The sequence below is a fragment of the Callospermophilus lateralis genome, unplaced genomic scaffold (assembly GCF_048772815.1).
Source record: "Callospermophilus lateralis isolate mCalLat2 unplaced genomic scaffold, mCalLat2.hap1 Scaffold_190, whole genome shotgun sequence".
Taxonomy (NCBI): domain Eukaryota; kingdom Metazoa; phylum Chordata; class Mammalia; order Rodentia; family Sciuridae; genus Callospermophilus; species Callospermophilus lateralis.
In genome coordinates this window covers 1780000-1852088 of record NW_027512918.1, presented here as the reverse complement: position 1 = coordinate 1852088, position 72089 = coordinate 1780000, and the positions used below count along the sequence as shown (strand labels likewise).

The window sequence follows — 72089 nt, the reverse complement described above, 5'->3', positions numbered from 1 at the left end:
GTTGTAACTGAAACCTATTACAAGCAAACAATTCTCATTCATCAGATTCAGTCTCATAAGCCCACCAATTTGTAGACTGTCTTGGATGTTTCTGTCTACACTCATTAGTTTTAGAAAGAAATAAAAAGAAGTACCAAGAGATTAGTTGGATTATATCCCTAAAGGGAATAGCATTCTCACAAATGAAGTAAGGTGATGGTCCAAGACCTAAGTAAACTATCACAATAAAAGCTTACGGCATACACCTAATATATAAGGTTACCAGAAAATGCAATAGCTTGCAAGGTTCCTTCAAAGTTCTCCCTTCTCATCTTCACAATAAAGTTCCTTCCAGAACAGAGACCTCTAATAAGAGAGTAAGTGGTCTCCAAACTTACTGAGTAGTACAGAAGTGATGATTTCAGCTACTTTTTTTAAAGGTATAATTCTGGACATATCATTGTTATATTTTGACTACTTTTTCAGAAATCTCACTTCTGGCTGCTCTAATGTCACCTCAATATTTTTAAACGTGTTCTCCCCTGAACTTTCCAGAGTTTAAATAAAAAGCAGGCACAAGTCATCATACTGCCATTTATGTGTATGAGTACAGCTAATGATAATAACATATTTTGAAAAAAAATTTCTGGAATTATTTTCAACAAAATTAAGTGTTAAACTTCCAGGATGGGGGCTGAGGCTGTAGCTCAGTGGTAAAGTGCTTGCCTCTCATGTGTGAGGCACTGGGTTCAATCCTTAGCACCACATAAAAATAAATAAAGATAATGTGTGTTCATTTACAACTAAATAAATATTTGAAAAAAAATTCTGGGATGCTTTATAAGTTTTTTTTTAACATAGTGTATCTAAGATTAGCTCTTCCATTTCCCAACCACTAGAAAAAAGACAAACAATATTATGTAGGTATTTTACCATTTAGTCTACATGGTAAATAGGAAACTAATTTTTAATTTAATTTTTTTTTTTTTTTTGCTACTGGGGATTGTGCCCAAGGACACTAAACCACTGAGCCACATCCCCAGCCCTCTTTATTTTTTTATTATTTTTTTTTTAATTTTGAGACAGAGTTTCACTTAGGTTGCTTATAGCACCTCTAAGTTGCTGAGGGTGACTTCAAACTTGCGATCCTCCTTCCTCCACTTCTCACACCAGGATTATAAGTGTGCACCATCATGCCAGATCTATTTTTTAAAAATTATTATTTGTCAAAAGAATATATATAGGTTGACCATCCCTAATCCAAAAATATGAAATTCAAAGTGCTCAAAAATCTGAAAACTTTTGCACTCCATGTTACATTTTGGACTTTGGATTTTCCTATTAGAACAGTTGAACCAGTAAAGTCTATGAAAATATTCCATCATCAAAAATTTTGAAATTTGAAATATTTTTGGTCCCAAGTATTCAGATAAGGGATACTCAACTTGTAAAAGGAATAGAAATCTTCCATACATAAGCAGGCTTATCTGCATGCATTGTATGTAATAAACTAAAATATTTTAAATGTACTTGACACAATTTTTAACTACCTTGTAATCTAAAATTAAAAAGCATTTGAATTAAATTATACCAAAACCCAAAGGACTTAAAATCAGCATACTACAGTGACACAGCCACATCAATGTTTATAGCAGCTCAACTCACAATAGACAACCTTTGGAACCAACATCAGTGCCATTAACTGATGAATGGATAAAGAAAATGTGGTTTATATACATAATGGAATATTACTCAGCATTAAAGGAGAATGAAATTATGGCATTTGTGGATTAATGGATGAGGTTGGAAAATATCTTGCTAAGCAAAATAAGCCAATCCCTAAAAACCAAAGGCCAAATGTTTTCTGTTATGCAGATGATGATTTATAATGAAGTTAGGATAGGGAAGAATGGAGGAACTTTGGATTGGGTAGAGGGGAGGTAGGGAAGGGGAGGGAGTATGGGAGTGGGAAGAATGGTAGAAGGAGAGGGACATTATTACCCTATGTACATGTATGATTACACGAACAGTGTGACTCTACATCGTGTACAGTCAGAGAAAAGAGAAGCTGTACTCCATTTGTGTACAATGAGTTAAAAAGCATTCTGCTGTCATATTTAACTAATTAGAGCAAATAAAAATGTTTTTTAAAAGTATTTCAATTCAAAATCAATGACATCATTGAAAAAAAGCATACTCAAAAAGAAAACACACAAAGTGCCAGTTGTGTTGAATACTTTTCAGTTGTTTCTCAGTCATCTGCTATGGGAGACAAAGAACATTTGCCCCTATAAAAATCCAAAATAATGTACAGAAAACTTAACTAAAGTTCTCATCTTTTAATTTGGACACAAAATCACACATAAAAAGAGAAATACTTGAAAAATCCATAATCTGGTTTACTTAATCTAAAAAATAGCATACAATGAAGTTTCAGGAATTTGCTTTACATCTTTCTTAAAATATATTTTTAGTTATACACGAACATAATACCTTTATTTATTGTATGTGGTGCTGAAGATCAAACCCATTGCCTGACATGTGCTAGACAAGCACGCTACCACTGAGCCACAATCCCAGCACCTGCTTTACATCTTAATGCCTTCTTGTAAACTACACCTAACTTCCTCTAAAAACCTTTTAATTACTTATGCTCTTTAATCTAGGCTGCTAGTTGGGTTTTCTCTAGCACGTAAGCATTGCCTTGAGCCCTCTCTCTTAAAGATAGTTACATCACATGGTGACATCAGACCTCACCATCAAAATTACCTAGAGGAGTAATTAAAACACAGATTGGGCTGCACCTTCAGAGTTTCTGATTTAGTAGATCTGTAGGGGGCAGGAAAATCTGCATTTTTAGCAAGTACCTAGGTGATGTTCTAATCTGACACCACATTTGAAGAGCCACTGACTTACATCATCTGTGACACAAGTAGAAGTCCAAAATAAAGCAAGTAGGCCACTCAAAAACAAGGACCCAGAACCATAACTTACTCCATGAAAGTATGGAGTCTTACACAAGCCCACAAGCTGACAGACAAGTATATATACTAGTTTTTGGAATCTCTTCCAAATTTCTTATTAATGAATGTGTTTTTAGGAATCTCCTGATAAGGAAATAAAAACTACCAACATATTTCAGTTCAATCACATGTTTGAGAATACCTATTACCCACTACAGCCCAAAGTGTTATAAAGAAGAATTTAGGAAAGACAAAATCAAGTTCCTACTCATAACACATTTCCAATCTGGTTAGAGTACATGACCAGTCCACAAGAAAAGCTAAGATAAGATAGTACAGTCTTCTAATAAATGATAATTCAAATTATACAGTCAAATATTTACATTCATTCAACTCAATATTAATCAAGCATCTACTCTGTACTAGGCACAGTTCCTGGCATTGGGATTAAAAGACTAACAATAGAAATAAAACAGTTCACAGTCCAGTAGATGTAACATGTCATATACACCATGAGTACAAATGACATATGATAGACGTACTTATAATAGAAACAGTTACAGGCAAAAGCAGTGAATATAAAAACAAACACAAATAAAATACAATGGGACATCTATTTAATTTTGAAGACAAATATAGAATTGTTGCTCTTTTAAAAAACTTTTGACCTGGTATTTATTCTGTAACTAGCATAGAAAAATTCCTTTACTGTTTACATTTATTTGTCTATCATTCCTTTTCAAAAAAGAGTAGAAAGTTTTTAGATGACATATTACCTCTGAAATGCTATAGGAAAGAGTGGTGCATTCTTTCACAAAGTCATCGCCAAATGTCTGATAACAAATACTGGTTTTCCCATACAGAAAACCCTCAACTACCCAAACCACTAAATTAATTATATCCATATCATTGCCTTATGACAGAATATAAATAACCACCCAGCAGTAGGTTTCTACAATCTCATAAAGGTTCACTTAGGTTTCCAACCAATCAGTTCCCACAGCACATTTTACTCTCTTAAATATTAAATCTTTACAAATGTTCCTGATGTTTGCTCAAGAGGCTAGAAAGTTTATTAAAAAAATACAAAACCAGATGCATATAGTATACACATCTACACACACACAGATACAGGCACACAAAGAAGTGTGAGAAAAGAAGATATCAATCAAGGGAAGAATTCTACAAACATAGTCAGTATATCAGACTATGACGCTCATGGTTACCCATGCAGAAGATACTTTGTGAAGGCAATGGAGAGGTTAAGGCCTAATTCAAAGACTAAAAATGCATGAGTTCAGCCTAATGTTTTTCATTTATATCTCAAAGTTCAAACGCAATTACTAAAAATGTTTTTTGGGGGGTATAGTCTGAGAAGGGGAATAGCTGGGTCAAACGGTGGTTCCATTTCCAGCTTTCCAAGGAATCTCCATACTGCCCTCCAAATTGGCTGCACCAATTTGCAGTCCCACCAGCAATGTACAAGTGTACCTAAGAGCATACTACAGGGACACAGCTACATCAATGTTCATAGCAGCACAATTCACAATAGCTAGATTGTGGAACCAACCTAGATGCCCTTCAACAGATGAATGGATTAAAATGTGGCATTTATACACAATGGAGTATTACTCAGAACTAAAAAATAACAAAATCATGGCATTTGCAGGGAAATGGATGGCAGTAGAGCAGATTATGCTAAGTGAAGTTAGACAATCCCTAAAAAACAAATGTTGAATGTCTTCTCTGATATAAGGGAGGTGACTCAAAACAGTGTAGGGAGAAAGAGCATGAGAAGAAGATTACCATGAAACAAGGAAAAGAAGTGGGAAGGAATGGGAGGGAGAAGGGGAATTGCATGGAAGATGGAAGGAGACCCTCATGGTTACACAAAATACATATCCGAAGGTGTGAGGGGGAAGGAAAAAAAAAGAGAGAGAGAAACAAGTGTCACAGTAGAATGGGTAGAGAGAGGTGATGGGAGGGGAGGAGCCAGGAGGGGTTGGATAGGGAGGGAAGCAGAATACAACTGACACTAGGATTGCTGTATGTATACACATGGATGTATAACCAATGTGATCCTGCAATTTGTACACGTGGAAAAATGAGAATTCATACCCTATTTGAATCAAATGTATGATATGTCAAGATCATTGTATTGTCTTGAGCAACTAATAAAAAAATGTTATTTTTTAAAACCCTGAGTTTCTTTTTTTTAATATTTATTTTTTAGTTGTAGTTATGATAGACCCAACCTGATCTTTTATTAAAATTGGGAGCCATCTTGCCACAAAGCCATGAAAAGATAATTTCGGATTTACTTTAAAATACTGCAAATTCTGAACCTGCTTGGAATGCCTGCCCGTGCCTTGAACTCACCCATGCCTGGCTCTCTGACCAGATAGCAGCCCTCTCTGAAACTTTAGTGACACCTCACAAATATTGGCCTTCCCTGTCCAGACAATGACCCTCTCTGAGGCTCTAATGGTCCTCATAAATTCTGATGTTGGGGCCAGCAAACAAAAAAAAAATATAAACTACCATTAGTGTGATGCTTGTCAGAGTTCTGTTATCTGTAACCACCCTTTTGTGTAACTTTCTGGGCTATAAAGCTGGGCTGTAGGAAAGGTGGGGTTGCTGTCTTGTTCCTGCCATTTTGGGAGGAAGAGGCAGCCCGGCCAGTCGAAATAATAAGCTTGCTTTAATTTGATATTAATTGGAGTCAGTGGTCTTTTCTTGAGTCCTGGTCTAACAGTTAGACATATTATCTTTATTTTTTTATCTTTATGTGGTGCTGAGGATCAAATCCAGTGCTTGCACATGCTAGGCAAGCACTCTACCAGTGGGACACAACCCCAACCCCCCGAGTTTCTTCATAAGGAATGTCTTCCTCATCACCACCAAAGAAAGCCAAACTGTTAATACCAATATTGGAAAAAGGGAAAATGTAAAGACTAAGAAAATGATAACTCTTAACCTGAAAAGGAACAGATCATCACATTTGGTAACAACTTGTAGCTATGAATGTGAACAAGTCCACCAAATGTTTGAGATTTAAAAAAAAAATTCATTGAACTGATTCACCAAATACTCCAACCTGAGCAAAAATAATTCATAAAGTAAAATAAAACATTCACTAATGTTTTAAAGAATATTAACATGTAGAATAGTAGTATATACAAGAAACATAAGACTCAATAGAAATACAGTCAGAGCAAGTAAAGATTTGAACAAAAATCTTACAATGTTAAAATATGAGGATTTGAAATGGTCTCAGAAAGCATGCATGCAAATGGCAAGTCTTCTATAATGTATGATGTTGTTTATGGCTCCAAAGGGGTTCTAAACACATGATAAACCAATAAAATTATTTTGATATGTACATTAATTGTTAAAGTAACATTCTTCAGGGGGCCTACTTTTCTATATTTAAAGCATTCATTCTCTATGTATAAAGTATAAACCTACAAATCTCAGGTGGCATATAAAGTCCAGCCTGTTGAGAGCCACGGCCTGGCATTTGCCAGACAGAAGGGTTGAAAGGTGAAGCCAGGGAACCATTGAGATGAATATTTGAGTTAAGCTATATATAATCGCTGTGATGCTGGATTCATTGTATTGTATATTTGACCTTTACTCTCGGGCAGTAGGGCGGCTCTTGCTGCCTGGGGGGGTGGTTCCCATGTGATGTGGGCAGTGTGGGTGAGAGTTGTGGAATAAAGAGTGGCTGTTTGAATCTACAAGGCTTTGTGGTGGCTCAGTTATTTGTGCCCAGCCAGACTGTGGCACCAGCCTCTTCCCAGCAGAACAAGGATATCCACAATCTGTCCCAAACTACTCTTCCTAGCCTCACATTTCATAATCCCTACACACACACTCTGTGCTTCAACTGAAGCAATGAATCTTCAGATAGAACAGAACTTTTCCAGGTCCATGACTTGCTGTTTGCTTTTCCTCTTCCTGCTATGCTCCCCAAACACCTTTTCTTTTCATAATCTACCAATATTCAAATTCGAGCCCACTCAGCTCATAGTAATCTCTCTGAAACTCAAGAGCATTTATTATCATTTAAAAACAAAACAAATCTCTACATGTAAATATGATTTTATGGAATTTTTAGTGTTTAGTCTAAAGGGAAGAAAATAAGCACTTCAAAGTATTTACTATGTATTAGGCACTCTGTTAAACACTTTATATATTAATCTCATTAAGCCAGGATTATTATGTAATTATTTTCTTGCTTTCATTTAATTTTCCAAGTGTTTATAATTCATCTCATCCCCAACCAGATTATAAATCCACTATGTGCATAAATCTTCATTTATACATTCAATAACAATTCATTAAATTCCTACTAAGTGCTTCGAACATGGCTTATATTGAGGACTCAAAACCAGAATTCTTGTACTTTATGTACTAGATTATATAGCTGCTATGCTCAGTAGATTTATAAACAAATACACTATTCTCTCCCAAAACATAGTATCTTGCAATGTTGTAAATATTCAAAATTATTTGATTTAAAAAATAAAATTTTATTGCACTAAATGAAGAAACTAAGACCAGAGTGTATAAAATATAAAAAATAAGTAATATAAGCCAGAAAGCATTTTTCCCACCTTAAAAGATTTGAAATTTTTTTTAAATTCTTAGTTCTTTTATCTACTATGTAGGTGACCATAAAATGTGAATTACAGATCCTTCTACTAATATAAAATAAGAAAAAAAAAGTTTTAGAACATGAAAACCATAAATATTAAATATCCAGGCAAAAGCAAAATGATAAATAAAATCAGACTGAAAACAATTTGTTTAAAAAATTATAATGCCTAATCCCTTGAATGAAGACATTTAAGTCTTTTTTTTGTTTCACATCTAGACAAAATATTTGTTTCTATTTTCTCTGAAGAGTATAAGCAACCAGTTGCCCCCTTTCACAGTAAAAATATGCTATCCTTGGTGTATAAAGATATAATTGCTTTAATAAACTATATTAATAAAATGACTATAAAAATCTAAACATTAGGATTAATTCTGTTTGGGTTTCTTTTTTTCCTCCAGTCAAGGCAATAAATTAAAGTCTTTTATCTAATGATAAAGGTAAGAAAATTAGATGAGATTAAGGGAGAAATTCATGTTTATGGAACACAAGCTATATTGCCTGAAATGTTAACAATGATTAAGAGACTGAACTAGTAATTTGCAACCATCCCACATGCCAGGTGCAGGATGTATCATTCCCAGCTCTTTAGAGGACAGAGGCAGAAAAACTCTTTCAGCCCAGGAGTTCTAGTCCAGCCAGTGCAATGTAGTAAAATTCCATCTTTAAATAATTATATAAATACAGATACCATCGTATAAATTAATTGATATCATATGTGTGTATGTGTATATATGTGTGTGTACATCTATACATTTTGCAGTATACTGTATAGGACTTAACTATATATGTGGGAGAGACTAATAAATAGTCTTTCATTATGATGATAAAACCCAGAAAATAAGAAACTATCAATGCTGTATTTAAGAAAGATGGAAGGTGGTGCTACAGATAAGCATGGGTTGTTCAACTTTTATAGGAAAAAAATATAACAAGAGCATAAATTATCTCACATTTGTTTTTCTTTGATGTTATTAAATGTATAATTAGCCTTCTGATTCTGATCACAGGCTTTTTTCTTTCTTTTTGTAATACAATACCTATCACATTTTATAAGCAAATTTCCTAAAAGAATGTCTTAAAATTCAGGAATATCCTGAGCTCAAAGGTAGCCTCAGCAACAATGAGGCACTAAGCAACTCAGCAAGACCCTGTCTCTAAATAAAAATTCAAAATAGGGCGAGGGATGTGGCTCAGTGGCCCAATGGCTCTGGGTTCAATCCCTGGTGTCCACCATACCTGCCCTCCACCCCCAAAAAGAATGTCTTAAAATTCTCCTTCTGAAATAATCTACGTTGCTGTATACAAGGCCTAGAATATGACTTATGATGGCAGAATTTTCCAGGCCAACATACTAAAATTCTCGGATCATGACAGTTGGACTGGGCTGGGGTTGTAGCTATGTGGTAGAGTGCTTGTCTAGCATGTGTGAGGCACTGATTTTGAAAATCAGCACCACATTAAAAAAAAAGACATTAGGACTCAAAAAAAGAGAAGACAAAATAAAAAAAATTAGTGTGTGTGTGTGTGTGTGTGTGTGTGTGTGTGAGAGAGAGAGAGAGAGAGAGAGAGAGACTTACAGACTGACCAGAGAGAGAGAGAGAGAGAGAGAAATGGTCATGAAATATTCACTCTTGACAGTAACAAGAGGAATAAAAACAACATTCTATAAAACAATCTCATTACAAATAAATAGTTCTACAAAGAAAAGTAAGAAGAAAAAAATGGAAATAACACGTCAAAGGAAAGCAAAGAGGCTGTGATCATGTATCTGAATGCCATGAGCAGGACAAGGAGTATTTCATCAAACCTGAAGTTATTTTGAATTGTGAAGATTAATTTTTCTCTCAAAAAAACATATATAGTATAATCAAAAGTTTGAGAAATTAAGGAAAGCTGATTTTAAGAATCCTGGAATTGGGCTGGGGATGTGGCTCAATCAATAACGTGCTTGCCTGGCATGCACGGGGCACTGGGTTTGATATTCAGTACCACATAAAAATAAAATAAAGAGGTTGTGTTAACCGAAAAACTGAAAAATAAATATTAAAAAATTCTCTCTCTCCCTCTCTCTCTCTCCCTCTCTCTCTCTCCTCTCTCTCTCTCTCTCTCTCTCTCTCTCTCTCTCTCTTTCTCTCTCTCTCTCTCTCTCTCTCCCTCTTTAAAAAAAAAAAATCCCGGAATCATGTGCAACTGAGCTGCTCTCTAAGAAACCTTTTGAGAGGCAGTCCAGGTACAGCCAGTTCAACCTAGTTTAAAGCCTTGCCATGTGCTTAATGGATAAGAAGCCTTGAGCTCACCTGTTATTTGCTATTTGTATTTATTTTCATAAAGTGGCCTATAATCTTTTCCCCAGTGCTGTCAAACTTAAGTTATTAAAACTACTACATTAATACTGTTTTTACTATTGTAGAACATACAATTACTTGATATTTTAATTACTGTCTTTCCTGTCACTGTTTTATGGATTCTGATTGAAACTTTTTTATGATTTTTCATGTAATCATCCTTTGTCTCTTATCTATTCAGAAAGTACTTCTGCTAGATTTGAAGAGAAGATTTCAGGGATTGAAGCCAGAACCTTAACATGCTAGGCAAGTGCTCTACTACTGAGCCACATACCCAGCCCTCTCTCTTCCTTATCAAGTTCATTAAACTAGATAAATGTCTGCCAACTCAAATATAATTCCAGATATCTTTGCCCATCTATTAGATGTAAACTGTATTTGATTTTGCAAGAAACTTTTGAATAAAGCTTTAATTTCCTAAAATAAAACCAATTCTATAAACCTTATTATTTTAAGTGAGTTTACTTTTTTTAAATAAAAATAACACTTTCTACTGTAATTTTTTTCTAAAGCCACTTTTGCCATTTTCACAGACCAAATACCTAACATAAATCGTACTGAAATATACTAACAAGAGGCAAAGATAACATCTATCTTCTGCACTCTTACAAAGCACTTTCATGTACCTATATTATGATTATGAATCTTTTATGTTCTTCACAATAGTGAACAAAGTAGAAATCAAATTCCAAAATAGTCAACTAAACATCTAGTCACTTTAAAGCTTATTTTGCCATTTAATAATGGTGAATTATTTAACCTTGTTACACTTTCATTTCCTTATTAGTAAAAATGGAATAATGCTCCCAAATTCACAATGTTACTGCAAAGATTAAACTAATTACTATAATGTATACAAAAGGATCAAGCACAGTTTGTTATTCAAAACATCTGTTTATATCCTACCTATGGGTTTGGGTCACAATCCTGAAAACACAATCTGGAATGACATAATCCTAAATGCTGAGATCCTGAAAGACCAAAACTCCAAAAACTATAATTCTGGAAAAAAACTGTTTAAAATTTTTTTAAAAGGGCAATTACATTTTCATAATGGAATTCAAGAAACACAAAACATGTCAGATTACTTCATTTTACAAATTATAATAGGCAATAATATATATTTTTGCAAACACACTCAAATATACTACCAACAACTGCACAGATAATGAGGTATGAGCATACAAACTACTCAAAGAGGTTAACAAGCTAAATATACAAATGCATATCACTATAACTGGTAATTCTGTGTACCCAGCATTAGAACAATGGATCTATAAAATACAAGGATGAATAATCTAAGTTTCTTCATGAACTCAATCAAGACCTACAAGGGGTCATGACATAAACAGTGGAGATACTGATAGATTTATTCTTTCATAAACACAGATGTACAAAAAAGAACACCTCTTCATTTACCAAAGAATTTTTTACATTTTTACATCTTCCACACTCTCATACAGTCAATGTTGTGAAAATGCACTTGCACAGTTAAATCTGCAAATAATGCATACAACAAATTAGAACTCAAAGCATTCTTTACACAATTTATACCTCCAGTATTACAAATGATACTAGATGAAATACCCACTATAGCAAATAATTTAAAAATGCATTTATTTATTTTTAAAAAAAACTAAAAAGAAAATCTGACATAGGAACAAACATATCACAAGAATAGAGAATTGGCAACTGCAAGAGAAGTCTATAAGATCTGACAATCTTTAGTTATATTTTGAAGTCTTACATCATAATAAATAGCTTCTTTTTTTCTTTTAGGGCACATGGTGTTCCTCAAAAAATTCACTCATGTTCATTTTCTAACTAGTACTGCTCTGATTAAAAAATTCTTCTACAATTCATTTACACATGAAAAGAAGTCCCTATTAAATTGTCCCATTTAGTGTGCTATGCTTCTGGATCTTCTGATTCTAGTCCACTCAAGAATCTCTAACTAATCACCATTGGAAATACCCTCACAGACACACACAAAATAATGTTTTACTGGGTTTCTAATATGTGCTGCAATAAACATAGGTATGCAGGTATCCTTCAGGTATACACCCAGGAGTAGTACAGTTAGATCATATGATATTTCTATTTTTAGGTTTTGAGGAAACTCCCCACTGATTACCATGGTGACTGTATTAGTTTACACTACCATCAACTGTGTATAAGGGTTCCTCTTCTCACAGGTCCGTACCAGCATTTATTTTTTGTTTTTGTGTTTGTACTGGGGATTAAACACAGGGGCACTTTACCATTGAGCTACATCCCCTATTATTTTTATTTATTTTGAGACAAGGACTCACTAAGTTGCTGAGGCTGGCCTCAAATTTGTGATCCTTCTGACTCAGCCTCTCAAGTCACTGAGATTACAGGCATATGATGCACTGTCCAGCTATTTTTTATATTCTTGATGCTAGCCATTCTGACTGGGATAACATGGAATCTTTTTTTTTAGTTCAAGATAGACACAATATCTTTATTTATTTATTTTGTGTATTTTTTTTAAAGTCCTTTGGGATAACTCACAGAACTTGATAGATTTATGACAAAACTGTTACAAAAATAGGAAATCCAAAAAACCTAGGAAGTAAAAAATAAAAGGAAAATTAAGAGTGATGAAAGCAAATACATACTAGATTTTAAAATATGCTAGAACAGCCCCTTCCCTAAAACTTACCAAAAACAAACATTAATTAAAAAAAAACCCACAACATCAAGAGAGAATATTAAAAAAGACAAATGTCAAGTGATAACTACCTATTTATGGAAGGCTGAAAACAAATTCAGAAAAAGTCATTAAAGTGGGCTTGGAGGCTTAGTTTACCAGAAAGGCTAAAATAGAGTTGCAAGTTCAAGCATTGTGAGACACATCTAAAAAAAAATGTAAAAAAGGTTGGGCATGTAGCTCAGTGGGAGAGCTGACCTGGGTTTTAATTCCCAGAAATACCAAAGAAAAAAATTAAATATTTATTTCTTTAGTTTTTATGTAAACACAGTATCTTTATTTCACATTTATGTGGTGCTGAGAACCGAACCCAGTGCCTCACACACTCTAGGTGAGCGTGCACCAATTGAGACACATCCTCAGTCCCAGAAAAATTTTTAAAAAAGTCACTAACTCAGCAGCTCAGAAACCCAAAGGAGTTCCTAAAACAAGCTAGTATATTTTCTCCAAAGTGCCTTAAAAGCTTAGAAGTTAGAAATATGAAATGTGTAGATAAATCGTGTATTTACAAGTCTTAAAATTTGTATATGAAAGGAGGTAAAGTAGTCTGATCTCCAAGGAACCTACCTCTCTACTCCTTGAAGTTAAAGGACTATTAATTCCCCCTCTACGAGACATCAGACTTTGGTCTGTGAAGAAACTGAAAGGAAGAAGCTCCAACTTAACAGAGTCAGTTATGCTATAGGACAAGAATGAGGCACCTCACCAGGAAATAAATAAATAAAAGGTTTTTGAGGGTGAGACCTAGAACCTTCTATCCACATAGATTCAAATAATACCTATTATCTAAACTTCTTCTCCCAAGGAAAGTAATTGGAAAATAATTTTTCTGAAAAAGTGAATAAGTACAAAGAGGGGGCACTTAAACATGACTGACATCAAGGGCTCTCCCTGAAAAAAAGACAATTCCCCTAAATCACACTGTCCAAGAGTGAAGGCTTGAACATCCTTTAGGGAAGACTCCATGGCAATCCACCAAAACTACAACTAGAGAGCTTTGTGTAACATTCTTAGTGTCATGCTTTTAAAAAACTGTTCACTTATTGAACCCCTTAGACACTTGAGAAAAGGTTCCATCCAATAAGAGAGGCAAAAACAAAGACAACAAAACACCCTCAACAGAAAACACAGACACAGAACAAAACTTCAAAAGAGCTCTGACACCCTTAAAGAAAAAAATAACTAACATGACCGAGTGCTTTCTGTGTACCAGGGACTTTTTTAAGTAATGTACTGGCATTACTGCTCTTAATTTTCATTCAGCTCTTAAAGAATGTCTATTGTTATCTTCATTACTAAAATTAGAGATAATATCATATACACAAAGCAAAAGGATGTGAAGAAATGTTTAAAGATCAAAACACTGAAATTGAAATGATGACAGTCAAAACAGGAGGAAAAAACAAATAAAGATAAAATGAAGGATTCTCCTGAAAAATAGAACAAAAGGCAAAGAAAATGGAAAAAAAATGTGTATAAGGGTTCCTCTTCTCACAGGTCCATACCAGCATTTATTTTTTGTTTTTGTGTTTGTACTGGGGATTTAACACAGGGGCACTTTACCATTGAGCTACATCCCCTATTATTTTTATTTATTTTGAGACAAGGACTCACTAAGTTGCTGAGGCTGGCCTCAAATTTGTGATCCTTCTGACTCAGCCTCTCAAGTCACTGAGATTACAGGCATATGATGCACTGTCCAGCTATTTTTTATATTCTTGATGCTAGCCATTCTGACTGGGGTAACATGGAATCTTTTTTTTTTTTAGTTCTAGATAGACACAATATCTTTATTTATTTATTTTGTGTATTTTTTTAAAGTCCTTTGGGATAACTCACAGAACTTGATAGATTTATGACAAAACTGTTACAATTGAGACACATCCTCAGCCCCAGAAAAATTTTTAAAAAAGTCACTAACTCAGCAGCTCAGAAATCCCTCCTCCCACACTTCCCCAACCAATGGGAACTCTCCGGGAATTCCTGTGAGAACTCCAAAGTAGCAGGCCTTGGCGGACTGCTGGGGTCTAATATACAATTGAATACAAAGCTTAACATAACCATTATCATCTCAATGGCTTGCTGGCCTCACATCTCAACCTTTGGGTTCTGGCAAAAATGCCATGCATCATTCTGACTCAGCTAATGACTCTCAGCATGGATCTTTGACCCCAGCTGCCTCCTAGCTCTCCTGGCGCCTGGGGAACTGGGGAGGTGCATCCTGTGGAGGGCCTCAGGCTGGGAAGGCTGGGAGGAGGGTAACCTCAGGATGGCGCTCACCTCCTGGCAGCACACTTCCCAGCTTGCACAGGGCTGGCTTCTCCCCGCAGGGTCTCTGAGTCACTTTGTACAATACGGGTCCTATCATTCCTGCTTTTTGGATGAGGAAACTGAGGCTCAGGGAGCTAGTAAGCCACCTTTTTCAGATCACTCAGCTAGTCAGCTACAGAATCCCTGTTTGAACTCCGAACCCCAAGTTTTTTCTGTTCCACCTGCCTTTGGCCATGAACATGAGCTGAGGGCCAAGGGGTACCTATTTAAAAAAACTCCAAACAGTGACCAGTTGGTGATGCATGCTAGTATCTTTGGAGGCTGAGGCAGGAGAATCATGAGTTCGAAGACAGCCTGAGCAACTTAGCAGGCTACTAAGCCACTCAGTGAGACCCTTTCTCTATATAAAATACAAAATAGGGCTGGGTATATGGCTCAAGGGTCGAGTGCCCCTGAGTTAAAACCCTATTACTACTCCCCCCCCCAAAAAAAAATCCCCAAACTCCAAACATTCTTGTTTGGAATGGTTGGCTCCATCTTCCAGATGAGGAAAAGAGAGGCTCCATACAATAAGTAAATGGAAGAGCTACAAGAGTTGCCAGGGATAGCCTTGGAGGTGTGTAGTGGAGAGAAGATATTGAGAAAAAGAAAATGTGTGTGTGTATGTGTGTGTGTGTGTGTGTGTCTGTGTGTGTGTGTGTGTGTGTTTATGCACACGCACATGCAAGTGCTCATGGACCAGGACCTGGGCTGCATTATGAAGTGCCCCTGCAAACTGGGGAGAGGGATAGAGAGATGGAGGCCCAGCTGGAGGTGGCTTCTGGATGGCTGGGAGGGGTGGCTAGCACGTGGCTCTGTGGTGTGGATAGAAGGGGGTGCTGTGGAGAGGGGTAGGCTCTATTGAACGAGATTGTTTTGTCCTGAGTTAGAAAAGAGCTCTTTTTTTTCTTTTTAAGGGAGGCTGGGCTTTCTCTCCCAGGCACTGCCACAGCCTGCCCCCCACTCTGGGGGCTCTGCCTGTCCCCAGGTCCCCACCTGGAGGCCCCAACACTGCTCCCTAATTCAAGCGGGGCAGGCAGCATGCCCAATGCCCAGTTGCCTCTCCAGCACACACAGGTGATGGATCTCAGCCCCCTCCCCCGCCCCTGCTCCCAGATGGGCGGCCTTCCCAGCAGCCAGAGGCCAGCTCAGCCCACCTGTATCACCGGCCAGCTGCAGCCCCTCATTTCCTGGGGAAGAGAGAACTGATGAAGGACAGTCTCTGAGCTGCAGCATCCCCCCCAATTGTTTCTTGCCACAGCCCCCTATCAAACTGAAAAGAGAGATGTAAGGGAACAAGAGGGAGTGAAGATAGAGTTTCCATCTGAGGACGAGTGGCCTGAGGCTGGGGCCCAGGCAGAGGTGTCAGGCCCCTAGGCACAGCTGCTTCAGCCTGTGCTTCCTCTTCAGAAAGGAACAGCAGTGATTTGGGGAAGAAAAGGATGGTAAGCCCAGTGGTTAACGAATGCCAGGTGTGCCAAGGTGGTGGGCTTGATGTGGGAACCAGAGGTTGGGGGGTCCTGAAGGTATCCTTTGTGGCTTCCCTTCCCTGATTCCCAGCTTGGGCCCAGCAGGAGAGCAGGAGCCCTGGCCTCCAAGCTGAGCTTCCCCACTGACCTGCTGAGTGACCTTGCTCTCTTCATCTTTTCTCTGGGCCTCAGTCTCCTCAGCTGTTAATGGGCCACAAGCACTCTGCCTTCCAAGTCACCTGCACATGTATGACTTAGGGACAGGATGTGCTATTGTCTGTGCTCCATGGAGTACATGGGAGGCAACCATGTTTCTTGCCTGTTGGGCCTGGCAGGGCCCTTGGGAGAAGTCAGGGCTTTGCAGGGCTGTGCCCGGTGCTCTGCATTGGGCATCAGGTGGGAATTCTCTCTTCCGGCCAAGGAAAAGCAGGTGGGAGAATCTTAGGCTATAAAGCTGTCTTCTTCCTCCTTCTGGAGCTTCTCATATAATGTTGTCATTTATTGAACACAATAATTATTTTTCGAGTATCTTCTATGTGTCAGGCATTTTTGAAGAAACTAAAGACCAAGGAGTGAGCAAAATGCAAGAATTCTTGCCTTCATGGGACTGAGATAATAGGGGACAGAGAAACAGGAAGCAGGTCACGTTCCTTCATAAGGCAGTTCATCTGGGTAGGGGGTGCATACTTGTAACCCCAGTGTCTCAGGAGGCTGAAGCCAAAGGATGACAAACTGGAGGCTAGCCTCAGCAAGTTAGTAAGGTCCTAAGTAATTTAGTGAGACCTTGGCTAAATAAATAAATAAATAAAAGGGCTGGTGATGTGGCTCAGTGGTTAAGCATCCTTGGGTTCAGAGTAAGGGTTGATGGCAGGAAACATGGCCAGGCGTCTCTGGGTCATGCCAGTTTCTCTCCTCCTGGGCATTGCTCTCAGAGGGGAGCCCCTCTGCCCTTCCCCCACAAAAGCCCCTGTGCCCACACTAGGCCAGCCAATCCCTGTGTCTGGGTCCTGGAAGTAAAGATGACCACTTTCAGAACTCGGAACACGTTCCTCCCCTGCCCACGGTGCTCTACCTGTTTGGAAGAGAGGTGCTGCCCTGGGAGGTGGCTCTGAGTGGGCCCTCATGTTGGTCCCGTGCTCTTTACCCACTTTCCTGGTCACAGAGGGACTCAGCTGCTAAGGTCCCTGATGCCTGAGAGACACGGTGGGAAGACTGTGAATGAGGGCTCAGATGAGCAAACCTTAACTCCTCCTGCTATTCACTCCCCAGCACACAGAGGGCAGGAGGTGGATCACTGTTTACATTGGTTGTCAGGAAGATGGCGAATGCCATGATGTAGGAGAGACGACTTTGCAAATGGCAACTCTTCCAGACATGAGCGTCTATTAGAGTCTGTCCTTGCATTTCCCCAGGTTTTTCCTTGAAGTGGGACTTGAGTAATTCTCTGTGGACTGAGTCCTTACTTTATGCAGCAACCCTTAGGCTCCTTGGCCCAGAGCACCTGGGTTCCCAATGCAGGTAGAGTGCAGACAGTCCAAAGCAGTGGGTGTTTGCTCTGCAAATTTAACCCTTTCTTTGGATCTGCCATTTGCCTAGTTGTATATCCTGGGCCACAAGTCCTTTGGCTTCCTGAAGCTCAGGGAAGAGAGAGCCACTTTTTGTCCTCCCTCAAGGTTTAATTGGGACAATTATTCCCAGGGCCAGATTCAGGAAGGATCTGGCACAGCATGAAGGGGACTTCCCAAGAAGAGCCAGGCCAGGTGCCACCAGCCAACCATCCATTCTGTCGTGGCTCAGCATGGCCCCCAGACATGGGTCGAAATCCCTGAAAGTGTCACTGGAGCATGTTCCAGATATCCCTGCTCACCCCAGGGGGAGGCGAGGTGAGGGTCATTCTCGGCCCCCACAGGCAGCACGAAGAGCAAGGGAGGGCAACTTGGAGAGGAGGCCAGATCCAGGGCTCAAGAGAGAAGAAGCCCCAGCCACTGAGAGACAGAGAAAGTTAAAGAAATGGGGGGTGAATGTGGGGAGAAAAAAAATGGCATGAGGTGTACAGACAAGCAGAGACTGGGGGAGTAGGGAGACTGAGCAAGGGGTCAAGGCAAGAGAAGGATCTGGAAGACTGTCATATGCCGATGTGTGTGAGACAGGGAGATAGAGAGATGGGAACTCCTTCGAGTCATTTGTGCCATGGGCAGCGAGCATGAGTGTGAATGTTCCCATAAACCAAACGCTGAGCTCAGCACAGATGTGCTCACCTATAACCCCAGTGACTTGGGAGGTGGAGGCAGGAGGATCAAGAGTTCGAGTCCAGCTTCCAGCCTGTGTCAAAATAAGAAAATAAAAGGGCAGGGGATGTAGCTTAGTGGCAAAGTGTCCCTGGGTTCCATTTCTTAGAAAAGACAAAACAAAACAAAAAGACAACAGAGTTAGAAAGCCATAATGATGATTCCTTTTGCTCTTTTCATCTTTTCTCTGGGCCTCAGTCTCCTCAGCTGCTAATGGTCCCAAACACTCTGCCTTCCAAATCACCAGCACATGCAGGCCAGGAGCACAGGTTCTGGGAAGCATGCCTGGGCTGCGCAGGGTGGGGCCAGGTGGTGTGACGAGTTAGATGTGGCATGTTGAACACTCCAAAATGTCTGACTCCCTGGTCAAGAGAAGCCCCTGGGCCATGGGGTTGCATCCCTTCACTGCAGTGAAAGATGGAGAGGGTGCTGGAAGGAAGACAGAGGTGGAAAGTGGAGGAGGATGGAGCTTGGCACAGGTAGGGGACTGACTCTGCAGGGTCAATTGCAGAGGTCCCTATCCCTGTACTTGCAGGCTTTTTTGCAGGGAATGGGGCAATGGAGATTGGACCCATGGGTGCTTTACCACCAGACTACATCCTTAATTCTTTTTTTTTTTTTTTTTGAGACAGGATGTCAGTAAGTTGCTAAGTGTTGCACTAAAATGCTGAGGCTGTCCTCAAACTTGTGATCCTCCTGCCTCAGCCTCCCGAGTGCCTGAATACAAGCTTGTGTCAGAGTTCCTGGTTCTGCTTGCAAGCTTTTTCAAGGTTCCTGGAAAGGGGTTGGCATCTGCTGCCAGGGAATCTGCTGCCCCTCTGGACAAGCTGAGGCTTCTTCTAGGCTTAGGGCTTAGTTTCTGTGGGGCACAGCTTCACCCCCTGATTAACCACTTGTCCTAGCCATATTGACATCAGTCACCAGGATCAGGGAAGATGGTTAGAGTTGGCGGTGATTGGCAGATTGGGCCAGGGGGGAGAACCCGACAGCTAAACCCCAGCCCTGTTTTTCTGCTGCCAAGGAGGCCTAGAGGATAACACAGCAGCTGTCCCTGAGTGCTCCTGACCCAGGACAGAGGATCCAATACTCTCACTTTCCAGGTTCAGAAACAGAGGCCACAGAGTGATCCTTGGCAGGAGAAGGTCATTCTGGTTGGCCTGGGGGCCCCCACTCAGAGCTTGCTTGCCCCCCACAGGCTTTGTTTCTAGAAGGCTGCCAGTTCCTTCACCTTGGTTCTCCATCTCCCTTGAGGATCCCAAAGAAAAGTAGGTTCTGCAGCAAAGACCAACACATGTGATAGTGCAGTGCCCAGCATGGAGGTGCAAACACTGCGTCTCAGGGCCCAGGGTGATTTGTGCACAGTCACACATCCAGGGAGAGCTACAGCCATGTTAGAACCTCTGCTTGTGTCACTCCATATCTGCCAAGTTTCTTGGTTGGTTTTTTCTTTTGTTTCTTCATCAATTTTTTTGAGGGACAGAGGAAATGATAAAAGTAATGTGCACTTTATAGAGATTGGAAAACCACACACAAGAAAACAGAATCTAGAGTTCTACTACTCAGGGAAAGCCAGTGGTAACTTTTTTTCTTTTTATTGGTCTGGGTACTCAAAAGTGCACTACCATTGAGCTACATCCCCAGACCTTTTCATGTGGAGACAAGACTGTGTCAAGTTGCCCATATTGGCCTTGGATTTGTGCTCCTCCTGCCTCTGGAGTAGCTGTCATAACAGGCATGTGGCAATGCACCCAGCTTAATTTTTTTTTTTTTTAGTACTGGGGATGGAACCCAGGGGCACTCGACTACTGAGCCACATCCCCAGCCCTATTTTGTATTTTATTTAGAGACAGGGTCTCACTGAGTTGCTTAGGGCCTGGTTGTTGCTGAGGCTGGCTTTGAACTTGTTATCCTCTTTCCTCAGCCTCTAGAACTGCTGGGATGACAGGCAAGTGTCACTGTGACTGGCTAAAATGTCCCATCTTACAGGACTGAAACTCTCTACCCATTGCACAGCAGCTCTGCATGCTCCCTCTCTGCCAGTCCCTGCAGCCATCCTGTTCCCTGATTCTATGAATCTGACTATTTCACATTCCTCACGTGAGTGGGATCCTGCAGGTTTTGTACTGTGTGTGGCTTGTGACACTATATCCTCAAGGTTCACCCATGTTGGAGAATGTGACAGGATTTCCATCTATTTTAACGTTGAATAATGTTGCATTGTGAATGTGTGCATTTGAGACAGAGAGAGAGAAAGAGAGATAGAGAAGGAAGGAGAGAATGAAAGAAACGGAGAGGGGAGAGAGAGTCAGAGAGAGAGAGAGAGAGAGAGAGAGAGAGAGAGAGAGAGAGGAAGAGAGAGAGAGGATCCTATGAAAATAAAGGGCAATCAGTAGAGCAGAGGAAGGAGTTGGAAGGGGAAGGAGGAGAGAGAGAGAGAGTGTTTCCACATCTAGGGTTTCAATATGTTTGGGGAAATTTCCAGAAGCATGCTTGCTGGATCACCTGGTCATTGTATTTTTCTTTGTGGAACCTCCATGCTGTTTCTGGGTGACTGCATCCTTGGACACTCCAAGCCACAGCTCACAAGCCCTCCCTTTTCTCCCTGTCCTCCCCAGTGCTGTCCATCTTTTGCTCATCTTGATGGTGGCCCTCAGAACAGGGGCAGGGAGGTATCTGATGGTGGTTTTCAATAATGTTTCCTTTCCCATAGATCTGCAGGCCATTTGTTTCTTTTCTTTTGGACACCCCCTTTTGTACCCTGGTGTTTCCATATGCCTTACACCACAAACATTTCTCCAAATATTCTTTGCTCTGTGGTCGGGCACAGTGGTGCATGCTGGTGATCCCTGCCACAGCTCAGGAGGCTGAGGCAGGAGGACTGCAAGTTTGAGACTAGCCTCAGCACCTTAGAGAGACTCTTTTTCTCAACAAAATATTTTAACAAGGTGGATCTGTGTATGGCTTAGTGCTTAAGCACCCCTGGGTACCAAAAAAACAAAACAAAATAAAAAACTAATACTGGTTCTATACAACCCTTTCCAGAAAATAGAAGAGGAAAGAACATTTCCAAATTCATTTTTTGAAGCAAAAATCCTGATTCTCAGATCAGACATACACAGAAAAAAAAATGAAAACTAAAGAACAAAAATGCTGCCGGTCACAGTGGTGCACACCTGCAATCCTAGCGGTTCAGGAGGCTGAGGCAGGAGGATTGCAGGTTTGAAGCCAGCCTCAGCAACTTAGTGAAGCTATAAGCAACCTAGTGAGACCCTGTCTTTAAATAAGATTTAAAAGGGGTTGGGATGTGGCTCAGTGGCTGAGAGCTCCTGGGTTGGATTCCCAGTACCAAAAAAAAAAAAAAAAAAAAAAAATTTTTTTTCTTTGTCCCTTCCTTTACCCTGAAGACAGGGATGTGAACTTGGAGAGCCTAGAAGTCCTTTGACGCCTCTGTCAGTTCTGGCACAGGGGCACTGGTTTCTGGCTGCCAGGGGTAGAGGTAGAAATCAACCCAAGGCAGTCTCTGGAGCACTCAAGCTGGGAGGATCAACCTTAGTGGCAGACAATCCGAGGTTCATGTCCAGATTTTGTCACTTGCAGGCTGCCTGGCTGTGGGCCAGTCAGTCTGCCTGTGACCCCTGGTTTCCCCATCTATAAGACAGAGACAATGGTGCCCTCCAGGTCCTGGCCCTTGTGTGTGGCCTTGCTTAACTAGTGCATGTCACAACCTCACCCACAGGGAGGCCCCGTGGAAATCAGCTGTTCTCATTGTGGGAATGGCTCGACCTGGCCAGTGCCCACAGCTCTCTCACCTCAGTTTCTTCACACCTTCTGTTGTCATGGCTGTGGTCTTTGAGGCCTGGTGTTCTCGAGATCTCCATGAACACAGGCAGGAGGGGGGCAGGAGCTGTGGACAGGGTGTTTCTGCCTTTCTTCCCAATCTGTGTGTTGAAACCTTCACCTCCAATGTGATACTGTTTGGATGTGAGGCCCTCATGATGACATTGTCACCCTCCTAAGAAGAGACCCCGCACTAAGGTGTTTGCTTCCTCTCTGACATCGGCCATGTGAGGATACAATAAGAAGGCCATCTCCGGACCAGGAGGCAGGTTCTCAGCACACTGCATCTGTCAGAACCATGGTCCTAGAGTCCCCAGCTTCCAGAGCTGAAAGACATCAGTCCACTGATGGGAGAGAGCCATGGGCATAGATGGAGGTGTGAGGCATGCAGGACCTGCCAGATGCCTCCAGCAGTCCATGTCCCTGGGGTAGAGGCTCATCTAGGCTGTCATCCAGCTGTGATGTGGTGGGGCCTCTGGCCAGAGAAGGACTAGGCTGAGCTCCACTGCTTTAGAGAGCCATACTGTGGGTCTGGGTTCCATCCATCAACACCCTGGGGAATGCAAGCATTGGATTTTGGCACCTGTTGGGAGAGTTACAGGAAGGAGGAGGCCAGGGCTCCTGAGGCTGGGATCGAGCAGGACTGAATTGGCCTCACCCCATTTCAGAACCAGTTGCTGAATTTAGCTTTATAATGACAGAGGCAACATCTCATAAGGGATTACTGCCAGCTCTGCTCCCATGTTATAGATGACAAAACTGAGCTCAGAGATGGCAAAACACTTCCCTAAGGTCACACAGCTAGTCAGTGACCACAAAATTTCAGTCAACCATCATAGTACTTCCAGGAAAGAGGGTCATCATCTTTGAGCTCACCTCTCCAAAGATCTTTCTGTTGTAACTGTGCCAAGGTCAGTCTTTGAAACTGGCCCTCCTCTGGCTTACAAGAAGAACTTAAACATGGCTGAGTGGTAGAAAATGTTAAATCTAATTCTTCCCATTGTACAGTTAGAGACACTGAGGCCAGAAGAGGAGAAAGGATAAGTGTATACTGACCATCACTTCCATGTCACCAGGTAGGATGCAAAGGTGAGTAGTGGTCTAGCTTCTCTGGAGATTACAGGTACAACTAAAAGGTACATGGGGTATAGGTCAGATAAGAGGCTGAACTTCCCTGCAAGGCTCTATGATCATATAACCTTAGCATGTCCCCGCAGAAAGGAACCAGAGGAAGATTCTAAGTCATAGGTTTGAAAACAAGTTGCAGTCACTGCACAACTTGAATCCTATGCAGAAAACCTCACTCCAGAATTATTTTCAAATAGCCTGTCCTGCACAGGAAACTTAGAGCTATGGCTCTGAATCCATGCCCGCAAGGAAGCATTGATTAGCCTTTTTGGGTATCCTTCCTAAGTATACTATGCCCTTTAAATGATCCCCTTAGGTCTTCCTTCTGCTGTCCTGCCAGCTCTCTGAGAAAAACTCTACAACTTTCTTTAGCATCTCCCTCTAGTCCCTGCATCTCTGCATCCATTGGAATAGTCTGCATGGACAACTGTTGGCCGGCCAGCGGGCAGGGGATGGGGAGGGCGCAGGCAGAGCCATGGCCAGGGCTTTGACAGCTGTGGCCATCCGGAGACACTGGCCTGGCTCCACCTGCAGTCTAGTACTGTGCCCAGGGAACTGCCCTTTGTCTTTAGGCTATAAGGTACACTAAGGCGGGACATGTCAGTCCACACGGCCACCACCTCTGGGGCCAGCGGACTCCTGCAGTCCCCGCAGGTGGTGCTGGGAATTGCTGATGTGAGCAGTGCAAACAGGAGGCTTTTCATTTCTCATCAAGTTCCTTCAATCGCTTTCCCTCCCCGCCCCCTCTGGCAAGGAACCTAGGACCCCTGAGCACGTGGGGCAAGTGTTCACCACTAGGCCACACCTCTCACCCTAGGGGACCATTTTTCATCACTCCTTCTTGAGGCCCAAGAGTGCCTGGGCCCCTTTCTCTGGGTAATATTCCAGGCAGAGAAGGAGACTAAGATTGAAAAACTGAGCACTTAGTATGTGCCAGGTTTTAGGTCAGGTGCTTCTCTTCTATATTTCTCTTTCATCCTCAAACTCATGGGGCAGGTGTGACGGTCCCCTTTTACAGATGAAGGACCAAAAGCCTACAGGGTTTGGACACTCTTGTCTAAGGGAACCTGGAGCACACAGTATCTCTAAGCCTTCCCCTACCTCCACCGCCCCTGTCGCGACCCCTTGCCCGCAAGGAAGACGCAACTCAGGAATCTTCTTTCAGCAGTTTATTCAGGCCTTGATTAAAGTATCTTTTAGTGACCTTCCTTTCTCTCTCTCCCCGAGAGCCCAAGCACAGCCTAATAAAGCCCCCCACGTACCAATCTTAAGCCGCCGTGTGGATCTTTCTTATAGGGTGGCAAGGGATAGCGTGCCAACTCTCCACAAAAGAATTTGTTTATCACAGGCCACAGTGGAAGCCGGCGCCATCTTCTAATGGCGGCCACAATCTACAACAATGGCTTACTACAGTTCCCCCTTCTATTTTATAAAACAATGCAGGCGAAAGTAGAGGTCCTATCCCACTGTGCAGAAGTGGCTGCAATGTATGGTTCAGTCCTAAGGAGGCGCCTTCCCTAGACCTGACCCCATATCAGCCGACGCCTTTTTTCGTAGGGCGGGGGTGTGGACGTCAAACCCGCATGCAATAGGACATGCTTTCCTTGAGGTCCGTTGAGGGATCACTCAAGTGCAGTGCTTTGCCTCGCATCCTGCATCGTGATGAAGGTGGACGAAGGGGGACAGCTGAGGCTGTTTTGTGGCTGTACACAACGACAAACGAGTTGACAGCACCCTGAACGAAAGGCACGGACTTTAAGGCGATAGAGAAGCATTAGTGTGGAAACCCACCTGCGTGCAATGGCAGCAAGACCGGCAGAGTGCAAGGGCTTTCCAACACTAAGAGAATAACGAGGAAAGACATGCCGATCCCAGTGCAATGTTATAATAACTTGGGGTGCAACGACCATGTCAAAGATTTACTGTTTAAGCTGCGCAAGCCAGACTTGAGGTGAATTGCCATTTTCTAAAGCAGCAAGAGCTTGGATGATCATAGCCTTATCGTGAGCATTGCGGGCCTTGAGGCGACAGAGAAACCACAAACAGAGAAACATACCGAAGCAACACATTGCACCAAAAATGCCTACCCCCACCCACTCTTTAAAAAAGGAAAAAGCAGAAGATATCCAATCGGTGAATTGACCCAAAGTCACAGGATCAACACGGGTGTTATTCAAGACAGCTATCTGGGTTAGTTGAGACTGGATCATGTCTTCCGCTTCCATGGACCAATTTCCAGCCAAATATTCGCCAATGATGCGGGAAGCATTCCTGGAATCATTAAATCTGACAGAGGTTATGCATAAATGTGCACGTTGGTCAACACAACCCAAAAGCACTAAGTCAGCCAATTCTTCTACCTGAGCTTGGAGTAAATCTATTCTTTGGTTGGCAGATAAAATCCCTGACAAAATATGTTGATTAATTGTATTTTGGGATTCAAGTATAGTGGAAGTTTGTTGGACAACTTGATTAATGGTGGCAGCAGTTTGTACTTGATTGGCCATAGCCATTCCAGCCGTAACCGCTGCAGCAGCAGATATCGCCACGGCTGTCACTATAGCCGCTGTGATTCCAAAATCTCTGCGGACTCTAAGTAGCTCAACAATAGGGAATTTATCAGGATCCGCAGTGACCGGGATTGGGACGAAAGTTGGAATTTTCATAATCACTGCTACAGTCCAGGAACCATTCCAACACTCAGATAAGAGACAGGTAGTATGAGAACAATCCAGCATCCCCGATGAGGTGGCCTCAGCCAAAAGGAATAAGAAGGGGGATTGGACACAGACCATTGCAGGAGGCAATGTGGCATTATACAACAGAGAGTTGAATGAAACAGATGTAAGTCTATTACCTTGTTCACTTTCCCTAACAGTACCAGAAATATTAGCCAGCCAACTTTTGGCTCCTACCAATTGAGCCAGTGCAGAAATATCGGCTGAAGCCCCCTTTTCATTGGAAATCAGCCATTGAAACCAGGACTAACCTACTCCTGTAGAGGAGCTGGCATTATTGTTAAAGTTATAAACATACCTATTAAGAGAGGGGGAAAGGGAGAAACCTTTAGCAACTTGATGTTTCTCCCAAGAATGATCCTGACAAGGCGTAAATGTTGGGGGGAAACCAAGATTAGGGGAACAGTAAGGAGAGGCCTTGAAATGAGTGGCATTATAAATACTACTAGAAGAAGGAGGCACTGGGATTAGTACCTCGGAGATAATAGCCAAGGTAGTTATGTTAAGAGCAGAGCTGCTGTTTGCGGGGGTCCCTGAGCCTGATTGCTTCCCCAAAGCTACCTTGCTCAATACATCACTGATAATGCTTCCTGAGACCTGATTGGACCGCAATGGTTCCTCCCAGTTAGTCAAATTTTTGGTCTTAAGGCTAATGCAATTAGCGTTTCTAAGGCTGAAACAAAAAACTCCTGTGAGATTAACTTGAGATTGATTAAAAATTCTCTCCATGTCCCCTCTAGGAGAGGCACAGGGAGCAGACATCTCACATGAGGTTGAAAAAAGAGTGGGGAGGACACTAGAATTACCATGAACCGGCATCGGCATTGGCCATGCCTGTGCCACTGCCCACCACCGCATTGGTGTCGCCTGTGCCATCGGCACCAGCACCAGAGCCAGAGCACTTAGCAGAATGAAGATCTTCATCACAGGATTGTTGTGGTATCTCTTGTTGCTGGTCAGCTGATGTCGAGACTCTTCTTGTCAAGCGTTCAGGGACCCACAATGGTTCCGTGCGATCCTGGGGAAAAACACATACAGATCCTCGTGCCCATGTCAGCACGGGGTCAGGGCCGTTCCATTGGCCCGTAAGAACATCCTTCCACTTAACATAGCCAATCACAGAGGGCTGAGGGGACACATGTCTATCGGCTGCAGAGCGACCATGAATATCCAAATTCAAAAAATTAATGGTAAAGAGAGCTAAGGACAGGCGTTCTTTAGGAGTGTGTTCAGCTCCTATTTCCCCTTTTTGTTTTTGTAAAGTTTCCTTTAAGGTGCGATGAGCACGTTCAACAATGTCTTGTCCTTGAGGATTATATGGTAAACCATGGGTAAGTTGCACTCCCATTGTAGAACAAAAAGCTGTAAATTGTCTGCCAGTATAAGCAGGTCCATTATCAGTCTTAAGGGATGCAGGTGCACCCCATGCTGCCCATGCCTCTAAACAGTGAGTAATGACATTACGTGCCTTTTCTCCCGATAAAGCAGAAGCATGGATAATTCCAGAGCATGTATCAACGGAAACATGCACATACTTAAGGTTACCAAAGTCAGGTATATGTGTCACATCCATTTGCCAAACAACCAATGGCTTTAATCCCCGTGGGTTTACTCCATAGTTAGGGGGATGAAGAAATGTGACACAATGGGGACATTGCAATACTATCTGCCGAGCATCCGCTCTTGAAATGGAAAAACGCCTGCGCAGCGTTAATGCATTAACATGGAAGTTTTGCTGAAACAACTTAGCCCTCTCTAAGGAGGAAGCCAAGCATATCAATTGACCTTTAGTGGTTAAGTCCGCACAGGCATTACCTTGGGATAACGGACCAGGAAGAGAGGTGTGAGCCCTGATGTGCATTGGATAAAAAGAAGCAGTGCGGTTAGAGATAAGCTGTTGAAGCTGAGTAAAGTAAACAGACACATTGTGGGCATCACTAATAGTTCCCACGGCCTCCAGGACTTTTAGTGCTTGTACCACATAGCTGGAGTCCGAAATAAGATTAAAAGGAAAAGAACACTGTTTAAAAACTTCAATAACAATTTGTAGTTCTACCCATTGTGGATTTCCAGGAGCAAATTGATGCTGGATGGGGGGAGAGTCATTAATTACATAAGCTCCCATTCCAGACTTGGAACCGTCAGTAAAAATGTTAACAGCCCCCTCTATGTTTGGGCATGGAAAGCTCTCCTCGAAACACCCTCACCGTACGGAGGCGGGTCCGGAGGATTATTTTTTTTTTCTTTTTTTTTTCTTTTTTTTCTTCTCCTGAGCTCCTGTTTATTTTTGTTCCCTTCTCCCATAGTTAAACTCCCTAGCTGCCGAGACAGTCTCCCGAGCTCCTCCTCCTCATTCTCCTCCTCTTCTGACCCACTTTTGCATGGGAGTGTGCGCAGTGTACTGAGATCTGGATACAAGCGTTTCCTCCCCCGTTTCTCGCTCTGCACATTCCCTTCCTCCTGAAATATTTCACTCCGTGCCAGAGACAATCGCCTCCTCCCCTGTTTCTCGCTCCGCACACTGCCATCCTCCTGAAATACGTCACTGCCTGCCAGAGATAATTGTTTCCTCCCCTGTTTCTCGCTCCGCACACTCCCACCCTCCTGAAATACCTCACTGCCTGCCATTTCTGATCTTTCTTCATGTAATTGCTCTAAAACTTCTTGTCCTTTAGTAAGTGCTTCCTGACATCTGCCATCTGCAAGGCAACTACGGATCATCTACCAAAGGGGTATCACCCCACCCTCTAATATGCCCTGCTCAGAAGCAAAGTCAAGGTCTGTGCCTAACTTATCCCAGCTAGGTATAGTAAGGCTGCCAGAAAATGCGAACCACGGTGCAACAATATCTGTCTTCTGTAAAAATCTCTGTAAAGTACTACGTTTCACTTTTAGGCCCTTGGAACGTAACAGGTTATCTAGGGCCAGGAGAAGCGGACTTGAAGATACGGCACCCATGACACAACAAAAGACACACAAAAAACAAGAGTGAAAGTAAGAGCAAAAGTACACAGTGCAGCTGCAATAAGATTTAATGCTCTCTCTGGCTTTACAGAGGAGCTGCCGCTTTGACAGCGGGTCCCAATTAATCTGGGACTAATCTCCGCTTTAACCGCGGGTCCCAATTATCTAGGACTGATCTCCGCTTTACCTGCGGGTCCCAACTTACCTGGGACTAATTGGTGCACCACCCCTGACTGCTGAAAGTTCTGGTTCCCGGGTTTCGGCACCACTTGTCGCGACCCCTTGCCCGCAAGGAAGACGCAACTCAGGAATCTTCTTTCAGCAGTTTATTCAGGCCTTGATTAAAGTATCTTTTAGTGACCTTCCTTTCTCTCTCTCCCCGAGAGCCCAAGCACAGCCTAATAAAGTCCCCCACGTACCAATCTTAAGCCGCCGCGTGGATCTTTCTTATAGGGTGGCAAGGGATAGCGTGCCAACTCTCCACAAAAGAATTTGTTTATCACAGGCCACAGTGGAAGCCGGCGCCATCTTCTAATGGTGGCCACAATCTACAACAATGGCTTACTACACGCCCCCACTAAGTAGGGAGACCCTGCAAGCTGCACGGGGGAGAGGGGAGTAGGAGGAACAGGCTTGGAAGATGCAGAAAGCTGCCCCCAGCCTTGGAACGGCCAGCTCTGCCTCCTGTCTGGAGCGGGGTGGCTTTGGAGGGACCTCCTGGGAACAGAGAGAAACTCATTAGCAGATGTGCAAGTCCCCAAGTGATTAGAGATGGATACTCTGGGCTCCATCAGCAGGGGGTTATGTTTATTACCCGACTTGGCCCAAAGACCCCCAGTCCCACCTCTCCACACTTCTTTCTCCTCTTCCTGAGGTGCTCAGGCCCACTTCATCTGCCTCCTCCCAGGCCTCTCTTTAATCCACACAGCCTATGCCAGTTCCCAGGACAGACACACTGGGGATGGAAGGGGTGGGGAAGGATGGGTGGCAGGGTGCTGGGATTACCTCCTAAACAGCAGGCTCATTTGTTAATTTGAGCTTTGTTCATTTCAGGGACCACAAAGGACTTCATTTCCATTTGGGATAGGCCAGAAGGAAAGAGAGTGGGGTACTACTACAGGAAAAATAAAGGATGGATAATAAGAGGAACTTCCAGTTGCCATCGAGCTTTGATTCCTGAACTGGGGTATACGTCCTGCTTGGCTGTGGGAAAAGGGCTGGAATGGAAATGACACAGGCTGGGCCTGTAGCCAATGGGAACGGATTCCCCATATAAGATGCCCCTTAAAAGTGTCATTAAACCCTCAGGACTCTTAAAGCGGAGAACAAGGTATCTAGGAACACCCTTTAAAGTTCCCAGGAGATGGCTGTGTCTTTCTTGCTTCGCCCTGCCTCGGGATGGAGACATGTGGCTCCAGCAACATCCCTCTCCCACCAGTTTCTTCTCTGTCTTCCAGCCCAGCCCCTACCCACTAGGGGACCCTGAGCCAACAAGTCAGCATTGATTCATGGGCTTCTCTGGAGGAGAGATAGAGGGTGAGCCTGGCTCCGTCTCTCACAGTTGGATTCTACCCGTTGAGTGGTTTTGAGGGAAGAAAAAAAAATCAGTAGTGACCATGGGCTTCCACCTCAAATAGGCAACTTCGACCTTGGGCTGGGAACATTCCTGGGTTCCATTCTCTCTGGACTAGTAGATTGGAAATTAGGTGGATTGCTACTCCCACAATCTTGGGAGCCAACAGAAAAATGTCACCCCAGCCTCTCCTCGCCTAGCTCTGATGTTACTTCCCCATCCATGGGGCTTCCAGCTCTTCAGTACAGGAGACTGCAGAGTGCACTTGCCTGGCTGCCTCTGTGGGGAGTCCCCCATTCTGGAAGTCCTCCTTGATGTCTGACATGAAGCCTTCTTGCTGCAACCAGCTCATTTTTTTCTTCTCATTCTTTCCACAGAAGTGTCAGAGGGAGTCTTGTTGTTTAAGATCATGCTGTGAATGGAACTGAGAAGACTGGGAAGCATAGGCTGGACTAGGAAACCTAAAGGAACTCAAGAGTCAGCCTGGGGCTGTCTCTCAGTGGTAAAGCACTTGCCTAGCATGTGTGATGCAGTGAGTTTGATCTTCAGGACCACATAACAATAAATGGAATAAAAGAATTTTGTCCATCTACAACTAAAAATAAAAGTTGAAAAAAATGGAGAGCAGAGTCTGCTAGAGTGGGAGCCTCTCCTTAGCTTAGTGACTTTGAACAATGCTACGCCTCCAGTCCTCGTCATTGGCTCCTGGTTCAGCATGCTGTCACTCAACAGTCTCTCCTGCTACCATTCGTCCTGCCTGTTAGTCAATTACTCAGCCAAGGGCAGTGTGCTCCTCCCAATGCTTGGCACTCCTGGGGGTAGGGTTGGCACTGTCAAGGAGGGGACCTGTGTGGCCAGGCTCTACCCTTCAGGGGCTCCCAGCCTAGCGGTCCTTGCTGGCCTCACCTCTTTTCCCACCCAGGCTGGGGGTGGGGGTGAGAGATGCTCCCAGTGCAGCTGAATTGGGTCATTAAAATCCCTCTTCTACCCCTGACCGATGACCTCCCAGGTCCGTTCCAGTCCTAGGATTCTGTGATTCCAGCTGTTGGGATCCAGTTAACCCTGGTCATGCTCAGCTGTAGAGTGGGAAGGGGTAGGGTGGAAGAGGCCTGAGGAAGGCCACTCTCAGCACACACCAGCACACACTATCCACTTTCTCCCATCCCTCCCTTCTGCAACAGGCCCTGCCAGGGTGCTGGCCTGGGAATTTAAGTGCCAGAGGAAGGAAGGACAGGACTACCAGTGGTTGTGGGTCCAGGGCAGCTTTGGCCATGTGTGGGCTGGACCAGGCCTTTGGATCAGGCTCAGGCAGAGGGTGTCCACAAAGCTTTGAAGAACAGAGATAGGAGGAGGTGGGGGCTTTGGAAAGAAAAGAGAGAGCAAGATTCCTGGTCAGTAAACAGGCCATCCAGGGGCCTGGCATCTTAGACCATATGTCACCACTCATGGGCTTCCTCCTGATGGAACATTCGGCCAGTTCTCCAAGGGCATGACATTGGGCAAGTTTTGGATTCTTCTCAGGATGGTCATGGAGCTATCCATGTGCCAATGGTCAGAGCCGAGGTGGGGCCCAGAGACAGCCATAAACAGGCACCTTATAGGCCACTTAGAACCTTTTGAGTGTCTCCTTTGGCTCCCATCATGCCTACATCAAGAAAAAATGATTTGCCATTATTGAAAATTCAGGAGTTTTCTACATAAAAATCCAGATTTATGACTTCAAAAAAAACTCTGACAATCCAGTAATCCTGGGCTCACACTCACAAGGCCATAGACAGCTGGAGCTGAGTGGCAGCTGTCTCCTGAGCCAGGGCACACACTCTCATTTTCTCCTTGGCCTTCACCTGCCTGAGTTTGCTCTTCCTGGGGTGAATGGGTGTCAGGAACCATTCTCACACGTGACTGGGTGACTCCCGGTTAGGGTCTGAGGCGCTCTGACTGTGTCGGAGCTTTCCCGGCCCTCTCCTGTTGAGAGAACCTGTCCGTGTGGGGGTGTAACTGACCACTGACCCCGGAGGCCCAATCACTGACCCTGACCTTGAAGTGCGGCCCCCCCTTCAACCTTCATTGGATGGAATTCTCCCCTGAATTTCTTGCTCCCCAATAAAAGGCTACTCCCTGGCGTGCTCTCTCTCTCTCTCTCCTGCTAGCCCTGAGTAATCCTTGCTGCCCTGCCGGGCGGTTAGAGAAGGGAACCAGAGAGGGGAGCCGTCTCGGACCTGTTCATAGAAAAAGGTAACTGAGTCTGTGTATTTATTTTGATCTCTGCTAGCTAACTTTTATGCCAAGAACCTCATTAATGAAACCATTGTGCTGGTCGCATGGTAGAAATGGGGGAGATCAAGGCCCTCACTGGAGATTCCCCCTGGGAGAGGGACAACCTTCCCCCTTCACCTTCCTCCCCAGAGCTTGGCCACAGGCTCCAAGGCCCCTCTGCCACCACCATCCCCCTGTACTCTGGAGGACCAGCAGCCTATGTGGCCAGTCTTGGTCTGGCTACCTTCCTGCATGGCCCCCTCAGCCGCCAGGGCCCCAGCCCAGGACCAGGCCCCCTTTGGGTGAGAACAGAGGTGCTGTGTGGCCCCCCCAGCCCAGCCTCAGCTCCCACAGTTCAGAACAAGAATGTCATGAAGTGAAGGGGCCCCTGCCAGGCTTGGGGCACCCTGACCACAGAGCTGGGGCTTCCTTCTACAAACAGCCCTGACTGACCCAGCTGGGCGTCCCTGTGTCTGTGAGCCCAAGGGACACTGCGGCCACCCCTCCTGGCCCCCCAGGCCTCTCTTGCCGCCTCTGACTTCCTTGGCCCCTTCTTTCCTGTGACCACCACAGTCCTGTTTCTCTGTCTCTCTTCCCTCTGCTGCTCCTCCTTCTCTCTCTCAGCCAGGTTTGCTTTCTGCCTTTTTCTGTCTCGGTTTGGCCATTCTCTCTTGCATGGGCCCTTGCTCTTCTCAGGGTCCTGCCTGCTTGCTGGGTCTGTCTACTGAAGCGCCATCTTGCTGACCCACAGGGGTGCCTGCCCGGCGTCTGACTCTTGCTTTCCATCTCTGAACTGCACCATGTCTCTCCATCTTTGCTGTCTCTTGGGTCTCCTGCACTGTGGGCCTCTGAGTCACCCGTCTCTCCCTCACTCCAGCTCTCTGGCCCTCCCTCAGTCTGTGCTCCTGAGGCCCCCACAAGGATGGCTTCTGGGAAGTTGGCTGTGCTGGATCAACATGGCCCCAGCAGCAGGATAGGAGGAATCCTGCTGACAGAGCTTTCTTCTGGGGCTGAGGAGGGGGCAGTGTGAACCAGCAGCCAGGGGCCCCAAGGACAGGGCAGTGTTCTTTCCATGCCTGTGTCCCTTGCCCCAGCCAGCTCAGGGAATGCCCCCAGCTGAAGAAAATGAACAGCCTCCAAGGGGCGGCTTCCTACCATTGCTTCTTTATGACTGATGCCCCCCAGAATAGACACAGTGCACACACTCCGCCAGCACCTCCAGTCCAGCACCAATGGGGTGGAATTCAGGGGTGTGCTGCTCCTGGCCTGGCCTGCCTAGACCTTGAGAGCAGGGGCTCTGGGGAAAGGAAACCACCCAGGGGACCCGGAAGCAAACCATGGGCTACGAAGAACTCATGGCAGCTGACCCTCTGACCCCAGATGACACCCTGCTCTTCACCACTCTTCTAGATTTAAAGGCTCTGTTCCTGAGGAGGAAAAGTGTGTGATTTTCCCTCTCACCAATCTCTGAGGCCTGATCCTACTGTGGGTCAGCAGGTGCCTAAGCCCAACTGAAATCCTTCCTGCTGAGGTTCAGGTCAACAGGGTGTGTGTGTGTGTGTGTGTGTGTGTGTGTGTGTGTGTGTGTGTGATGGGGGTGAGTCCATGTGCCTAGATAGAGTGGAAAAGCAATGGTCAATGTGTGGCTGTGTGGCAGGGACACAGGGAACTCAGAGGAGAGATGATGGGTCCTGTGGAAGAGGGACGGAAGGGACAAGGCCTAGAATGGCAGGAACACCTGCATGAGAGGAAACGGATGGAGAAGAAGATGCCAAGTGACATAAGGCCAGGAAGTTTCCTGAAGAAGAATCAGGGAGATTTGTGGGGGGAGTCTTCTACACCCCAAAACACTGTAGGAGTTATGTGGGGTGGGAGAGAGTCTTCAGAGACACACAGTGGAACCTACTGTTTGCATGACCAGTTTGTCCCAGTTTGCCAGAGACTGTACAGGTTGGAGAATGGAAACTCCATTTCTTAAGAATCCCCTCAGGCCCCAGTGACCTAGGATGAGTGAGTCGCCCAACTCCCTGCCCACCCTGCCCACCAGGCAGTGTGCCCGTGGATAGCTCCTTACACCTCCACACAGCCCTGGGCCACCATCAGAGTAGGCAGGCCCCGTTTTACAGAAGAGACCATGTGGAGAATGGCTGGTATGAAGTCACAGTCTGTTGTCTGTCTGCATTGGACTTTTTATCCTAGTCTCAAGACCTTCAGGGACAAACTTAGGAACCTCCCTCCTCCCACACACATCCCAACCTCAGCAGTTTCCAAGACCTGACATGAGGCACTGTCATCTGGACGCACTGCCCAAGGTCCCCTGGGCTGCGGCTGGGAAGGGGGGTGGGCTGGGACGAGGGGGGCCTGGGTCCCCTTCAGCCTGAGGCCCATCAGGACTTCATGTTCCTGTAAGTGCACACTGTATGGTATTCCAGCCTCAAAAAATTTCCCCCAGACACAGAACTTCTTCATCTACCATCAGACACCACACAACACACCCTAGCAACTCCATATGTGGAACTTCAAAATAAGAATTCAAGCTTTTATTTCACAGCTGATTCTGTTTCTGCTTCTGAAAGGTCAGGAGCCTGCCCCAGGGCTCCCAGCTGATCAGTCAATACCCATCAAGACGCATCTCAGACCCTAATTATGTTGTTTATTTCTGAACAGGGTCACATTAAGTCACTTAGAGCCTGGTGAAATTGCTCAGGCTGGCCTCCAACATGTGATCCTCCTATCTCAGCCTCCAGAGTCACTGAGATGACAGTCAGGGGCCACCATCCCTGGTAAGAGCTCACTTCTTTACATACAAGAGCATAGGCTCCTACTCTCTGGTGCCAAGAGGCCCTTCCAGAGAACAAGCCATGCCCAGACCAGGAGCTCTGGGAAGCCTGAGGATCTCACCAATCCCCTTGCAGATCCCAACAACCTCCACCATGTGTCCTCCTTTGTCCCCTGGAAAGCCCGACTCTGAAGGGGAATTATCAAACCCTCTGCCCAACTCCAGCATTTAAAATCAGCAGTTTGAAGCTCAGCACTCAACTGAGCCATTTTGTGCCATCAGGAGACTTCCTGGTTCTCTGCCCGGAAAACACTAGAAGCCCCTTGAAGATCAAAAGGGCGTTTCTGTTATTTGTCAATCATGCGTGTAGCCAAAATAGTGGTGGGCAAAGTTCGCATTCAAAAAAATACTGGATAACTCAATTTCCCCCCTCCAATAATGTGCCACAGAAGATTTTTAAATATTTTTTTAATGGTGTATGGACACAATATCTTTCTTTTATTTTTTTTAATATTTATTTTTTAGTTGTAGTTGGACACAATACATTTATTTCACTTATTTATTTTTATATGGTGCTGAGGATCAAACCCAGGGTCCTGCACGTGTGAGGTGAGTGGTCTACCACTGAGCCACAGCCTGTCACAAATTTTATCGAGGCCCTGGACCAACAGAAACAGATTTTTATCTGGGCGTGGTGGTGCATGCCTATAATCCTACCGCTCAGGAGGTTGAGTCAGGAGGATCATGAGTTGGAGGCCAGCCTCAGCAACTTAGCAAGGCCCTTAGAAACTTTAGCAAGACCTTGGCTCTAAATAAAATACAAGAAAAAGATGTGGCTCAGTGGTTGAGTGCCCCCAAGTTAAATCACTGGTTAAAAATAAAAAAGAAAAGAAAAGAAAAAGAGATGCATTTCCCAAGCAAAAGAGACTTGAAAGAGTTCAAGGACAATCCCAGTGACCAGACCCCTCTCAGGACTTTCCCTTCTCTCTAGCAAGGATGATTTTCATTCTAGAAGTGTGAGTTTGAGATCATATTCTTTTCTTAAACACACATATGACCCATGTCACTAAACAAAGACTAGTTAAAATGTATATTCCATTTGGCTTTGACTTGAGGTTCATCCTCTTGGGCACCAGAAATCAATGAGAACACAAGGACCTTTCCAGTTCCCAGAGGTCTGGCCCACAGCATGGCTCTTCCTGCCATCTTCATGCTTTTGATGAACTCTTCTATGATGTCACATCCCTGGTCACTATTACTGTGTTTCAGTGGGGAAAAAATGCAGTCCCTGGTCCAAATGATTCACAGACTCGTCCAACCAACCCTGGGTGCCAGCACCCTCCAGGCACTGTGCTGGATGCCCCAATAGTGGAGGTGAGAGAGAAAAGACTGCCTGGCACAGTGGGCCACACCTGTGATCCCAGGGACACAGGAGGCTGAGGCAGGAGGATGTCAGTTCAAATCCAGCCTCAGCCAAAGTGAGGCCCTGAGCAAAACAGAGAGACCCTGTCTCTAAATAAAATGCAAAATAGGGCTGGGTAGGGGCTCAGGGGTAGAGGGCTCCCAGAGTTCAATCCCTGGCACACCCCACCCTCCAAAAAGAGACATAGACAAGAAACCAGAGACTTTTCTTTGGCCCTTTCTGTTAATAGGAGGTTCTGAGGCCACAGTCGCAAGATCATATAAATTGCAGGTTTTTGTATCTGCTCAGCCTCCAGGGAGGTCACAGGCCATGACTCTAGAGTCCAGCAGCTTAGAGGCAATGGAGTGCAAACCCCCAGCTGTCATTACTAAACTTGGTGGCCAATGGATGTGCCATTTTATTTTGCAATAATAATAATAATAATAAATACCGTAAGTGCTGGGACTTGGTAGAGTTCCCACTTAACAAAAGCCGACCTGACTGGTAAAAGGATGTTTGGTCCGGGTGCAGTGGTGCTGGTCTGTCATCCCAGGGCACCTGGAGGCTGAGGCAGGAGGACTGCAAGGTGGAGACCATCTCAGCAGCTCAGCCAGACCCTGTTTCAGAATAAACACAAAAAGGGCCACAGTATGGCTCCGCGGACAGGGCCCCTGGGTCAACTCCGAGAACCAAAGTGACACTGAGTTGGTGCAAACGCGAGGATGGTCTCCACACCCCCATGCCCTCGTCCCCCATCCCCCATCCCGGCGCCCCCCAGCCCCGCCCACCGCCCCTCTCGCTTGTTCTCCTGGCCAAGGAGCCCCATGGTCGCCTGCTTGGCCAGGGCCCTCTTATCAAGCCCCAGCCCATTCTCATGGCTGTGTGAGGGAATATGAGGCATCTTTGTCATGCTCTCCACCTCCTCAATCTTCAAGGAGCCAACTGGAGTGCAACCCACGCAGGAATCACTACCCTGCCCCGGCCCAGGGGTCACCAAGCAGCCATTACTAGGGCGGCTCACAAGAGCCCGCCTCCATCAGTGCCCCATTGGAAGATATTGGAACACCCCACTCTCCATTGGCTCAGGCATGTGCTCATCCAACCTGCTGGTAGAGCTCCGCCCACACACTTCCCTCTGTGTCTCTGAATTGACTTCCCTGGCAACAGTACTTCCGGCACTCTGGGGTGTGATTGCAGAAGGATGGAGCCCTGGAGTTTTGCTCCCTGGCTGAAGAACTGAGCCCAGGCGGTGGGTGGCCGCAATGAGCATTTTTCTGGGTGTTTGTTTGGTACACAGGATTGAAACTAGGGGCTCTAAATCACTGAGCCCCAGCCCCAGCGCATTTTTGTATTTTATTTAGAGATCGGGTCACACTAAGTATCTTACAGCCTTTCTAAGTTGCTAAGGCTGGCCTCCAAATTGCAATCCTCCTGCCTGAGCCACCAAAGCCACTGGAAATAGTGGTGTGTGCCACAATTCCTGGCACCTACTCAGAATCTTAATAAATGAGTAAGACTTTGTCAGAAGCAAATGGCATTCTACCATTTTGCAGATGAAGAAAACCCATCCAGAGGAAAACAGAACTTCCGGAGATAAGCGAGCTCACAGGAGGGAGAAGACACGTCTGAGGTCCAATCCAGCTGTGGGGATTGCTGATGCCCATGCGATTTCTTTGTCCTCTTCAGTCTGACTTTTAAATCTAATTATTTTATTCTGATCATTGACATCATTATTGAGTCGATGTTTGCCTCTTTCCCTCTACTGCTTTACATTATGAAGGTGGAGAACACATATTTACCATTTTAATTTTAATTTTGGAACATGGTACACAGTCTACAAAACAGCTCCTAGATAAGACTTTTTATGAATTCAAAGAAGGTTCTAGAAACACACCCACCACCACCCCCGCACACTCACACACACTGTTGAATCCATGTTCTTTATTTTTATACTATGGATTGAACCCAGGGGCACTTTACCTCTGAGCCCAATCGCCACTTGTTTTTATATTTTCTTTACAGACAAGGCCTCCCTGAGTTGCTTAGGGACTCACTAAGTTGCTGAGTCTGGCCTCCAGCTAGTGATCCTCCTGCCTCAGCCTCTCAAGTCACCAGGATGACAGGCATATGCCACTGTGCCTGGCTTCAATTATATTTTTATCCACTAATAGATACTAAAATGCCAGATCAATGCAATGAAACATGCACCAATAATCCAATGGAGAACTACCTTCCAGAACCATGCAATGGACAATCCCATCTCTGCCGCCTCTCAGTTTCTCAGTCCCAGCAACTTTCACCTTAAGTTCTTTAACCTCTCCTCTCCAGCCCAAGACGGATGCCTTCAGTCACTTGGTTCCCAACTTTTCTGCTCCTTGCCTGCCTTGACCTCTGCCCCATCTGACCTTTGAACACCCAAGCCCGGGGTCAAGCCTGCCTTTTCTTCTGTACTGGTGCTCAGGAGGAGAAAGTCACCCAGTGTTCCCCAGGAGTCCTTGGGTCATCATGGCCCCTGACCTCAGCTGAACACTCACAACTGTGGAAGTGATGATCTAATGTTGTATTAGTTAGAATGTTAGTATGACTGCATTAACAGAGAGACTCAAAACAATAGTGGATAGAGAAAAATAGAAATTATTTATTTTTCTCAGTTGGGCACATTGGCACATGCTTGTAATCACAGAGCTCAGGAGGCTGAGGCAGGAGGATGTCCAGTTGAAGGCTCAGTAACTTAGTGAAACCTAGTCTCAAAATAAAACATTAAAAGGGCTGGAGATGTGGATCAGTAGTTAAGCACACCTGGGTTCAAGCTCCAGTAACAACAACAAAAAAAAAAGTTATGGATAGCTGCAAGGGATTTCCAAGAAAGAAAAGCAAAGCTCAGGAACTAATGGCTTGACTTGATTGTGAATTGTATGGTATATTTAAAGAATGAACACCAGCCAGGCAAGGTGGTGCACTCCTGTCTTCCCAGCAGCTGGGGAGGCTGAGGCAAGAGGATTACAAATTAGAGGCCAGCCTCAGCAAGGGCCTTAGCAACTCAGTGAGGCCCTGTCTCTCAATAAAATATAAAAAGTGCTGGGGATGGGGCTCCGTGGGTAAGCGCCCCTGGGTTCAAATTCTGGTACCAAAACAAAGAATAAAACCAAATGCATCTCAAACTCTTACTAAATAAATAAATAAATAAATAAATAAATTAATAAAGAAGAAGAAATGTTTTCTAATATGTTCCCATGAAGCAAGTATCATACTGGTAACAGCATCAGGTAAAGATTCTACAAGGAAAAACAAAACAAAACAAAAACCCAGGTCAATATCCCCGTGAACATAGACACAAAATTTCTCACAAAAATCTGGTATTAGTAAACCAAATTTAGCAGCAGGTTTGCTCATTGATTAGGTCCTAGGGAGGGAACCCAGGGATGCTCTACCAGTGTACTGTATGCCTTGCTCTCTTGGTGGTGTTTTTGAGTCACTGTCTTACTAAGCTGTGAAGGCTGGCCTCCTACTTGCTTGCCATCCTCCTCCCTCAGCCTCCTGAGCCACCTGGATGACAGATGAGCACCACTGTGCCCTGCTTGAATGAGATTCTGCCACTGCATCAGACTTCCTCCACCTCTGATTCAGTGTGGCATTAGCAGAACTTTTCACTTCTGGGGGTGACAGGGAGCTCAGCTGGAGGCCTGACAGTCTGGTCTGAGGTTGCTGTATGACCCACTAATGAACACACAGGGTTAATGGCAATTGCTGACAAGGTAGGTCCCCTCTGAGAAAAGAGAAATTTCTATTTCACTCATGAAAGCATCTTTAAAACCCAAACTACAATCAAAGGGGAAAGTCTAATAACTTCCTCTGGGCAAATTTATAATGAATCCAGGATTAATTGGCCTTCATGACGTTGAATTCATGATTGGCTGTTTGTAAAGAACTCTGAACCACCTTGGTTTCAAAATGGCATTGAAGACACAGAAATAAGCCAGCATCCTATGACCAAGAAGAACAAATTCCAAATCATCCAGTTCTGCTGGCAGTTTTCCACCAGTCATGTCCCCAGGGACTGTGACCAGCAGGTGGGACTGAAGGGGACCTCAGGAGTGTGCTGTAGAGGAAAATGCCTATATAGGCTAGTGTTCTGAGGGTGAGTTCCACTCAAGTTGGGGTCATGCTACATTTACAGGTGTCCATGCAGACTCAGAGCTGGGTATGGTGGTGCATTCTTTCATCTCAACAGCTCAGGAGGCAGAGGCAGGAGGTTCAAAAGTTGGAGGCCAGCCTCAGCAACTTAATGAGGCCCTGAGCAACTCAACGAGACCCTGTCACTAAATAAAATACAAAATAGGGCTGAGGATGGGGCTTAGGGGTGAAGCATCCCTGGGTTCAATTCCCAGTACACAGAAAAAAAGAAAAAAAAAAAAACACAGGAAAGAAGACCAGCAGCCCTCAGGACGTGGGTGGCTTCAGGAGGGCTGACCTGTGTTCTAGCCTCCATACTCAGTCCCGAGGCTAGCTTTTAACTCAGGCACATGGCCTGTGTGGAGGGACATGGGGCCAAGGAGGGTCTTGGGCACATCTGGATGACAGGTGGCTGTAGAGATGTCCTTACGAGCCTGCTATCTCCAAATGACAAGAAGATAAAGAAGTGTTGACAGAGGGCTCCAACTTCAAGTCAACACTTTAACAAGCTGGAAACCATAAATGGTTGGCCTTAGTTTCTAACTCTGTGAACTACAATCAAGGACAGGAACAGCCCTGCCTACTGAGAGGTCTCTTGGGTAAATTACAGACTAGAAAGTATGTAAGTACGCAGAACTACAGAAACTTTAAATATGTTTATAAATTGAATGAATGTCTTGTGGAGTTCACAGTATATGAAGTACTAACATATAATGCCACAACAGTTATCTGATTCAGGAGCTACTTAAAGCCCATAAAAAAAATAATAAACCTATTAATCTATGTCAGATTTTTATTAAATCCAGAATATATACCATGGCCTTTAAATTATGAGAAGATGAATAAAATTATAATTATATAATTATAATTCCATTATAATTTATGATTACATCAAGCTTATACAGGGGATGAGGAAAATAATTAAAAATATTTAAACTATTAAATAGATACAAGGAAGAAAAAAAGAACAGGTCATCAAATAGAAAGCAAATTCTTCATAAACCACAGGCACATATTGACATGGACAGACTTATATTTTAGAAAGTCCACTCAAGCGGCTATAGAGAAAACTTCTAAGAATTTGAAATAAGTTATATACAAATATAAAAAATGGAGAATGAAGACAGATGATCTAGGTTAGAAACAGAAAAGATGACAGAGGCATGAACTAACACAGTACCTGGGGATGAGTAAAAAGAGTACAAACGACAGATGATGACTGAATGAATTTTGGAGGAGTTGAGAAAAATAGTGCTACAATTTAATTGCATTACAAAGAAAATTAATTGCCATTTAGGTCATTCAGATTACTAGTAGGGACAGAGAAAACAAGTGTTCTTTTAAAAAAAAGTGATAAAATGAGAAATGTTTCTTTGAAACAGGCCAGGAATTTAGAACTGGCCTGAACAAAAATTTGAGATTCTAAAAAAGGTCACTTGGAGATCACAGAATTTTAGAAAAGTTAATGGAAAGGTTTCAATATTTAATGCATTAATTAGGCAACAGAAGTCAAAATACCTAAAAATAGTTAGGTCTGTAAGAAGGTCTGTCTTTGCTTTACAAGATATATATATATATATATACATATACCGAAGAGTAAAATCAGGTGCAAACAAATAAAATCTGACACAACCTATTTTTAGAGAATTCAAGTATTTTTGTGGATTAAAAACTTCAAATGAACTTTCAAAAAATAACTAGCTCCACACTAAGAAGATTAATATATAAATATATACTCCAAACAAGTACTTCTGTAATCATAACTCCTAAGGTCCTTGCCACAGTTCCATTTTGTGTGAACATCTGAGATATTCAAGTACAAAACTTGTACCATCAATAAGTAAATATTATTCCTTTTTGAAGTTTTTATTCTACTAAAACATGTCATTCCAAATCACTCAGTATTTTTAAAGGTTCAGAGTTAGAGATACAAGTTCAAAACATTAGAATTACATAACTGATCACAATGAAAGGTAATTAAAATAAATAGGGGGATCATAGAAAGGGTCTAGAACTTTGAGAGGTATTTCCACATCAGTGACTGTTAATACCTTTTTACCACTTCCTGCCTTCATATGAATTTGACAATTGATTATGATGTCCTCACAGCCTTAGTTTATGGTTCCAACTACCTCAGGACTCTTAAGACTGACGATGGAAAGAAAAATGCAACTTATAGGAAACAAAACACAAAGGAAAAAAGACAAATCTCTACTTATTACAACTAGAAGAAATTGTAAATAATCTTAAGAAAAGATAAAATTATCTGTTAGTTCACACAGTGATAACAATAACAAACAATGAAAATCTTACTTTTGTAGTGCCATCTCATTTTTCTGGTAGAGTTCATTTAAAATCTCCACTTTCTGCCTTAGAGTTTTGCATTCCTCTTCCAGTCCAACTTTAGAAGACTGTAGTGAATTGCAGTCACCTTCTAATTTCTTTATTTGGTCTGTAAAGGATAAAACAGCTTATCTATATATGTGTACAAGGACTTAAGAACTTGTTTGAGGGAGTAGTGCCAAGAAAAGTAAGAAGCATGAAAGCAAGAAGCCATTCTTTATCTTTCCAATAAAATTTTAAGTCTTTCCAACATGGCAATTTTTTCTCAAGAAGAACCCACCTTCTAGATTACATTTTGTGGACATCGAGGCTCTTAGCTTAAGTTGTAAAAGTTTTAGATCCTCTTCAACTACTGATATTGTAGTTTGTGTCTAAAAATTGCAGAAAAGAGAGGTATTCTTAAAAGTGAGGCACGGGAAGAATTCACAGGCACTATGGGACTCTTACAAAGAACTATACCCGAGAGACATCCATCATCTGCTTAATTTGATCTTTGATCTTCTCATTCTGATCACCTAAAAAACAAAAGACTTTAGCTTTTTCTTTCCTTACTTTTAACTCTATATTCTCCTAACTTCCCCAAACTAAATAATGATTGTGTTCAAACACCAGAAGAAAAAAAAAAATCAATTAAATAACTAAACTGATTAGACTAATAACTTTTAAGAGAATTGCAAGCTTAGATTTAAAAAAAAAAGAGAAACAGAGGTGAATTTCAGGCTGGGGTTGTGGCTCAGTGGTAGAGTGCTCACCTAGCATGTGTGAGGCACTGAGTTTGATCCTCAGCATAAAAATAAATAAAAGTACTGTGTCTGTCTCAAAAACAAAACAAAAAAAGGTGAATTTCTAGTTTGCACAACTAAAATGTTATCTATGCTATTCTTGTAAGATAAAAACTTTTCTTCTCTCTCAGATCTATCTTCACCTGGGCAAGTAAGTGTCTTATTTAGAAAGATTCATTCCTCTATTTTCTCCCTGAATCTACTACCAGGTGTGGTTTGAAATACTTGCTATGTAAGCAATATCCAACTTGGGAGAAAACATCTGGAAATATTTTTCTCATCAGTAAACACTGTTACACTCCCTCTCTCTAGCTTTCTGATAGTCTCTAGCCTCTATTCTCACAGCCTTAGTTTATGGTTCCAACTACCTCCGGACTCTTAAGACTGACTGTGGACCTTAAAACCACAGAGCCATAGAGATGATGAGTATCAAAATCAACTATCATCTGCATAAGTTAAGAAATAAATTTCTTTTACTGTACAATGTTCAATACTCTAAGTATTGTATAGGATGTGACTATTGTAACTGCAGTGTACTTACTAGTTTTCAATGGGATAGAAAAAGTCAGTGTTCTTCACATGCCTATTGCTACATTATACCCCAGCAACCCACCTCTGCCAATGCAACAGACATATCTATAGATCCAGTGATATGTGTCTACAACCCTGAAGCTTAAGAAGAAAATCAGCCAGCTGAAAAGTGGCATCTGTATAAATACTTAATTAAAGACAGGAAAGCAAAAAAAGGATTCAACCTCCCTGAGACTGATCTTACCTGCTACCTCTCCGTTGGTTAATTCATCTGACTCATCTTCTCTATTTTGATCCTCAGATTCAGATTCACATTGTAACCGATTCAAATGTGTGATATAATTAGTCAAAGCCTAGAAAAGAAGCAAAAGGTTGGAAGACTCTCGATTTTAACTCAGAAGATTTCAGGAGAATTCATGAGATGAAACATGTATTTGGAGTATAAACTTACATTAATAGTATCATCTTTCTGATTAAGAAATACAAGTAAATCTTTCTGGGTCTTCTCAAACGATTTGATGTGTTCACTGAGCTCAGCGTGTGATGTACACCAGTCTTTGACTTCCTGCTGCAACTGAAAAGTCAAAACACACGAATTCCTTTGGGTTAGGGAGGGGTTTCTGCACTGGATACATCAGGACTACAAGACTTAGACAAAGAAATAGAGAACCATACTCCTCGGTGGCCTGCCTCAATCGAGGGGGTTGAGACCTTGGTTAAGGAAGAGGGCAGAGTGGCCCCAACTCTCACAGCTGCAGTAAGAACATCAGAGCTCTCAGGAAGTTGACCCTGTTTATTGCATTCCCCAGAAAATTGCTGCCAATTCAAATAAATTACCTCCAGCAGGAATGGCTGGGCACATATGACTGTCTCCTAAATTTAGACTCCTTATCATGTAATCTTCCCTTGGCCGGTGAATCAGTAACTACTCAAAAGAGGATCATGAAATACTTAATTTTCTGTTTTAAAAAGTTTCTTTGAGGCTATGCAAGTTAATAACTGATTGACATTTGATAAGAAAAGCAATAATCCAAAAATCCAAAACAGATGGAGAACATATATATGCACTCAATTTAGGGAGCATGTTTAAAATTTGCATATCTAGAAAAGGTCCTACATGAATATTCCTTACCTCAGAAACAGATCCAAGAAAGATACAAGACAATGATATTCACTTCTCTAGTTTACATTATGTATGACATCAAATTTTCTTTACCTGCTCTTTTGTCTTCGTAAGCATGGTATTTTCTTTCTGAAGCTGACAGCATTCCAACTTCTCCTTCTCTTCACGAAGCTTAGCTTCATTAAGGACAATTTGAAGCTAATGCAAAACACTACAGTTAGTGAATTAATTCCAAAGAAAAAACAAAGTTATACTTTCCCAAACCAGACATCATATAGTTCTCATTTTTTGCACATTTTAGCACACTTCAAATTTTTGGTCCGCAACAAAACTAAGATGTAGTATTAATATCCCATTAGCAAGAGTTGGCAGCTTTACCTCTGAAAGTTCAGAAGTATTCACTGAAATGACATCTTCAAGCTTCTCTATAGATTTCTTATTTTCCATTATTTGCCAGGTGAAAACAGAACACAAAATATGCATTAGGATTTCAGTAGAAATACTGATATGTGTGTGTGTGTGTGTGTGTACACACATATATATACTAAAAAATATAAACACAATAAAATATTTGTCAAGCCATCCCATTACATTTCAGGTAAATGCAGGGGATCCAGCTTTGGACTAAGCAAAAAATCAAGAACTAAAAGAGATGAGGGAAAATGAAGTCATAAATATTTCATGGCATCCACAACCTTACTGTTTATGAGATAACCAGAAAAAAAGGTCAAAGTATAGAAAATCATAATGCAATAATAAAATGTTTTAAAGCATAGAAAATTAATAAATACTGTTTCAAATAAACCAGTTCAAATTAGTAATTTTTTTTCTAGTGATAGAGAAAAAAAATTTCCCAAGATCATTTTTAAAATTTTCTTATTTGAAGTAAAAAATGATAAAATTTAAGGGAGAATAGACTAATCTCACATACAGAAGAATTCCCAAAAATTTATAAAGATATTCGCTCCTTAAGGAAGTGGACATAACTCTGCAATCTTTGTTTGCAATGCCTGGGATTGAATCCTGGGCCTCATGCATGCTAGGCAAGTGCTCTACCATGAGCTGCATCCTGAGCTCGTAACTCTTCATACTTTAACTGTGGGCTGTGCATGGTAACTTCCAAAGAATATAATATGAAAAGGATTGGAAAGAATTTTTACAGTGGAGAAATCTGATAAATACTACCTCAGCTAGGTGATCAAGCTTACTTGGGGGTAGGATATTTCAGAACACACTCTCTACTATCTTTTGCAACTTTTATGTAATTATAGAAACTTATAGAAATTAAAAATGAAATATGTAAGTAAAATTTTTTTAAGTACAGAAAATTGATTAATTCATTATTCTTTCAAGTAAAAAGTAAACAAATACTGTTCAATTGGACAATAGTTTTTTAGTTGATCTGCATGTTTCCAAGGGCAGAGCAAAGCAATATGAAAATTATCCAAGGTTGAGAATAAAAATATTTCCTAGGCCCATAAAAATAATTTGTTGTATCAGTACTTAAAAGTTCCACAAAATGGGCACAGAAGTGGGTTCAACTTCCTTGACTCCTAATCTTACTTTAGTTAACAGCTGGACTAAGTTCAACTTAACCAATTTTACAAAATATTTCAAAAGCCAAATTACAGCAACACTTAGCAGCAAAACTCTTACCCAGTCGTGATTCTTAGCTTTCTGTTCTCTTTCAGATTCTAACATAACATGAAGACTTTTAGCTCTCTCATCCAGAAATTCTTTAGCTTTTTCAAGAAGCTTTATTTTATCCTGGGAAAAAAAGGTGTCAAGATTACTCACTCATTACATTTACTTTTGAGTTTAGAATGTAATTCCCCCCAAAGAAGGGATTTTTACCTTATATTTAGTTGCTTCATCAGAAAGAATCATATTTTGTTTCATGGTTTCTTGGACCTGTTTCTTTGATTCCTTCATCTATGTAAATAAAGCATTCAGAATTAAGATACACAAATTATAGTGCTACTATACAAGTTACTTCCAGACAAGTGACCCTTTCCAGAAGAAAGCAGTACTTAATACATATGACTGCTTAGAATTTGGATGATTTGTAGGAAATAATGAAACAAAAATTTTAAAATACGATTTTTAAATTAAAACAGGTAGAAATGATTCAAGCTAGAACCAAGGGAGAAAGAAACAAAAAAATAATTATACCTTATCTTCATACTTTGAAAATTTGTGTATCAGTTCTTCATTTTCTTTCATGAAATTGATTATCTTTTGGGAAATTTGCTGTTCATTGACTAAAAGGGGGAAATACACAAGATTGTTACAATCACTAAATGAAATTCAATTACTCAATCTACTAAAAGCAAAGACATATTATATGGTACTATGAGGAAATACTTCTTAGCATAACTATTATGCTTTTAAAAAGCAATCTATTATTATTAGCAATAAGAGTATAAAATTATTAAAATTTAAGAAAAATATAAGAACAATGATATTTTGCTGGGCGCGGTGGTGCACACCTGTAATCCCAGTGGCTCAGGAGGCTGAGCTAGAAGGATCCCAAGTTCAAAGCCAGCCTCAGCAAGAGCGAGACACTAAGCTACTAAGTGAGACTTGGTCTCTAAATATAGGGGGTTGGGGATGTGACTCAGTAGAGTGCCCCAGAGTTCAATCCCAGGTAACCCTCCCATCCAAAATGATATTTCAATTTAAGCTTATTTCACAGATGGGAAACACAGTAAAGTGTTGTAGCTTGATATTCCTCCCTTCTCAAAACACTTTCTTTTCAGAAAATGGAATCATTTAATTCTTTGCAAAGAAAAACAGAAATGAAAGCATACTGATTCACATAACCATTCTTTAAATTATCTACTCAATTACTTAATGCATGATTAAATCATTAGCATAGAAATACTCTTCAAATGTAATACATCTGCATTACATCAATATTCAAAGTTAATCTGCCCCAAAATAAAACTTATCATCTCCCTATCCACAATTTGTTCCTCCTCTTTATCTCCTATCTCAGAATTGGAACCATCATAATCTACTCTATTATCCATGCTAGCAACCTACGAATAGTAAAATTTTCAGGAGGTAAAACAGTAATAGACATTAAAAGTCACTGTATCTACTTCTAACATACATAAAACACACATCAAACACCAATACAATACAAGTTTAAGAAACCTAAAAATTTACCTTGATATACTCTATCTTTTACCTAGAAGAGAGAAAAAAGATTAAATTTGATGTCAAACATCTGCTCGATATAAACAGCATTCTTAAAACAACAGTCAGAATCATAACCAACTGAGAATTTAATAACATTCTGGTTCAGGATAATAAATTTATAGGATTAAAAATAAGTAAAGGTTAACAAGCATTTTAAATTTAATTGGTAGTGATATTTCATAAATAGGCTCTGACATAAAAACACTAAAATATGTACCTTATTTCACAGTAAAGATGTGTGTGTGTGTGTATGTGTGTGTGTGTACTCAAAATCATTTACTTGAGAATTCTAAATAACCAGGATAAAGTCTAGAAACAATGACTATTCAAACAGAATCTGAGGAAACAATATTAAAGGCATAATCTTTGTACTAAGATATGCCACTTTCACTCACCAGAAAACATCTTAGAACTCCAATTTAAATTTGGCTATTGGCTGAATTTAGAAAGTAAGAGGCTACATCATCTTATTTTTACAAACCACTAAATATATAGCAAGAAATCTGAAAGGGAAGACTGCTAGAAGAAAATGCACAAGCAACAAGAGAAATGACAATTAACATATTCTGGAAAGGACAAAAACAATCATTTCCTAAAGACAGCAATAAACTGCCTGATAATAAAACCTAAGCAGAAATTTTTTAAAAACATCACTAAATTTCTTTGTAACTTAGCATATACTTGTCCTTTCAAATGTTATAAATGGTGATGGGATACTCAGATGTGTCCATGGATCATCCATGGGATCTTCGTAATAAGAAATTGCATTCAGAAAACTCCAACACAGAAAGAAATGGCATTTCTTTAATGTCATAGCCTTGCTAACCTTTTACTCAAAATGACAACAGAGGAAAATGGGAAGTAGCATAAAAGCAGTCATCTAAGGAAGAGACTAAAGCTCCAAAGTCAAATGCTGAAACTGAGGAGCAACAACTAGGAACCAGATCCCACATAACCAAGTAAAAAGAGAAACAGGTCCCGGGGTTCTTGAAATGAGAAACAAGAGAGAAATATAAAGTGTTTTCATGTTTTTCCCTTCTCTTTATCCTTCTATTTCCTTTTTCCTTTTAGCTGAGAAAAAGTTCAATGAGATTGAACTGTGAAAATTCCTCACAGGAATCCAGGCAAATGATTCTTCTATTTAAGAAGGGAATACTTTTTAAGAGATTTTACACTCAATTGTACAAGGAGAGGAAACTTATCTTAACAATGATATGTCTGATATAATTAAGAAATCAGAAAAAGAATACTCAGATTTGAAAAGATTTGTATCCAATGCTTTTGGCTTCTTTAACTGTTAGGATTTTCATATGCAAAGTCCATTTACCTAAAATAATTTTCTTCCAATTATGTTAAATAACTATGAAACAGAATGACCTACAGTACAAACGTAAGTATGTATAAGCTTATATATATACGCTTATACATATGTGTACACACATACACAGAGATAGACTAATTCTGCTCAGAAAAAAAAAGACTTAATGAACAAAAGATTTAATGGATTTTTGGACAACACATAATCTGTACTTCCAAATAAAAAGGTATTTTCTGAATATATGATCAAATCATAAAATCTGGGAAAAATATATATAAAAGACTGGAAAAATTATCTCATCTCCTTTTTCTCATTTTACTGTATTTTTTTGTAGCATTTCCCCCTGTTTATATGTGTTTATATTAACATACAGTTCATCAACATTTAAATCTTAGTTTCTGCTCTTTTTTTCCACTTCACATTTAATTGTGAGCATTTTCTGTACCTCAAAGCTTTGAAATAGATAAATCTGTCTACTATTCCATTAAGCAAACATACAATAACCCCTAAGTGAATTACGTTGTGCTAAGTCTTCAATCTAATACACTGTCCCACTGAAAAACATTACCAAAATCTTCAAAGCATAGTTATTTCTTTAATATAGATTACTAGACATATATGCTACATAAAAGGATATTTATCTAACCTATCCCATCTTTTATCCAACTTTTAAGACTTCTGATATGTATGAAACTACTGGTCAGGATGGCTGTAAGAATTACCAGTTCTACCAACTGCACCCACACTAAATTATTTTATAAGGTTAGTTTGACTTAAACCACTAATTTGTGTTTTAGCAACTGAAAAGGAAAAAAAGTGTGGTGGGGCAGTGACTATATAAAATAATCCTTGTGCTTATGTGCTAAGGTATAAGTAATTTAATTTACTCACAACAAGAACAGTTCTCCAAAAGAAAATGACAAAAGATACCAATCCAAAAAAAACAGTGAAAACTACAGGCTCCCATGGTAGTCCATAAAAATCCGGCCCAGGTTGATACTCATCAGGCAATGTAGTAAACAGCTGAAACAGACGAATTAGAAGAAATGGGAAACCTTAAATTTATAACAAAACAGTCACAAAGAATCATGGCAACCTCATATATGTGATTTCGTATAACGATGTGGTTTTCCTTCCGTTTCCATGCAATTTCCCTTCCCTCTCCCTTTCCCTCCCTTCATTCGTCTCAGTTTAATGTTAATCTTTTTCTCATGCTCTTTCCCCCTGTTCAGTTCTTAGTTGCTCTCCTTAAATCAAAGGAGACATTTGGCATTTGTTTTTTAAGGATTGGCTAGCTTCACTTAGCATAATCTGCTCTATTGTGAGGGGAAAGGGGGGGGAGGGAGAGAATGGAACAACAACAGATGAGGTAGAGAGGGAAGATGGGAGGGGAGAGGAGGGGGGATAGTAGGGGATAGGAAAGACAACAGAATACAACAGTCACTAATATGGCATTATGTAAACATTGTGAATGTATAACTGATGTGATTCTGCAATTTGTATTTGGGGTAAAAAAGGAAAAGCATAACTCACATGAATCAAATGTATGAAAGATGAAAAAAAAAAGAATCATGGCAATTCTAAACCAACCTCCTCGTCAGAAATCCACCTCCTCAATATTTTCCAATAGTTTCTTCAAGAGAAAGGATACTGGCAGTCTCATATTTTTTGTTCACTTGCAGTGTTTTCAAGTATAATGAATCTAAATACTTTTTTAAAAAAATTATTTATGTATCTTTAGTTTCAGGTGGACACATTATTTTGTTTTTATATGGTGCTAAGGATCGAACCCCTAACCCTAACCCTAACCCTGACCATAACCCTAAATCTAACCCTAACCCTAACCCTAACCCTGTGCCTCATGCATGCTAGGCAAGCGCTCTACCACTGAACCACAACCCCAGCCTGAATCTAAATACTTTAAATTGAGCATACATTTCCAGTTTGTAACAGGCCCTATATCATCACATTGTCTAGCACCTGGCTAGAATCCCTCTGCATCATTCTTTTCTCTTAGATAACCTGGTTTTTATAATTTAAAAAAATCATTTAAAACAAAAACTTAAATATATGAAAGAACTAATTAATTTTATTGCAACAAATAAAAACAATGAAACAATAAAAAGATTTCAAGCCCCTTTGGGTATCATTTGATAAGCTAGAAGAATACCTTACTATTCTGAAAAGTGTTTAAATTAAGAAAAGGAAACAAATATTTATCTCCTGCCTTAACTATACAAACCAAATATCTGTGTAAAGAATAATCAATCATAGCCAGGCACCGTGGCACACACTTGTAATCCCAGTAGCTAGGGAGGCTGAGGAGGGAGGATAGCAAGTTCAAAGTCAGCCTCAGCAAAAGGGAATTGCTAAGCAACTCAGTGAAACACTGTATATAAATAAAATACAAAATAGGGCTGGGGATATGGCTCACTAGCCAAGTGCCCCTGAGTTTAATCCCCAGTACCGCCAACCCCAAAAAAAAAGAATAATCAAATTTTTATTTATGTAGGCATCCCAGCCTTTAAATGAAGAAAGAAAAATCCCAGCAACTCAGACCATTGCTATTTTGCAACCTATAATATATTAGCAAATCTCACCAACGTCACTGTTGACTAGTAGTCAACATCAAAAGAGAGGACATGCATATGTCAATGCAATATTTCCTATTAAGTTTTCATAAGAAACAGAATTGAACCTAAACCTGACTACCAATTTCCAAGAAATATAAAGCAACAGAGAGAGGCTGAGGTTGTTAGCTCAGCACTTGCCTAGAATGCATAAAGCCCGAGGTTCAATCCCCAGCACCACCACCAAAAAAAAAAGGCAATAGAGAAAACAGGTTAAATTGTTGTACCAGGGGGATTGTCATTTATTCACCAAAACTACAATATATCCTAGAAGTCCCACAAACATATTTTTTTCAATTATTGCAAAAAGTTACAACAAAAGGAGAAATCAATAGATAGTAACTTATATGAGACTTGTTCTCCCACTGAAAGCAACCAGAAAGTTGGAATATATATATATATATATATATTTTTTTTTTGGTACCAGGGATTGAACTCAAGAGCACTTGATCACTGAGCCACATCCCCAGTCTCGGCCCCATTTTGTATTTTATTTAGAGACAGGGTCTCACTGAGTTACTTAGAACCTCACTTTTGCTAAGGCTGGCTTTGAACTTGTGATCCTCTCTCAGCCTCCCGAGCCACTAGGATATTAAGGCATGTGCCACCATGCCCAGTCAAAATATATTTTTAAAGAGCTATTTTTCAGATAGAAAGCCACAAGGGACATGCAACTGTCACCCCTAAGGGCAGGAGAACAAATAGGTGAGCATTCTACCTTGAGGCACCCTCTAGACCTCAGTTTGGGAAGGGGAACCCAAATGGGGCCTAACAGTCTCACTGAGGAGAAAGAGACCAGAGTTCCAGGAGATTAAGCAGCCAAAAACATGTAGAGAAAACTACCAGAAAGATGGGAGCCACAAAGAAAAAGAGTTCCAGAAATCTGCATGGAGGTGGTCTTCAGTTTGGGGCTACATTCTAAGCAGTACCTGCGAGGGCCAAGAACAACTATAAGCTAACCAATCCCACAGTTGGCACTGAGCTGGGAGAAGTCTGGATTCCAGCTAGCCAGAGAGAGTTGACATACAAAAACAGTATGGTCAACAAGCTCATGAAGAAGTATTTGATCCAGGCATGATGGCACATGTCTGTAATCCCAGCAACTCAGAAGGTTGAGGTAGGAGGATCCCAAGTTTGAGGCTGGCAACTTATCAAGAGCCTAAGCAAGTTAGTGAGACCCTATCTCAAAAAAAAAAAGTTCACTCAATATCATTAATTATCAGAAAATAAACTCACAATGACATACCCACTAGAATGGCCCAAGTGCTAGTGAAGATGAAGTCAAGTGGAAGTCTCCTAAATTGCTGGTGGAAGTATAAAATGATTGTGGTCATTTTTTAGCATGGCTTGACAGTATCACATAAGATAAAAACATACATTAAACGTAGGAGGCAATTGCACTCCTAGATATGAGTCCACTTATAGGGGCATATATATGAAATAGTACTGTAGGAAAAATGAATCTATAGTTTAAAAAAAAAGTTATCAGTGGTTGCCTGGAACAGGTGGTGAAGGAACTCACTGGGAAGGATCCCAGGGAAATCCCTTTTCTAGTGAAAAAACTGTTCTATATCTTGATTATGGTAGTTTTTACATGGGTATCTACATTTGTTAAAACTCAGAGTGTGATTGCTTTGGCAGCACATATACTAAAATTGGGACAATACAGAAAAAATTAGCATGGTCCCTGAGCAAGGATGACACCCACATTTGTGAAGCATTCCATAGTTTTGTGGAAACAACCCTTCAACAGATGAATGGATAAAGAAACTGTGGTACATATACAAAATGAAATGTTACTTATAGCATTAAAAGAGAAAAAAATTATGGCATCTGTGGGTGAATGGGAATATCAGGCTAAGGGAAGTAAGCCAATCCCCAAAACCAAAAGCTGTATGTTCTCTCTGAAAGTGGATGCTGACCCATAATGGGGGTGAGGTGGGTGGCAAGGGGCATGGAAAGAATGGAGGAACTTTTATTGGGCAAAGGGGAGGTAGGACAGGCGAGAGGGCATAGGGATAGGAAAGATGGTGGAATGAGATGAACCTCATTACCTGAGGTACATGTAGGACTACTACACGTGTTGTGTACAACTAGGAAAAGTTTTGTTCCATTTATGTACAATGAATCAAAATGCATTCTGCTATCATGTATAACCAATTAGAACAAATTAAAAAAAAAACTCACTGATATTCGCTATCAAGGAATTACTATTAAGTTGGGTGATGGCCCGTGGGTTCATTATACTATTCTCTATGCTTTTCTTTAAAGCTTTTCTAATTAAATTAATTTTTTAATTAGTACATAGAAATATACATTATAATTATTGAAGTAGGTAACATGACATTTTGATGCATGTATACACTATGTAACGTTTAAATCAGGGTAAATATATCTACCTCCTCAAACATCATTTATGGTAAAACTTTCACAATCTTTTCTTCTAGTATTCTGAAATGTACAGTATGTTATGGTTACCTATAGTCCCCTACTATTCTCTCTGCTCTTATTTGAAAGTTTCCATGATAAAAATACTAAAAATAATTTTTAAATTAAGATATAACTTCAAATATTTAAAGGATTTCTATGTAGAAAAGAATTCAATTTTATAGAGGAAATCATGTGGAGGAAAATTTGGAGTCAATACAAGGATGAACTAGACAACAGAAGAACATAGAACATATAGCCTTGTAAGAGAGTGACTCATGCTAGGAAATACTGGTGTACAGGCCTCATAACTACTCGTCAGGGCCACAGTAAAGAAAATTACAGCAATGAGTGAGAAACTAGACTAACAGCCTTCCAAGGTTTCTTCTAACACTAAGATTCTATTAAGATTCCATTGATCAATGAATCTGATTGGTGCACATCTCCCAAACACATCAGATCCTATTACTCTCCAGTCCTATCAGATATCATACTACTTGTTTAAGATTTTACATTGACTTGTTCATAATTTTTGCATATATTTGTTAAGTCCTTTTCTTAAGGCTTTCAAAAATCACAGTAATGCCTTACACCTGTTAGACTCTTTTAGTCCTCGCACAATGTCCTGTACATACTGGGCCATCAAAATGCCCTTTTGAAGGCTCCTTTCAAATCAGTCTCGTAACATTGTGCCTCTTCTTTGCCACTCACGTCAATGTCTTACCTATCACAGCAAAATCACTGACCATACCTGCACCACATTCGTGTACCCCGACCCAGACCTAGAGGAGGGCTCTGTGCATACCTAAAAATATGAATAAAGAAATCCTTCCCATATCGTGAGGCTGTAAACTTTCCAAGTGATGTTGATTCATTCTGATAATCAAATTATGACTGTGGAAGACTGGGCTTTAATCACTGGAAATATCATTATTCTAACTGCCTGGCTTGTACATACTCCTTACCCAGGTGGCTGCCACCACCATGAACAAACATGGAGCCAACTGAAAAATTATTCATTTCTCCCCATCACATCTTTTCTACCCTGGTGGTCTTTCCTCCCCAGGTATTCATTGTCTTTATACCACCTCTGACTGCCTACATGAGAATTAGGGTGTGCATGGGGGTAAAACCCTACAAAATGCCAGACACCTCACCAGACACTTTACCTTGTCAAATCATTTAATTCTTATGATTGGAGTAAGCATTATCTACATTTTTCAGATGGGGAATCTGATATTAAAAAGTTTAGTTATTTGCCCAAACTTCTAAATGATAACCTTGGGATTTGAAACCAGATCTACCTGGCTTCAAAATCTATACATTTTACAAGGAAAACAACAACATCACTTTTCTTACACAAGTCTTGAAATAACACAACCTACAGGAAACAACTTCAGTTGAGAAGGATTACTGTCACAATGGCCCTAGGACCATCTTATCTTCCAAGCTCTGAAAGGTTTCTCATTCCTATAATTAAACTCTAAAAGTCCAACATCAACAAATACCATGAGGGGGAGGTAAGTCCTAAAATGCTTAGATAAGCTTCTAGACAGATTAAATGTCTTGTTTGGATCATGATTTTCTTTACAAAGGTCAGCCTTAAGTGACTCTTTCTAAGAAACAGATCTAACCTAATTCCTTTCATTCTTAAAACTTTCTAAGGATCCCCACTATTAATGGTCTAATGCTACTTTGGCTCATGACTTCCTTTAAGATTCCTGGCCTCTCCAACAGACCATCCCCCTCCAACTTCACACATTATACAACACCAACTATTCACATTCTCCTGGCCTCCAAAAATATCCTTTTCTTCATGTTTCCATTTCTCTGAACACATTTCTTCTGACTGCCAGCTTCCCCCACCATCCTCCACCCCAGCCTGTCTAATCAACAACAAACCACATGTCACACTCCTGTTTGCCTTTGCCTGTGCTTCAAACACATCTCAACTACTTTCTGACCTTATTGATCACCCTTCCAACCATAATAAATGCATTTATGGACAATAATGTTCTACCATCAAATAAATACCTCTCTTTCTGCCATTATCTTACTGTGTTTCAAGTGAATGCTATTATCTCCCTGCCAGAATGAAAGGTTCTGAGGGGAAGAACCAAGTTTTTACAGGTGTACAAATGTCCAGCCTTGGTAGACAGCAAATCTTCCTCATATGCTAAACTAAGTAGCCATTAAGCCACACCCCTATGGCTTTTGTTTTAGGAGCTATCTACTCAAAGGGTCAGGAGTCATTTTCATAAAGACATTTTAAGTTCTTCACTTCATGACCATAAGCCACTTAAAAACTAATAAATAATCAACATTCTAATTGAAGAAACTATGTCAAACTTACCATCTTAGTGAAATAAAGCAAGAATGAATATAACAAGGAAAGCACATTGTCCAAAAGGGTGGCATCTGTTTAGTTGATACAGAAAACCAACTAAACCATCCTTTAGTTGGTTTTCTGTATCAGCATCATCAACAGGAGTACCTTCTGTTATAAGTAGCTCTAAAATTGAAAGGGGAAATGGCTATTTTATTTTATGCTATAGAATAAGAATTGTCTCTCTTCAGTTTCAATATTCATTGAGTGTTCCACTAAATATATGAGTCACAGTGCCTGGAATATTTGGCTCTCCTAAAGACAATTAACACAGAGAAGAAAACTTCAAAATCCTAATTAGAGCTGTCAGACCCTTCAATTATAAAATGAACAATCTCCAGTCTACTCTCCACTACTTTCATGGCCATAAAACTGCTATCAGAACAATATTTACTAAAGGAAAATTTTTAAAACCAGAGATATATAGACAGGGTCACATTCAACAAACATGGATTTAGTGCTGGTGAAACTTTGTGTTAAAAATTTTAGAAAAGCTGAAAGAGAGGGAGTCCTGGTTTGCAGATTTAGAGGTGGAATGAGCCAAGGCTTAACACAGCATCTGGCACCTGGCACAGATACTATTTATTGAGTGGACAGATGACAGCTATTTAAAAAGAACATATTAATACCAAGAGAGACTAAAGGGAATTGGGTACAGACCTGCATTGAGGCTCTGTGAATGAGGTAGAATTCCAGTTAGACCTGAGAGCTTGTAGGGGTGGAATTTCAGTATGAGTTACATGAGCCTGGGGTACATTTGATTAAACAGCTAGGAGTCCAACATGCAGTTATTAAGAAGTTGGACCAGTTGGGCTGGGGATGTGGCTCAAGCGGTAGTGCGCTCGTCTGGCCGTGCGGCCAGGGTTCGATCTTCAGCACCACATTAAAAAAAAAAAAAAAAAAAGATGTTGTGTCCGCCAATAACTAAAAAATAAATATTAAAACTAACTAACTCTCTCTCTCTCTCTCTCTCTCTCCCTCTCTCTCTCTAAAAAAAAAAAGGAAGTTGGACCAGTTGCCTCTTAGGTCTTTCTCAACCCTGAGATTCCATTCACTACTATTTTTTAAGCTTTTGCCTAATTTTTAAAATTTTTTTTTAGTTTTTGATGGACCTTTATTTTATTTATTTGTATGCAGTGCTGAGAATCAAACCCAGTGCCTCACATGTTAGACAAACACTCTACCACTGAGCTACAACCCCAGGCCCTCCATTCACTATTGGTCTATGAATTTGACTGCTGGTGAAGTCTGCCCATTGGCTCAGCATCTCAGCACCTGGGACACATTAAATGACATTTGGGAAGATTTTACCTATAAAGGTGATTGACATCATTTTGTGGTGGAACCTAAAAGGCCAGGGAAATAATTCATGCTTAATTTTGTAAGCCAAGTTTTCCCTAATCTTGAAAGTTTCGGAGCATGAAAATAACAAATCTTAATGATGCGTGATTCATTTTCAGAACCTTATGGAGTTAAACACAGTTCACAAGTCAGTAGTGTTCATATATGGATGCAATGTCTTCTGGAAAATGGGAGAACTGATATGTTATTCCTTCTCAAATTAACTGAATCCCCCCCGTGCTATGAGTTCTCCTACACTCTGTGTGTGCAGATGGGGGGCGGTCAGGATCACTGCTGCTAAGCCCTGCACTGGTGCAGGATAATGCTATAGCTATGCTTACAGACCAGAACCTTTAAAAACACAAAATACAGTAATTTTGGCTTCATAGCACCATACTGGATGGATAAAATAAAACAATTAGTCATCATCTAATTTACTGATAAAATGAGAGTAAGCAACACAAAAGTAGAATGATGTTGATGCCATTATTGGGGATTTCTTTGAAAAATTGTTTCTCACCTCCCACTGGATACTGTGTACTATGATGAAGTATTCATAAGTGTCAGTCTAAAATGGATTGCAGTTCTGTACTGTTTCCTGTAAGTATATAGTATAAAGATCTGGACGATTGACTTCATTTGAAAAAGTTTAATTACCATGTCCAGGAAGCAAGTCAAAACAGGACTTGAGCTATATTACATTCCATTTAGAAGAAAAGGGAAAAAACACAGAATTCATGAGACTATGAACAGTGATTCTCAAGCTAACTTGTACCAGGCCAGACTTTCCTGGAAGGCCTGCTAAACACAGATTGTGGGTCCCACCCCCAGAGTTTCTGGTGCTGTTGGTCTGGTTGAAAATTACAGTTTTAGAGCATAAGGCCTTTGAAGAATAATATTTTAGTTGTAAATGGTTTACACAAGCTAGTCATAGCTAAACATTTGCTTTTAGGTGAGTTACAGTCTCTGGCCTATTTTTGATTTCTAGTCATCTTTATTCTTGATTTTCTCTCACTTAAGAGATTTTTTTTGAACTCACATGTACCTATATCACTCTCTGCTCTATTTTATACCTTTGGCAACAAATATCCTTGAAAGCCTTCATTATGATAATGCCTCTACTTTGTACAGAAAAATTGGCAAGCTTTACCTGGGTCTACTTTCTCAGTATTTGGGATCTGAGACACTTCTAAGACACCCATGTCCTCAGTCACAGGTTGACTCAAGAGGCTGGGCTCTTCAGGATGGTTCATATTTAAATGATGACTCAGGAGGCGAGGCTCTTCATGAAGATTTCTATTAAGATGATTTGTGTTCTCTTTAGGAAAATCATCTTCGTGGGGTGGCTGCATCTCTACAGGGGAGAAGAATGCATTGAGCCAGCTGGATGACACTATCTACCACCACTTAAGCCCAATGATCAGCACTCCCCCTCAGCACACAGCTCCAGATACCTCAACACTGCCCTCCATGTCCTGGCATGCGCCCATGAGAACAACTGGGCAAGGATACGGGAGGGTTAATTGTTTTCATCCCATTTAAAGGATGACTGAACTATACAGTCAAATTTATAAAGAAGCCTTTAATTCAAAGTATTTCATAAACAAATACATTTATGATAGAGGCTTCAATAACTTACCTTCCCTTGGCAAACCAACATACACCCACATGAAGAAATGTGCAGAAGAGAATTCTGGTCCAGAACAAAAATGTGAAATGTCTATTCTGCTCAGAAATAACAGGAACTCTTTCATCTACAAGTGTGCTGGTCTCACCAAGCCAGTATAGAGAAGGGAATTCCGTAAGTCTAGCTTGCTAATGTGCCTTTCAAATATGTTCAAAGTAACCTAGGAGCCAAATGGTGAACCTATCTCCTTCCTGAGCTCAGGACATAGAACAATAGGATCCAGAGCAAAGATTATCTCTTTACAGCTTCATATTCTACCCTGAACATTCACTTGTACTTTGCATTGTTATCCAAAATATATCTGCTTTGATTAAATGTACAACTGTTTTCTTCCCCAAATTATCAGGTAAAATTAGCATTCTTGGGAAGTAAATTTTTCCAATGGCTTTATGTCCTTCTGGAATTCTTATCATATACTCTCAGTTGAAATATTTCATTTTGAAAAACAATGGATAGAGATGATCAAATATGAAACCAGGAAACAGAAAGCTTTTATCAGGATATTGGCTCATTGTCAGTTTGACGAATATTTAATTGAAAGGCTTCTATGTGTCAAGCACTACATTATAAGGCTTGTCATCCTGGTTCCATCCTTGATTAATATGAATGCAAGGACCTTAGAACCCAGTGGAGTAAAACCAGAATAAGTGACCTCTCCCCCAAGAGACTGGAAATAGCATGGTATCCACAAAAGATAAATGCTGGGGAGGGGAATTCAGGCAAGCTATCCATTAAAAGTTATTCTAGGGCTAGGCTTGAGTGACAGAGCACTTGCCTAGTGCAGGTGAGGCACTGGTTCGATCCTCAGCACCACATAAAAAGAGATTAAATTCTAAAAAAAAAAAGTTATGCTAGTCACTCCACACCCACATGATCTAGTAGAGATATTTTATGATTAAGAAATTATGTTTAATAAAGCCCTTTTATAATTTTAACATAAAATCTGTACTGTTAACAGGTCTACTTTTGTGCATTAGTTTCTCATTTATATCTTTCTCTTTAGCTTTTTATAAAATTTCTCTTTGAACATGCTAACCAATCCCAACTGTCCTAAAGGAAAAAAAGAATAAGCAATGTCCTTTCATGCTCTAGCCCAAAAGAATGAATAAAGGAACATATGGGGCTCCTGAGTCAGCCTTCTTTCTCCTTTAGGCACATGGATAGAACTTTACAATAATACACAAAAACACCTGGATGGAACAACTCCTTTTCTCCAGCTCAAGCCCCAGGCAGGAATTTACCTTCAGCTTTAGCCCAGATTTCCTCTAGAGGCGCTGTTATCAATGGAGCAGTCTCCTCCACTGTGGAGTGCTTGTACCTCACAAAATAGATCAAGTATTGGATATCATCAAGCACGGCAGCCTCTTCAAATATGGTACTTTCCTTTATTCCTATGTCTCTAATATCATTCACACGATTATCAAACATTTGCTCTGCTACGCTCAAAATGTGTGACTCAGAGGCACGGAAGACCTTATCTAGAACTTTTTCCTTGTTATAGGGCAGGCTCTCGTGCTGTGCGGACTTCAGCTTTAATGACATTTTCTGCAACATGGCTTCCAGTTCTTGGACATCAAAGTACTTCAGGAAGCGTTGCAAGGACTTTTGTTCTGTAAAGAAGCTGCGGATTATGGGCAAGTCTTCCTCCTGATCGCAAAGCTCTGACTTTAGGGCTATATGTGGACTCTGTGGGAGTATATCATCTTCAAGGTCTGCAGAAGCAGAACCCTGGCTTTCTGCGTCTGTGATATGCCCTATGTACTCAAGGTCCTCTTTTGAGATTTCTTTTCCAGTAGCCTTTTCTGTAGACCCTGAAGTGTTCAGATGTTCCTTAGGGTTGTCTTTTTCAAGATCGTCAGAATCTTTATCCTGAAATACTTCACTTATCCCTGAAGTCTGAGTGTTTTCCTCATCACTTCCATCAAAGAGTCCCTGGGCTTCCTCATCTGCCAGAGGACTTTCTTCCTTTCCCATTTCCATATCACCTCGTTCCTTGTCCATCATGTCTACCCTTTTGGCTGTGGTTTCAATTTTCTTAAAAATCTCCCAAATTATACTCAGTTCTTGTTTGTTTTCTTTGGTTTCTAGATCAGGATTGGTAGTCTCTAAAATTGCTTTCTCAAGAACGTGCTGGTTAACATTCTGAATCCCAGAATGTTTTTCTTTTGACTGTTTTGCACTTACAGCATTTTCATCCTCCACTAGCTCTTCAGGAGGATAATAATCCTCCTCTACTGCTGTTGGCCTTTTGGTATGGAGACCCGGTACTTCTACCTCGTCAGTTTGCTCTGTTTTTTTAATTTCCTGTGTCCCCTGTGTTGCCTTATGCTGAATCAATTCTTCAGCCAAGGACTGCTCTTTACCCTCGTCCTTGGAAAGCCCTATCTTCTCATTTACATGACTAACTGTAACAATCACATCTCTTTCTTGTTGCCAAGAAAGATTTTTTCCGGGACTGGGGACCTCTTCTTCCAGTTCTCTTAACAAACCAATTCCATCTGGAGAGGAGAATCCAGATGGATTTTCAGTTTTCAGAACTAGTCCCTCTTTAATTTCCTGAGGTTGATGCTCCACTGAGTTTATGTGCAGGGTTGGTGTATTTACTGAACCTGGCTCCTCCATTCCATCTTTGGATGCATCGTTTTGATTATCTCCCAGGAATGTTGCAATACCCAAGGATTCTGGTGGTTTACTCTGTTCTTGGGTCATCAGACTCCCTACAGCTTTATGTAGAGATTTATTCTCTAAGCTATCTTCCAAAATCTTCTCTCCAGGTGAAGAGAGTTCTTCATTCACTTCTTTTGAGTCTTTTGAGATATGGATAACTGCTTCTTTTAGGTCATTCTCTTTGTTTTCAAAGGCTGATTTTAATGTGTCCTTGCCCTTTTCAACAGCTGGCAATGAGTTGAGCTTATTGCTTTGGGAAGAAGTATATGCAATCATCCCTTCTATCTTCTCATCCTCTAATTCTGAAACATCTTGCATCAGGTGCTTCTTAGGCTCGTGAACATCTGTCTCTTTTCCTTTAATATGAAGTTCGATGTCCACTTTTGGCTCTTCATCATTATCTGTCTTAGAGGTTTCCACAAAAAGACCATATTTTGCACTTTCAGGATAAATATAATCTGTTGCTGCTTTTGGTTTCTTCTGTTTTTTATCTGGAACTAAAGCTTCCTCATCTTCTTTTTCTTCTTCTGAATAAGAATTCCCCAAATCCATCATATCTGTTTTCTCATCACCACCTGTGCCAATAAATAAAGTATCCTCCAAGGTTGTCAGTATATTTTTATCATCATCCTTGATGCCTGGGGGCAGAGTTACCTCAACCTTATCTTCTTCATTTGAATTCTGCTCTTCACCTATTGAATATTTCTCCACTTCAAACTCCACTGGGAATTTCATGGCTTCTTCACTTATAAAGGTTAGTAACAGGAGCTCCCCAAAGCTTTCCTCATTCTCCTCTTCTTCCTTATCAAATGCATAATAATCAGCATCCAATTCCTCATCATCAAAATCATCTTCTAATGAAGTCACCAGTCTGGTCGTCTCATCATCAGACACAAGTGCATCAGCAGTAGAGCCAAATTTGGTTTTCAAGTCTAATGTCATTTCTTTTTTCAAAAGTGTATAAGCATCAGTCTTCTGTTCGTTTGAGACCTGAGAACTGTTGCTGGTTTTGTTGTTTTCACTTTCTGGCACTTTCAATTCATCTTGTAGTATTTCATCAAAGTGTTCAAGTGAAGTTTGTTCACCCTGAACATTATCTGTTTGACTATCTGCATGAGGATGGTTCTTCTGAGCCAAAAATTGTTCCTCAAGATCCATAGTGTTTTCTGAGAATGCACTTTCAATTTTCTCTGAGTTTGCTACTACTGGTTTAGGTTCAGGTTCAACGTCCTGGGAGACTTCAGGAAATTGTTCCACTTTCTCTACAGCTGCTTCAAAAGGGAAGGATTCATGGACATTAGATTTAATCCTGTAAATTAAGTCTGAGATAGTAACTCAGGCATGCATATTTAAAGTTGATTTTTTTGTGTATTTTACCTAATCATTTGTGCTGTTTTTACTCTAAAAAAGCAGAATATTATGTTCATTATGTGCTTTTTTTTCTTTTTTTTGCAACTTCTGGGTCATCCATTTCCTGCTTTTCCTATAATCTATGCCTGAAGGTTCCCCCAGGGGTTCTACAACTAGCCAGTTGTATGGATCTTCTGATGAAAGACATGACATTGTTTATATCATGCTTTGATATTTTAAAGGGGGAGATTCACTAGGAGTGACCTCATTGAGAGACTTATGAGTCTTGTCCTTTTTATTTAAAAAAAATGTGATATGTGGATTGTTTACTTAAAATAGTAGCAAGGGTCTTTGATGACTGTAGGAATGTTCCAGTTTAGAGACATTCCGGGTTGCATCCCTGAAAGTTCTCACCCTAAATAAAATACCACACAGCAGAAAATAAGGCAGAAAATAAGAGTAATCCCTATGGGAAAACTAGTTTCATTTTGTTGCCATTTCTGATTCTTAGGGAATGATCTTGAAATTTGGTGCCTTTAGGTACAAACTTTATATTTAGACAGAGTCCCAGTTGCAGTACTCCATATAAACAACCATCTATTGTTTCTTTCAAGTATACCAAATAGGATTCGTAATCTTTAAATTTGGAACTGTTTTTCCATGTACCTAAGTGGCATTTTTCATACAGTAGTCATCTTTCTCCCCTTCTTTGAGCTTTTGGATAAATGGGCTTGATTTACATTTTCTCCTGTCACATTGTAGCCTGTTAACTATGTTCATCCCTAGGACTCTTGCCATTCTGGGTGGCAGCACTCATCCTGTCTTCCTGAGGAGCCCTGCTTTCAGCACCTGACCAGAAAGGATCTTTGCCGACTGATGAGTGTTTGGGTGACACTTCGTTTGCATTGCTCCTGTGGCATTCATTTGTCTTCTTTGCCTTCAGTCAGGTTGTATTTTATCTTAGCTCCCTATAAAGTGAAAAACTCAGTTAGGAAAGGACCCCTGTCTAATCCATCTTCCTTTTGAATATTTCCTTTCAGGGCAGTGACACTTAAGTACATTTGTTCTGATAGTAGCTTATGCAGAATTTATTCTCTTGTGGCAGTTCTTTGCTCCCCACGCACAAATCAAATCAGCAGCACCTTGGCAGGGATGATGTATAGAAGCAAAATTAGGTATAAAAATTATTTCCAGTCATGAGCCTCCATGATTCTGCATCATTTTTTTTTTTCATATCACAAGAAATGGGATACCACCCAGTGTGTAATTATGGAGCTTTATATAATCTATGGTCTCAATTGACACAGATTAAGAAGAGATAAATGTGTTTCCTTTCTCCATACATCTCTGGTTTTTTTCCTTTTCCAAATTTAACCTTAATAGAATTTTCATCAGAAGGGAAAAGTGTATTTCTCCTCAGACTCGCCTCTCATGTCATGAATGTTATACTTAGGAAATTAAAAACTCTTTAGTTTTCAAAATGATTCTCCTTTTGAGTTTTTAGTTTTCATTCTGCAATGTTGTTGGTTTTCTAGAGTCTCAGACTTCATCTGCCAGTGATGAAGCTTTTAATTGCTCCATCTTATCTAATCTTCATGGCAGTATTCTACCACTAATACTGGCTCTCAGATGGTTTCTAGATATAACAAGAACATTCATGAATGGGGATATTTTAGAGTTAGTGATAAGATGCCTTTTTTAGTTTTCTTTTTTGGGGCCTTTGATTTGCCTATCAGATTCCTTTAATTATTGGCAAGAATCTTCTGTTCCTTTAGGTCAGTAGTTAGTAATAAGAGTGTCTTTATCAAGGGGAACTTTATATACCTTTTGTACACTTTATGTAACTTCATATAATTTAGCTGTTGGTGCTGAAAATAAATGGGGTTCTTTTCTGCAGAGGATTTATTTTGGGTGAAACTGAAGCTTGATATGTGGTTTAGTATGCATTATATTGTAATTTTATTTTCTCCCCAAGTACTTGTAAAAGTAGATTTGGAAAAAGCTAGGAAAGCATATACTATCAATACATTTGCTATAGTGGTAATACATTTTAGAGATTTTGTATTGTTTTTACTTATTAATTTTCATGACTGTTGTGTATTGGTTAAGAAAGACATAAATATTGGTTTATGAGCAATGCTACAAAATATACAGGTAAATTCTTGCTAGAGGTTATTTGGAATTGCATTTATAACCAGCTTTGATTTATATAGTTTTAACCATATAATATACAATAATCTCCTTTGCAGATCTTTTATTTACTTCAGAAGTCTTAATTTTATATGCTCTGTGTTGAGAATTAAGCTAAATTTAAAAAAGAAAACTTCAGTGGTTGGAAATGTTGTTTTAACAGTTCTGTACTTAATTTTTATTTGGAATAATAATCTCAGTGTAATTGTTATAGCAACTTTCTTTCTTGGTTATACCATATACCCATCTATTATGTGTATATTTCCTGCCACTTTCTTAGAATCTCTTATTTATATTCCTTGTACAGAATTTATTTGATATTTGTCTCTTTTGCACTATAGGTTGGCCATATTTTGCCCATATTTGGCCATATTTTTGGATATTTTCCAAAAGATTTCATCAAGGTAGTTTGTGAATATACTAAAGAAGAGCTACAAATTCCAACAGATGTAAGTTATGGATTTCTTTTTTGTTCTCAATTGTAAACTGGCTTATAAATGCATCCGTTATATTCAGTTAACTGCTTCTGAAAGTTTTATAATGTGTTTATAACATTTGTGTATCAGATTTTCATTTGAAATCAGACTACCTATTAAAAAAAGTTTGAAAGGCATTCAAGGATGATTATATTATAATCTTAGAGTTTTCTAATATATTGAAACAGATATTCTTATAGAAGGCTGTTTACCTTTAAGTGGCTGCAAGTGCTACCATGCAGCCGTAAACACTGTCAATTTCATTTGCAGCAGAGTTGCTGTCTCTGTGTTCAGGATCTTGGGTAAATTACCAGAAAATGTATTTTCTCTGAGCAAATATTGTTGACTAAATCCAACATTAAGATTGTTTCAAAACATCCTCATTCATATTTTTTTTAATAAACAAAATCAAAAGTGGGTATCCTATCTGACAAGGAACAAGTTTAACCATGAGAAAAGGTCAGGCAATACTTTCATGCTTAAAATGCAGGACTAGAATCACAATTGATCTAGAAACTGGTAGAAGCAACATTTTTCTTTTGGTTGACCAAATACACAGTTTCTGATTTAAGATGAAATGGACAATAGATGTATGTAAAAAGCACAAAGAAGAAATGGAAATAACACTTTTTCTAAAAGCCAATTAGCAGTAAAATACACAAGTATGTGTGTTTTATAAAAATATATGTCTGAGAAACAAACACAGATTTGGAGAGGGTAACTTGTTTCTTTGAAGCTAAAATAGGACTATTTTCAAAACTGTCAGCATCCTAATTCATATATAATTAAGAGGCCAACTTTAAGGTGGGGAATTCTCATCACAAGTGGAAATGACAATGTTTCTCTTGTTCCCCCTTAGGTCATAGAGGATTTACAAATCAGTGATATATTAGGTGACAACATAATGCATACTATGGAGCACCTATTTAGTTCTTTTTTTTGGAGCACTTATTTGGAAGGCACACAAGGACACCTGACATACACACCTCACTACTTCCTACAACACAACACAGACCCACCTGTTGTGTTTGGTCACATCTGTTTGGACACAGGCCATTTCTCAAGTTATGTTACCCCACTGAACCTTACCAACACAATGTCTTAGTACTGAGGAAGCATCAGTGATGAGATTGTCCAGGTAGCCCACGTAGGATAGCGCTTGATAGCAAAGAATAGCAAACATTCTACCATGCTGGAAGCCTGATTTTGTTCACCCAAAACTGAAAGGAAATATCATGGCAGCTGCTTTGCTTTTCTGAGCGTTTATTTACTCCAGCCTTAGGGTTACCTCTAGGAACTGCTTAACATATATTGGAGACATCTTTTTTCTTTATTGGAGTGGAACAAACAATTCAAATTATAAAATTTGTTTTGGGTAACACCAATTTAGGCATAAAGAGCTCAATGGTAAACTTCTTGGGCTTTTTAGCATGAATATTTTAAAATATGTACTGCTTACAATTTATGGACAACACGGTCATCAAGTTACAAGGTTACTAGAAACCAAGCGGGAGGCCATAAGAAGTATTCTGGGCCAGTAAATATATAGAGGAAAGAGGTTCCAACAACACTAGCGACTGAGTCTAAAACTGAATTGGCTTATAAAAATCTTGGAGTATTTATTATTGTTATTGCAACAAACCTCTTCATCTGAATCTGAATGGCTACATCCTCCCCACCGCCCACCTCCAATCCAGGACTGGGAAGCAATTCTGTCTGCTTCCTGTGCACAGAAGAGGCTGCAGTTCCCAGGTGGCCGGTGCAGATCCTTGGCCTCTTTCAAAAGCAAAAGATTACTGGCCCACCTGCTACCCTACCTCAAATATGAAGGGAGGCTTCTATGCACAGAAATGACAGGTTGAAGCAGAGTCGGGCCGAGACCTCGGAACACACTGTGTGCCTGGACTCGGTGCTCTTCACAAGCCTAAACTCTAGTCCCTGTTAAAAGGCAAAACCAGCCCAATCCCCAGTGCAGCAAAAGGACAAAGGGGCCAGTGAGCCTTTCCCAAGTAGCCCAACCATCAACCTGCCGCTGGGATTAGGGCCACCGAGCCCTGGAGAGCATCTGCCCTGATACTGCACCAGCCCAGGTCCCTGTGGCGGGGGCAGAAAAGCACTCTGCTACAGCATGGGGAGCCCCGGGCGCGCGGCACACAACCCCATCACCCACTGAGATCCTAGTCGAATCCTGGAAGGGAATAAACTGAGAGCTGTCCCTGGGGAATCCTGTTTCCCAACCCCCGCCTCAATCAGTAGAGAAAAATAAAACACTGGCAACAAGTGGGAGTCGAAGCCCCCCGCAACCCGAGAGGGCTGGCTGGGGCGCCGGCAAAGCCGGAGGGGACACATGCAGGGTCCTGAGGCTCTTGTAACTCCTGCGCCCCACCCGTCATCCTGCGACCCCCTAGCCCAGCCCGCGGGGCTGGAGACTGGGGGGGATCGGAGCCCCATGCAGCCCCAAAGAGCCACTGCGGAGACCCAGGGCCGCCCGCCCGCCTGCGCACTCACTGCTGCATTCGTGGTCTGCATAGAGTTTGTGCTTCCAGAAGCGCCTGCCGGTGCTCGGGTCGGGTTGGCCCAGCACTCGCCAGGTCAGACAGAGCACGAACAGCCAGAAGAGCAGCCCTGGCGCCGCAGCCATGTTGTGGTCACCTCGGGGAGCCTGTGACACGGTGGAGTAGGCTGCGGCGGGCGTCAGGGCTCAGGGGGCGGTGGGTAGCAAGGCGCGGAGGGGCGGCGCCCGGGAAGGCTTCAGCCTTTCCCGGTTGACACGTCAGCAGGGATATATGGGGGTCGATGCACTGGCTCTACTGGGGAATGCACGGAGCCGGAGCTCCCCGTCCTTCTCTAGTGGAGACCTTCTCCTCAACTGAAGACCTTCTCCTCTAGTCACTGCCGTGGCAACTAGGAATCTCTTTCTCATCCAATCACCTGCCTTTGCTTCTGTACCCTCACAAGCCACCCTCCGCGTGATTCCATTCGTCACCCACCAATCCCCCGCCACTCCACCAACTGGTCCTTTCTGGCTTTCCTCAATGTCTCATTTCTGGTACATCCTGAACTAGCCTACTCCACTTCACCATCATTCCCATCCCCCATTCCTGGTCTGGTACCTCCTTTTCTGAACTACCAAATCTCACCCATGACTTGTGACAGCTAGTCTATGGTTTCAAGCTCCCTCCCCTTCAAACTCCTAGAGGTTCCTTGAAGTCCCACCCCAAGATCCCTCTGATTAGGAAAGGGGAAAGTGGGAAAGTGAATGGAACTGTGAGTGAGGGTGTAAACTGGAGATTATGGCCTGCTTTTTTTAAGGCGGGGACAAGTGAGGGCAGAGAGATGGACAGTAGTCTTCGGGCTAAGATCTTGAGATTCTTATCTTTATCCATAAGGGAAGAAATCATTTAATTCAACAGCATATTTTTAACTTTCATTTTGTGCTACCATTCATGCCAGATGCTGGACAAAGCCCTAGCATGGTGTGGGAGTGGATGAAAATCAAAAGACAAGATATCTGGTCCTGGTCCGAAAAAGTCCACAACTTAGTGGGAACCAACTGTCAAAACCGATTGTCAGAGAAGAAAGCTATTAGCTAACATTTCTTGAACACTTTCTTTATGTCCAGTTGTTATTCTGAAGGTTTTATACATATCAATTCATTTAATCTTCACAACAATAGTACCTTACAGTAGTAGTAGGTCCTATTCCAATCCTTATTTTAGAGTAAATTGAGGCAGTCACATATCCAGTGAGTAATGGAGCTAAGTTTCAAACCCAAGGAGTAGACTCCTTTTCTTCACAACCCATCAACTAACAAGCAAATGTTGTACTTTCTGACAAGAGGAGCAAAATCTATTTTAAATCATAACATAGCTGAATTACTGATATGTACAGTTAAGGGGGGGAAAGGCACAAGCTAGCCAGCCCAAGGAAGAGTGTCTGCAATGCTCCCATCCTTGGTGGAGCCATTATCATTTGTCTGTGACCAAGGGCTTTTTACTATAGTCTCTGCTAAAGTTATTCATCAACCTCCAAA

The 72089-nt window shown here is 41.3% G+C and overlaps 1 non-coding gene across 1 annotated transcript; it reads left to right on the top strand.

The window, feature by feature from the left end:
* The first annotated feature begins 55157 nt into the window (after positions 1-55157).
* On the top strand, positions 55158-55264 carry LOC143389716 (U6 spliceosomal RNA). The gene has a single exon (XR_013090152.2). It is a non-coding gene; the product is annotated as a U6 spliceosomal RNA (small nuclear RNA).
* The last annotated feature ends 16825 nt before the right edge of the window (positions 55265-72089 follow it).